Below are 72,089 nucleotides of genomic sequence, written 5' to 3'. Positions count from 1 at the left end.
TCCACTACGGCTCCCCTTTCTCTCTTTCCACTTTCACTCCCACCTTACTCCCTTTCCTTACGGCGCGGTTGCGGTGTCCACAGAAAACAAGTGAGACAGTTACTGCGCCTTTCCCTTCCTATAAATAAATAAATAAATAAATAAATAAATAAATAAATCAAGACCAGCTCATTAAAGAAGTGGTGTCTAAAGTACCATCCGTCCAATATGGGCAAGTGTAGGTTAGCTTCGTCAAAGATTCGAATGAGGAGCGATGCCCGTTGGGTGAGTGACGCAGGCGAGTTTCATGATTGGCTCGGTGCGTAGCAATAAGTGCATCCACTGGTGGGAGCTGAGCGAATCTGTGAAGCTCCGTGATGCGCGTGTGTACGGGTAGACCAGTTATAACCCTCAAGGCAGAGTTATAAAGTAAGCCAAGTGTCTTGTAATTGGCTGCGGTCAAGTCAAAGTAAGGGGCACCGTAGCGGAGCTTAGCGAGCAGAATAACGACGGTCAGGCGACGCGCTACCTCCGTCCCTGCGCCCCCACTCTTGCTGCCGAGCCATTTGATTAAGTGGAGCGTTGGCCTCCATTGAGATTTTAGCTGTTGGATCCAATCCTTAACAGTACCATGCTGATTGATGGGAACGCCAAGTATCCGGAGATAAACTTCCGGGGGTTGTTCGATGCTTTGACCGCCGAAGTGAAGGTTGACGTCCACGCCGCCAGGCGGTGGATGTATGACCAGAAATTTAGTTTTTTCTGGGGATGGACGCATGCCTGTAGAATGAAGTTCAATCTCGATTGTATCTAGTGCTAGTTGCAGCGTCTCCGGTTGTTCTCGAGCCGTATTACGGTACGTGGTCCAGAGCGTGATGTCGTCCGCATATATTGTGAACCATAGGCCATCGATTTTGTCTAGTTGCCATGCGATTTTCGCCATGACGATGTTAAATAAGGTGGGGGAAATGACTGAGCCCTGGGGCACACCCGTGCGGTTTGTAAAATGTTGTGCCGTGTGGTTGGTATCGATTTGAATTTCATAGGTTCTATTACTCAGGAAGGATTTCACAAAGTTGATGACGCGGGCTCCAACTCCAGTGTGGATGAGCGCGTCGACAATGGCTTGATGGCTGATGGTATCGAACGCCTTGTGTAAATCGACAGCTACGAGTATGTCAGGACGGCCTTTGCACCATCGGCGTGCTCTGTTCAGGTTGGTGTGTAGAAGATAAAGGCTGTCCTGTGTTCCTAGCTGACGGCGGAAGCCAGTCTGGAACGGGTGAAAGTAATTTGAGGTCTCAAGGTAATGTGTAAGTCGATTGGTGACCATGCGTTCCATTAGCTTACAGACGGTTGAGGTTAGAGAGATCGGTCGCAAGTTGGCAAGTTGCGTGGGGTGTTTTCCAGGCTTGGGAATGGGGACGACTACCGAGTGTTTTCAATGTGGTGGTAGGCAGCCCGTATCCCAGGGCTGGTTGATGAGGTCAAGCAATTTTTCCTTAGTAGGTGTGCTGGAGTTCCGGAGCATGCTCCAAGTGATGCCATCTTTGCCGGGAGCGCTGTTCTTTTTAACTTGTGAAAGAGCATATTCGAATTCAAATGTGTTAAAGGGGGCGTTAATGCCAGTAGAGTCTGTGAATGGAACAGGTGCATAGGTGTCAGGGGGGGGGGGGGGGGTGAGGCGGGTTGCGGAAAGAAAGTGCGGGCTGCCTCCTGTTCAAGCTCGGTAGCAGTCTGACTAGTGCGGAGGAGAAGGGTTTCTCCGGTATTTGCGGATTTGCTCTTGCCGTTCATGGCCCGGAATACTCTCTACAGCTTGCTGGTGTTGGCCCTATAGGATAAAGTGCTACAAAAGTAAAACCATCGACTTCTGCTAAGGCGTTTGCTATAGCGGCGTGCCTCAGCAGTGAGGCGACGAAGTTTTAGAAGCTTTTTGTATTCTCTTTCAGATTGGAGATAATCGAGTTCGGCTTGTTTTCTGCTTTCCCATAGGTTAAGCAGGTGAGGGTCAGGTACAGGAACGTCTTCTGTTACTTGTGTGATTGCAGTGGCTGAATCACGGGCGCGTTGAAGGAGTGTTTCGACTGGCAGTTCGGCGAGATGATCGTCTAAAGCCTGTCGGAAGTTTTTCCAATTGATGGTACGAGTATTTCGTTTGCGGCGGCGTAGATTGGACTGGAGCTGTATCCATATAGGGTAATGATCACTGCCCATTGTTTCAGGGCCACATGGCCAATCTTAGATAATGTTGTTGGAGTGCCAGGTCAGATTCGGAGACGTATCATGTTGACCAGGATGCATGCCTCGTCGTGTCGGATAATCGGTGTAATTGCCAAGGTATAGTCCCGCTACCTCTGTGGATGTGATGTGCAGAATGTGTTCCGAGAAGACTGGAGCGTCTGTAACCCCATGTTTGATGCTGCGCGTTGAAGTCCCCGCCAATGAGCATCTCGTCTTTAGGATGAGCGTCGCGAAGTTTCCGTATCCAGTCAAAACTGACTTCGTGAGGCTTTGCGTGGGGTCTGACATATGCGCTGACAACCACAAGATGTTTGCGGTTGTATCGCACTCGCGCTGCCACGATTTCTTGGTGCGGTGAGCAGAACGCGGATGTGTCAAGTTGGGCATGGGGAGTATTTTTATGAATAAATATAGCAGCCTGAGCGCGGATTACAGGGGCGTTTTGGTAACGAGGCGTATGCATAATACTTGGAGAATAAAGTGCCTTGTAGTGACGGATTCCAGGGGACGTTCCGTTTGTTTCTTGAAGAAGGAGAATTGGGGGGCAGCCTATGCGCTCAAACAAGTGATTGAGTTCGTGTGCACAGGTTGATAGGCTTCGGCAGTTCCACTGAAGGACATCAGGTACGGTTTCGACTGAGGCGATAGCCATGTTAATCGGTGGGGCGAGGCGGATGTTTATCGACCGCAGCTATGTTGGGACGCTTTGGAGCGGGAGGGCCGTTTTCTAGAGCGTCTAGGCGTTGTGCGAGGTGAGCCTGGTCATTCCGTATAAGCTGTTGTTCGGCCGTGAGTTGCATTTGAGCATTATTGAGTTGCTTAAGTTGGTTGCTAATAGTGTAGAGGACGGTAAGCTGCGTCATGACAGTTGCAAGTTGTGTTAAAATTTTTTCTTGTGCGGCTTGTTGTGCTTCGTAAGCGTCAACTCGTTTCGTGAGAGCGGCCAGTGCTGCAGATACTGTGTCGACTGATGTGGTGGTGGGCGAATCACAATTGATCTGCGTTGCGGAAGGAGGTGCTGCCTGGTTTTGCGGTGCGCTAGGAGGCGCTGTCTGGTTTTGTGGGGCATCTGGCACTGGAGAGGCTGTTGAAGAAAACTGAGAAGGTGGGGATGTGCCAGTCAAAGGGACAGATTTTTTAAACCATACTGAGGCTTGACGAAGTTTCGCCTCATTGTCTTTGACCTGTTGGGCCTCGAGGAGCTGTTGGAACGCTAACTGCTTGTCCAGCATGAGGGAACGTGCGCGTTCGAGATCAGCTTGTGCTTTGGCGAGTGCCTTGTCTAGATCAGACGCGACCTGTAAATCCGATGGTTGTAATTTCTGTTGCGAGTTGCTTGAGGCGGATTCTTCGCTGTTTTTTTGACTGTTATGTGACTCTTTGAGAGTTTTTTGGGCGAGTTGTAGTTGCGATGTAGAACAGGTAATCTCGAATGAGCCGGTGTCATTGCCGAGGTTATTGCTGTGTGACCGGGCCTGCGTCGGCGGCGGGACTGACGGTTTCTTAGAGGGGCATGTTGTGCTGGTAGCAAGATGACCCTGTACTTTACACCTAACACAGTATGGCAAGGTGCAGGCCGCGTCTCCAGTATGTGCAGTTCCACAACGGCCGCATACAGCGGCGTTCGGACAGAACGCTTGCATGTGTCCTGCTTCGTGACAATGAAGGCACACAACAGGTCGATGTTCGAACGGGTATGCCTATACAGGACAGTTGTAATAATAAACACGTTTCGGTATGCTCGGGGCTTCCATTGTAATTAGGGCAGTGTTCGATTTCCCAAGCATGCGTGCGGCAAGTATGGTTCCATGCGGCGAAAAAATATTGGCAATCAAATCTTTGCTGGAGCTGCCTGGCTCGATGGAATGCAACACAAAGCGTACAGTGTTTTTAGGCGGTGCCATGTAGCTGGTAACTCCAACTGAGCCCCATGTGGGGTCGCAAAGCGTCCGAAGATGGCGGGTTATGTTTACAGCATGCTCCGATTTTTTCACGATTGCCGCTATTGTATTGCTGCGACTGTCAGGTCGGTACACTGCAAGTTTGGCAAGGCTGGGGTCTATGGCGTGCTGGTTGAGTAATGTTGCTAGTCTGGCACGTGGGAACGATGAGATGTCTCGGCGTTCCGTGGGTTTAATAACTACCACATGGTAAGGCATGTCTCTTAACATTTGAAAATTGGCTTGCTTACATTGCTGCAGAAGACGTCTCTTGCCGGGCACAGTCTGCCACTGGTGCGGGTTGTTGGCCTGTGTGTCGTCATCCACGTAGGAGCTCCATTTCGCCTGTAGATCGGTGCGGTAGTTGATAACTCACTGATTGCCTCTCAGCGGGTTAAATGGCGATAATTACCAAAAGGTGTCTCTGAACGCAACCTAAAGGTAACATACACTCACTGAAGGCAGGAAATAATTACGGTGAAGGTTAAGTGATTAGTGTCACCATTTTCATGCCATCACCTCGTGGCTGTGTTCAAGGCTGGTTTTGCGGCTGTTAAGAAATAAAAACAGTACTTATTGTAACCTAAAGGGGAATACTCCCCAGGAATGAGCTTATAGTTTTTTTTTGTAATGCTTCCTTAAAAACAAAACTGAAAAAAAAAAAAAAGTTCCGACAATGCACAATCATCAGAACATCAAAAGTCTGGGAGACAAACACATGCGCCTAGATACGGCATCCAGTTTGGAGGTTCTTCACGTGCAGCATATACACTTCTCACCAAAGCACACTGCTCCCGAAATACGGATTTGGACGATCTTGGTGGCTCTGCATGCCTGTCGATCATGCGGCTTTTCCAAAGGCTGAACAGTCCCATCAACACAAACAGATCGTAAGGCACGACAGAGTTTTTGTCAGGAGGCAAAAATCTAATTGTATAAGGCGTAATGTCAATGTCGTTTTTAAGAGTTCTTTGGAGTATGTCCCAAAAGAACACAGCATCACGGCACAGAATAAAGCAATGCTCAATTGTCTCAGGCACGTTACAGAGACGACAATTTACCGAACAGGGCACACATATCTCCTTATTGTGAAGAAATGTCTTGACAGGCAACGTCGCTGTGTGTAATTTGAAAAAGAACGTTTTTGCAGCTGCCTGATTGCACAGTTGCCTAGCACGCTTTAGAACAGTGGTGTCCAAAAACCCCAGATAAGGCTGGCGATACAACGGTGTAGGGAACAAAGAATCAGTGAGAGCCTGGGTCATCTGCTTTCTCGAGAGGCTATACAGGTAATCTACGGAGAAACGCACAGTGAGAAAATTGAAAGTGTCAGCAACCTCCTTAAGGAATCCCCAAAACGCTCCTCACGAACCTGCCCAGTTGGTGCGAATAAGTAAGGCAAATGTGGACTAAGACGCCTAATGAGCACAGTTACAAGAAACGGATGGTTTGCCGATTTGAAAAAGAAAAAAACGGGAAACAAGTTGATGCACAAACAAGTGAACAAGGCCCACTCCACCACACTCTAAGGGAAGAAACAAGTTGTCACGCCGCATGGGCTCCCATTGAGAGCGCCACACAAATGTTGCAACTATTCTGTGTATAACTTGTACTTTCCTCCTCGCACAATGCAAGACTTGAAGGACATACGCAAGCTTTGCAAACAAAAATATGTTACAGACCTGTGCCCTAGCAAACACTGAGAGTTCCCTACCCATCCAAGCCTGCGTTTGTCGCCGCATAGGTACGATTTGTGAATCCCAGTAGGCTGCGCTGTTACGAACTTGGTGCAGCGGAACCCCTAGGTACTGAAGAGGACTACAGTCCCAGCATATGCCTCCAAACTGGCTTGGTCTAGTGCCCCAGTGTCCCAACCAAAACCCTTTGGATTTATCTAAATTAAGGGCCGCGCCTGATACATCGCAGAACTGTTCAGTCAAGTGTAAAGCCTCAAGTACACTCTTTTTGTCAGAAAAAAAGAGGGCGATATCGTCCGCGTAAGCTAAAATCTTAACTTCACATTGAGCCAGAGAGAAACCACGGATGGCTGCACTGTTAATTATACTGAGACAGAGGGGTTCCAGATATAAGCCAAACAACAGTGGAGACAGTGGACATCCTTGAAGAACAGATGATTCCAGTGGTATTGGTTTCGTTAGCTCCTGATTAACAATTAGTCTTGTATACGAGTTCATATAGCACAGCCTTATGCCTTTGAGCAAAACGTCACCAATGTTTGCATTCTCCAAGACTGCGAACAAGAAATTGTGCCGAACTTTATCAAACGCCTTCGCCAGGTCAATTTGAATCAGAGCTACTTGGCCTGTCTCATCTGATACTGTCTCGATTACTGAATGTGCAACATGGATGTGTGTTTGAATACTGCGCCCTCTGATACCACATACCTGATGCGAACCTATCAAGTCCATGATAACCAGCTGCAAACGAGAACAAAGGACCTTGGCAAAAATTTTGTAATCAACATTATAGAGGGAAATGTACGATATCCTTCAACAGTTTTCAACCGATTAGTTTCTTTGCTTTTGGGAATTAATATTGTGTGGCCTGAATAGAAAGTGGGAGGCAGGAAACCCACATCATATGATGCTTGGAATACTTCCATCAAAACAGGCGTTAGGCAAGGCGAAAATGTTTTATAAAATTCGCTAGTAATACCATCTGGACCAGAAGATTTCTGGTTCTGAAGGTCTGAAATGGCTGATTTAATTTCGTCCAAAGTGATGGGTCCCTCTACTACAGCACACTTCTCATCGTCTAGTCGAGGAAAGTTCTCAAGTAAGGAATTATAATCGAAACCCTGATTTGGATCTTTACAACTGCCAAGCAGCTTTCGATAATAATCATAGAAAGCAGCAGGAATACTAGGAGCATCACTATATGTGCAATCACCATACTGAATTTCCAATATTTCCTTCGTAAGAGCATTCTCTCTTTCATCACTGAGGGCCCGATGTGAAGGTTGCTCGTCAAGAAACCTTCGGGTCCTTGATCTTATTAGGGTCCCCTTGTATCTTTCCGTCGCAAATTGTTGAAGCTCTGCCTTTACGTTATTAATTTCTTCAACATAGGCACCCGGGCTAACCCTCTCTAGCTCATGTAGCTCAGTTAGAGTGCGCCCAAGCTCACGAAGGTGGTGTCTCTTTAGGAACCTGATTCTTGCAGAGGCTTCAATTGCCAAGTTTTTGGTTTCCTGTTTAAACAAGTCCCATTTTTGAAAAACTGACAGATCATGGCGTGACCATATGTCTTTCAAACAAGTAGGTACAGCACGCTTAAAGATTTCATCTGAAAGCAGACAGTTATTCATCTTCCACAGCTCCCACCGAGGGTGAAGTATCTGCCGACTGTACCTCCCTACCTGAAGAGACACCATACAATGGTCACTGAAGAAGATGGGCCGCACCCAGTAACCAAACACATTTGCTAACGTGTCTGCAGAAACATAAATTCCGTCAAGGCGGGCATTAGAGGAGAACTGAAAATGAGTGAAATGAATACTGTCGCCTTTTTCCTGCCCCACATCCACAAGGTTATATTCACAAGCCAAATCGTTAAGTAATGCAGCACTTGGGTCATATCTCTTACATAATGCTGATCGGTCCTCATCCCTACAAACACAATTAAAATCTCCCAACAATATAATTTTGCGATCTGTGCACAAACGGTTAAATAATGAAAGAAAAAAATGCCTTCTGTCTCGCTGTTTTACAGGGGCGTAAACACAAATAATTCGCCACTGCACACCTGAGATTGTGAGGTCACAGCATATAGGTCGCCCCTCGTCATCTATGCAATAAGACAATATTTCCGCTATCTGTCGCCAGGTGACGCTGCTCAGAGGACCCTACGGGAAGCTAATGCTAGATTTCTGTGAGCGACACGATCTGGTTATAGTAAATAGAGAAACAAAATGTGAAGGCCAAACCACGTGGGAATTCCGCAACAGGCAGACGACCATTGACTATTGTCTAATGTCGCAGGAAATTTATAGCAAGGTCACAAAAATGGAAATAGACGAAGAAGAGGAGTGTAGTCTGGGAAGTGATCATAAACGTATTAGTCTGCAGATGGGGCCCTTGATGAAAAGAGAAATGGAACTTAGACAAAACGTAAACGCAAAATTAAACCACGATCAAATAGCGCAGATAGCAGCAGACATAGAGGAAGCAATAGAGAAAAGCCCAATGGAAGACTGGGATAATGAACAGGTAGAACTACTCATAAGGAGGAAAATTCAGGAGGTTAAAGTAGCAAACCGCTGGAATGAAAAGAGGAAGCCACGGAGCTTGTGGAATAAGGAAATCAGGGAAGCTATTGAACAACGACGGGGTGCTTCAAGGGAACACCGAATGGCAAAGAAAGCACAGGTATCTCAGGAGGAAATCGACCAAAAATGGGAATCATATCGACAAAAGAAACTTGAGGTACAGGCCCTCGTCCAAAGTAAAATAAAGCAGTCGACCGATCGCTGGATGGCTGACATACACGATGCCTCTAGAGGCGGAGCAAGAAAATTCTGGAACCATATAAGCTGGCTAGGGAAGAAGAATCAAAGAAAGCAGGACCGGATTCAAGATAACGAGGGAAATTGTTTAAAGGGAGACAACGCAGTTAACTACATTACACCAGTTATAGCCGAGTCATTTAATAACGACGATAGGGCAATCTCCGCAAATCAGGAAGCAACACAAGGTAGCAGAATACAAAGCAGCTTAGAACTGACCAATGTAAACTGGAAAAAGGCAGAAAAAAATATTCCTAAAAACACATCTACAGGAATAGATGGAATTCCGATCAAGCTGATTAATGAACTCGGTCCAAAAAGTAAGGAAACGTTGTTAAAAGCTCTGGAAGCAGTCATAACGAATAAGCAAATTCCGGACAGCTGGCGGCAGAGTAAAATGAATTTGATTTATAAAGGGAAAGGAGACAGAATGCACATAAAATCCTACAGGCCGATTACCATAACATCTGTTATGTACAGGTTAGCCATGCAGGCGGTGAAATTAAAGGTGCAAGCATGGGTTGAAAGTAACAAGATACTCGGAGAACTTCAGAACGGCTTTAGAAATGGTAGGCGCTTAGATGATAGCCTGTTCGTGCTTACCCAATGCATCGAAATATCTAGAGTGGAAAATAGACCTCTGTATTTAGCCTTCCTGGACATAAACGGGGCGTACGACAACGTAAGCAGGGAACTCCTGTGGAACATATTAAAAGAAGAAGGTATCGGTTATGAGATAATAGAGTTCCTACAGGAAATATACCGGGATAACAAAGTAGAAATTACGTGGGAAGGGATAAAAAGTACGGAGGATGTCAAAGTATGCAAAGGATTAAGACAAGGCTGTCCTCTATCACCGGTGCTGTTCATGCTTTATATGATAAACCTGGAACAGAGGATACAAGACAGTAACCTAGGTTTTAACCTGTCATATAGATTAGGTGGAAAGGCGGTAGAGCAGCGCCTCCCCGGTTTGATGTATGCAGACGATATTGTGCTGCTAGCTGAGAGTCTGGAAGAATTGCAAACTCTAGTTAAGTATTGCGGAGACGAAGGGGACGCACTAGGCTTCAGTTTCAGCGCAATTAAGTCGGGGCTGATGATTTTCAACGGCTCAACAGATCAGGGTCTTAAAATACAAGGCCTTGAAATACCTAGAGTAGCAGAATATAAATATCTGGGGCTATGGGTAAACGAAGGATTGGCATACATTGGAAAGCATGAGCAATCACTTAAGGCCAAAGGGAGAAGGAATACCGGGATAATCAAGCATAAGGTATTGTGGGGATACAATAGGTATGAGGTTTTGAGGGGTATTTGGAAAGGAATTATGGTGCCCGGTCTTACTTTCGGAAATGCGGTTTTGTGCCTAAAGTCATAGGTACAGTCGACATTAGAAATAAATCAGAGATCCGTTGGACGATTAGCACTAGGTGCCCACTGCAAAACTACAAATGAGGCGGTACAGGGAGATATGGGCTGGGCATCTTTCGAAGTACGGGAAGCTCAGAGTAAAATATTATATGAGGAACGCCTGAGGAAATTGGACAGTAACAGATGGGCAGCTAAAGTATTTAAATACCTGTACTTAAAAAGCGTGGACTCACAATGGAGAAAAAGAACTAGGAAAATTAACTAGTAAGTATGCTAGTCACGAGGACGGAGAAATAAAGAGCATTAAGCAACAGGTGAAAAACACAGAAGGTGAAAATTGGATAAATTCGATGGAAAAGAAACAGTGTGGAATTATACCGTAAGTGGAAAATGCAGATCAGGAAGGAAGATTTCTTTGATAACTCAAGAGGCAGTGCCCTACTTTTTGAAGCTAAATCAGGGTGCCTTAGAACACGCAGCTACAAAAAGAAATTTAACAATGGAGATGATGCATGTGCTATATGTGGAAACTCCAGTGGAACAATTGGCCATATTATACTGGAATGTAATGGTATCCATCCGGAAGTTGATGCAGACGCAATCACTGTTCCTGAAGCTCTGGGGTTTAGAGATACCAGTCGCCGGGTGAATAAACCGGCAGTGGAAACTAGCAAAAAACGACTGGAAGATTGGTGCCTTAAAAGCAGAGAAGTGACATAATGTTAGTAATGTAGGAACAAAAATTTAATAAATAGAATGATGGTTTAGGTAACCATTTTTAATCAATAATTAAGATATATGGAGAAAAATGAGCATGATAGCTACTGCTACCACCTCGTTTCAAAGGGGACGCTCCTATAGTCCATCCATTCATCCGTCCATCCGTCCATCCGTCCCTCCATCCGTCCATCCGTCCCTCCATCCGTCCATCCGTCCCTCCATCCGTCCATCCGTCCCTCCGTCCCTCCGTCCGTCCGTCCGTCCGTCCATCCATCCATCCATCCATCCATCCATCCATCCATCCATCCATCCATCCATCCATCCATCCATCCATCCATCCATCCATCCATCCATCCATCCATCCATCCATCCATCCATCCATCCATACCGTTGAGGAAACGGAATCACGCGCCAGCGTGCAGACGATGAGCCGCGCGCCGCACCAGCGGCAATGTGTTGCGCGTAGCTTATTTGTATAGCAATTATCAATAATCTGGTATGGCTCAGAAAACCGTAAGAAAGACTATTTTTTTGCTGCCAGCTTATTGTTTAGGTGAAGAACAGGTTTTAGCACGCTGTTCTTGCGCAGGCGGAAGTGATCCACCGTATATCGTTGGCGCGGAGGGCTTGCGGGAAGCACGGCTCGCCCGGTGCGCGTGGTTACTACGGCGGAGGAAATGAAATGGGCACCATATTCGCGAGTCCGTCATTGCTAGTAAGTCTATCTGGTTTGCTTAAAACGTTCATGGGCGAATTAAATCAGGATAGACTGGAAAGCGGTGAAGCAGAAACATATCACAGCCGAACTCGTACTGGCGATGCATGCTTCCCGCATACGCTCTCGGCAATCATCTTGCGATTTCTTCGATTGTTTGTGCAGTCCACGACCACGCATTGCTGTACCGATGAGATTACCACTAAAAGGGGCGCTAATAAAGGTATTTAAGTCTCTTAAACGACAATATACTGAGGTGCAAGGCCGCTCTGCTATGCATGAAGCGTGCGAATGCACAGCCCACTCGGTACTGGCAACAATGGGCCGGCGCAAGAAATCCGGTTAGAGATTATTTTCCCCCTCTCCTGCTTGCTCTCAGTAAAACGGTCTATAGAATCACTGGAAAATGTTCAGAGTACCGCAAAGGTGCCCGCGGGCGCCATTTCCCTTCCAGACCGCCGGGCCCGGCCGGTGTCTGAACGGCGAGTGACCACATTCATAGGCTTGGAACGTGTTTTTAAACTCAGCAAAACGGGAAGGCACGTTTATTCAGACAGTGCCAATTGTGCGGGCGCTAACTTTAATATCGTATACTCAGCAATCGAGGGAAAAAAAATAAGTGCGTGGGTGGATCGGCGAAAACTGCAGGTCGCCTGCTATTGCAAATCCCCGGCCCTTTGAATCGACTTGTTTTCTACGCGCAGTGCTGGGGTGTTACAACATTATAAAATAGTGTGAAATAGCATGTCAGCGAAGGTCGCAGGAACCTGTGTGTATATTGTGAAGTCGTGGAAAATGTCGTCCGTCGGCACCGCGGGGCCGGACATGGTAAAACACGGAGCGAGGTGCGGATCGTTATCACGCTCTGAAACGATGAATCGCTTTGTATGAGCAACACAAAGGGAAGCAGCAGGCACGCCGAGATAGCGTAAACAAAATAACATACAACGTAGTATCACCGTCGCTGCGCCAAGAACGCCAAGCAGGCTTTGTTGAAGCATATTGCTTTGCGCGAACTTAATTTTTTTTCGGCGCCGTCATTAAGCGAAGGAAAACTAAAGCACTGGTCTCGCCCATTTTCAGCGTGAATAAAACAAAAACATGGCTTACTATATCATCGCTAACACCGCGCGGTTGTGAACATTGTGCTTTTCATTGTTTCATGGTATCGCCTGATGTTTCATCGCCGTACACCTTGTGCCGACAATTTGCCATAACCTCGCTCATTAACTGCCGTCAAAAATTGAAATGGCATCAACATCGTACATTGATGGTTGACACATATTGTCCAGAAGTCGCCGGCTGCGAACACACAACAAATATGGTTGGTTGGTTTAGTTTATGGGGTTTAACATCCCGAAGTGACTCAGACTATGAAACACTGTTGTGTAGAGCTCCGAAACTTTCCACCCCCTGGGCTTCTTTAAGGGACCACTATAAATAAATAACTAATAAATCTGCGCATAAATGTTTATGTACGTTTACATTAACAATAACAATAAAAAAACGAAGAGGTGCGCGCGGTCATCGATCCGCCCACGAACACGCGCCCATACGCTTTCATGCACGAGTAGCGTGTGTGATATCGCACAACTGAATATAGATGCATCTGCTGCCAGCTGGCTAGATATTTACCTTACTGTGAGGGTAGCTTTTGCAAATTTTCTGAAGTAAAATGGATGACGCATATTCCTGTGCTGGAAGGTAAACACATATACTGTGTTAGACGGTAAACACATGCTGCGATCAAGCGCACCATGTTCACGTTGAGTATTTCCTACGCTTCTTTCGCGGCTAAATGAAAATAATTTGAAACCAATGAACCAGCGTATCTAGCACAAGGTGTTCCTTGGGGCACGAATTTTTGCCGGTCGGTTCTGTGAAGCCACACTGATCACCAATGCAGATCACTTTTTCCGTTCAGGCACAGAGAACACACCTTTCCTAACGCAGGGCTGGTGCCGCACCCAAAAGCCCAACATAATGTCTCACGTGTACACTTCGAGAAACAATCGAAAAAAGAGGAACTCCAGCAGAAGACACGTATTCCACGCGCGCGCTTGGAAGGGACATGGCGACGCGAGGTCACGTGACGCGCATCAGCCAGTAGGCGAGCCGGCGGCGCGCGGAAAACGAATGCGGTACTCTGAAATTTTCCAGTGACTTTAAAGGGACACTGCAGCACCTTTTGCAAAAGTTGGGCTTTCAGCAGAAAGCCATAGTTTGTCATGCTGCGAACTCGAATATCAGATTAAAATTAGGCAGAAGAAAGCAGAAATAGCCTTTTTTCAGCAGCCCGCGCGACGGGGTTCACCACGGGGCGCGCCGCCGCCCATGATTGGCCAAGACGTCGCGTGTGACGACATTATGAGGACCGGGGAAGCTGCCGATGCGGCTCCTTCGCTGCGCTGGGTTGATCGCAGCTCTCTGCGGCTTTGTAAATGTCATTATGGCATGCCATTTCCACACGAATGACCATTAGGGTATCCGTACCGTACCAGATACGCCCACAAACGATGCAGCACTTCCGTTGTGGGGAACGTAAATTTGGCATGAAAACTTGCTTTGGTTACAGTGAGGCATTTTGAAAAGTAGTATGTGTCATTATTAGCAGAAACCACATGGCCCTCAGCCTGCATTTTCCTAGGAAGGAAGGGCAGCGAACAATGCCCTAGCCGACTACGTCCGTCTCAGGCCTCTCGCCCCGCCCGAAAGGTCATTGTGAAAAATGAACCCAAAGCTTGGTGTACCAAATCCTGCCTTGAATGCCAGTCGTAGTACCTTGGGGAAACGAAGAATGCTGTAGAAAGGGTGAAACAGTACGCAGCTACCACCAGACAAATAACAATACGCGAAGCGCGGTTGCGGAGCTCTTCAATGCATACGAGGCATTGACGGGGCCATTGTGCTGGAGACCAGGTCAAATGCGCGCAGAATGCTGCTTGAGTCATACGACATTTAACAGACGTTGAAAGCCTTTCCTTTTTATCGTACTGTCACAATACACGTTTAGTGAATTGACGGCTGACGTATGTTGAAAGCCAAGCTGCAGCTCCTCCGCACCCATACCTTCACGAGAAAACCGTGTTCCGAAATGTGTTTTTTTACAACAGCTTCGTCGTTTTCATTTCCAACTTAATGTGCATCCCCAAACAAGACATGGCTATGTAAAATAATGAGGCAGCAACGGGCGCAAATTCGCAAGGCCATGCATATGAACAACTTCGATGATTGATTGCTTGGACGCACCAAAGGAATCCCCGCTCTTTGCGCTCCTTACATGAATGCGCCTATATCTAGATAAGTGGTACACTTCCTTATCTTCTAATAATGCTCCCATAAAGGTTCCACGAACATATCAGGCACGTGCCGTGCTGGAAAAGATCTCGCAGTCTTCACAACCTAGCTTCGACACAGCAGTGCTAGTTCGCAAAAATCATCAGCGCGTGGTACTGATGAGTTACCCATGTCTAGCACAGAAACCGTTGCGCGAAGCTCTAGCGCAAAAAAAAAAAAAGAAGAAAAAACGAGACACGCGAATACAACCATGCGCCGATGCTGTCTGACCGTCCCATCATGAGATTGCAGTCAGTAAACGGATCGCAGATGACTGTCCCGACTGTTTTGTACAAGGAAACCGAAGGAACCGCGTCATGGTTCAGCCATGCCTTTTTGTCAAAGCCCTATAGAAATCGCATTCGAAACAAACTGCATGTAGTCACAGTTACGAAAATGCTTCGAGTAGAAAGTTTCCTTTGGTCGGCTTGAATTTATCTCTCTTCTCAGCAACGCCGCATTGCGCCGCGAGCTTTTAATGCAATGGAAGATTACATCGTCGTGTCCACAGCTGTTCGTGCATCCAAACACATGCAGAGCTGTGTTGTATCAGGTGCACAACACTAAGTTGACGTGCTTTGTACGTCCGCAACGCACGCAGAGCGAGGAACAGCGCATGCCGAAAACCCCCTCCGTTGGCTCTGAATGCCTCCGGCTCCTCGCGGTGACGTCACGACGGATGGAGAAGCGAGGTTTCCCCCTCCGCTTTCCTCCTCTGTAGCTGTGGCACGGGCCGCGGGAAATTTGAATTGCGCGCTTTCAGTCGACGATTGCGCAGGTGTTTTATGCATAATTGAAAAAATAACTTCACAGGCATGATCAACAAATAATCTACTTCAAAGCCTATAGTATTGGTACATTTGAAAACCGCTGCAGCGTTCCTTTAAGCGAGGCGAGATAGCAGCGCCGCGGGGCGACCCCGCAACTGCTCCCGCCGCCGAAGTGGCGGTCTCTCCATCTCCACTTTTGCTCACGACTGTACATGTTCGAGAAATTTCATTGCAAGCACAAAAATAATATTAGTTGAATGTAACAATATATTGCAATTGCATGACCTTCCAAAATGTTTCAGAACATGCTCAAATACATGTATTACTATAAACATATTGCATATTCTAAAAAAATAATTATCCCGCTTAATTGTGCACACTCGGACTACTACTCTAAAAGAATGTATGGATGCTCGCGATATTTTGGCGGCATACGTACCTTATTTTCATGCCCCATCCATCCTATCAGTCTCTCAACATTATTCATTGTGTGTCCTGTTCTCGTACCATGCCATCGCCTGGCTGCGTATACGCTCACCTGCCTTGAAGGATCACTGGCTTCGCCGTCGGGTCGAATCGGTTTGCCACGCAAGTCTGCCGCATATTTACGAATGCAAAATACAAAAACGCTCCTGTGCTGTATGACGTCACCTGCACGTGAATTAACTCGAGTTTGGTACGCTTTTCATTGTAGAATCTGCAACAGCACATGCGTCTCAAGCTTCCAGTTCCTCAACAAAGTGCTCCAGGTTCGTGCTTCGGTAGGGCGAAAAAAAAAACCCAAACAATTCAAGCATGTTCATTTCATTTTCAAACATTCTAAAGCGTGCCCGGACGTGCTGGTTCGTGAGCAATTGAACGAAACTATAGTGCACAAGCGGGGCGAAAATGCACCAATTTTATGCCTTCCTACCAGACGAAAACTGGCACTACAGAGAACGAAGCACGTATATGATGCCTACGACGCTGCTCGTGCGCGTTGCGATGACTGTACGGTGATCGGTTTCCATGGCCCGGCGCGCGAAACTGCGGCATGATTTTATGAACAGCACTACCGCTAACAGATTCGGAAAGAGTTCAGGATGATCAGTCAAGCAAGCAAAATGCACTTACCGGCTGGGCAATGGCAGTGTTCCTCGTAACTTCCCCAGTCGTTTAGTGCACTACAGCGTGAAGCATTACGTTTCTTACGTAGTCCTCATCTTTGAAGCGGCGGTCTTAGCTGGCGATTGCATCGCATGCCGGACGACCGGAGGTATCCTGGAATTTGATCCTCAGTGGGCTTAGCTGCTTGCCTCGGGCTTTGCACCGAGCCATCAGTCAGCCCCAGATATCCCCCAGGTATCAGATGCTGTCCAGGACACGCCATCGTCGGCGGAGCAAACACACACACACACACACACACACACACACACACACACACACACACACACACACACACACACACGCACGCACACGCACACGCACACGCACACGCACGCACACGCACACGCACACGCACACGCACACACACACACTAAGAAAACGTGCTCCGCAGCGAGGGGGCTCCACTCAGTAACACGGAAGGTGGTGGATCCGTCCGGCAATCTGGTTCCGGCGTAGTGCGCTAGGAGGCAGCACAGGAAAACGAAAAAGGCCGCGGCTGCCTGGTCTCATGCGACAGCCGGTCTCACGCCCTTTGCGACTCGCCAGTGTGGACAGACCATAACAGATGCAAAGAATTCTCACATATCTACCCTACCAGCTCCGTCGTCCTACAGCACTGTTCCCGCGATGTGATTCTGGGCATGAATTTTCTGAACGAACATCAAGCGATCATCGACCTCCGATCCAAACTCATCAAGCTTTCGACAGACAAATCCATACCGGCTACGAAAACTTCGACGCATCACGTCGCTCTCAACATCCTCGACGGAGAATTGACCGTACCGCACCGATCAAGCGACATCGTCCCTGTGGTTACAACAGAAGTCGAAATCACGGAAGGGGTTGTCGAAGGAAACACTCCATCAGTTGTTACTGGATAGAAGACTTGGCATCGCAAGAGGCATCGTCTGTTTCCGTCATGGACAAGCTGATGTCCACGTCACGAACTTCACCGACGAATACCGGCACCTGAATAAGGGCCTCACGATGGCTTTCCTTGACGAGCTAGCGGACACCCGAGAAGTCTTCGCCCTCCCCAGCCAACTTGAAGACGATGCACCCAACCGAGCCAAGCAGTCCAATTTAGATATTAACCTAGCGCTCCCCCCAAGACAGACAAGACCGGATTCGCACTCTTCTCGAAAACTACAATGAGTGCTTTTCTTCAGCGTCGAAGGTGCGGCAAACTCCGTTGGCAAAGCATCGCATCATCACGGACGAAAACACTCGACCGCTACGTCATAGCCCCTACCGTGTATCCCCACGAGAACGCCAGGCCATACGCGATCAAGTTGAGGAAATGCTGCGTGATGACGTGATCCAGCCATCCAACAGCCCATGGGCGGCACCAGTCGTCTTGGTGAAGAAGAAAGACGGCACACTTCGCTTCTGCGTCGATTACCGCCGCTTGAATAGCATAACTAAGAAGGATGTCTACCCACTTCCCCGCATCGACGACACACTGAACCGGCTTGCAATGCAAGGTACTTCTCATCGATGGACCTGAAGAGCGGATATTGGCAAATTGAGGTCGACGAAAGTGATCGCAAGAAGACCGCATTCATCACACCGGACGGCCTTTCGAGTTCAAGGTAATGCCATTTGGCCTCTGCTCCGCCCCAGCGACGTTTCAACGAGTAATGGACACTATGCTGGCGGGCTTGAAGTGGCAGATTTGTCGGATATACTTGGATGATGTCGTCTTCTCGTCAAACTTTGAAGATCACCTGAAACGGCTGCAGACAGTGTTCGAAGTCATCAAATCATCGGGACTAACGTTAAAACCAGAGAAGTGCCACTTTGCCTACGAGGAACTGCGGTTCCTAGGTCAGATCATTAGCAAGGATGGTGTTCGGCCTGACCCGGAGAAAACCGCTGCAATCCCACAATTTCCACCGCCTGCTGACAAGAAAGCCGTGCGCAGGCTCCTTGGGCTGTGCGATTATTATCGACAATTTCTCAGGAACTTTTCGCGCATTGCCGAACCGTTGACACAGCTCACAAAGGCTGACGTACCTCTTAAATGGGAAGCGCCGCAAGAAGAAGCCTTCGACGAACTTAAGCGCCGTCTACAGTGCTCTCCGGTACTTGGCCACTTTGATGAAAACGCCGAGACGGAAATTCATACTGACGCGAGCAGTGTGGGCCTAGGAGCCGTTCTCGTCCAGAAGAGTGCCGGACAGGAAAAAGTAATCGTCTATGCTAGCAGGTTCCTCACAAAAGCTCACGTCAATTACTCAACGACCGAGATGGAGTGCCTCGCGATCATCTGGGCCACTTCTAAGTTTCGTCCATACCTATACGGTCGACCATTTAAGGTGGTAAGCGACCACCACGCGCTCTGCTGGCTGGCTAATTTGAAAGACCCCTCTTGCCGCCTTGCCCGATGGAGCCTACGTCTTCAAGAACTCGACATCATAGTTGTCTACAAGTCAGGCCGCAAGCACTCGGATGCAGACTGCTTGCCATGAGCCCCCGTTGATGCGCCGGCGAAAGAAGACGACGAAGACGGTTTTTTGGGACTGGTAAGCGCCAGCAGTTTCGCAGAACAACAGCGATCAGACCTTGAGCTGAAAGCGCTAGCCGATTACTTAGAAGAAAAGACCGCTTCCCCTCCTGCTGTGTTCAGGCGACATTTATCATCGTTCGCGTTAAGCAATGGCCTCATCGTTAAGACCTTCGCACCCAACAGGACCACGCAGCTTGTTGTGCCTAAAAACCTCCGGCAGGAAATTCTGCAGGCGCTGAAGGATGAGCCCACAGCAGGCCATCTCGGGTTTGCACGCACGTTGCGTCGAATCCAGGCGAAGTACTACTGGCCGCGACTGCCTGTCGAAGTTGTCCACTACGTGAAGACATATCGTGAGTGCCAACGACGCAAGACGCCGCCGATCAGACCAGCAGGACTACTAAACCCGATTCCGCCCCCAGACCTGCCCTTTCAACAAATTGGGATGGATCTCCTCGGCCCCTTTTCATCTTCGTCTATGGGTAACAAGTGGATCATCGTGGCCACTGACTACCTTGTCCGTTACGCCGAAGCAAAAGCACATGCCCAATGGTACCACGGCAGAAGTTGCCAAATTTTTTGTTGAGCAAATTCACTTGCGACACGGCGCCCCAGAAGTGCTCATCACGGACAGGGGAACGGCGTTTACGGCAGAGTTGACGCAAGCCATCCTGGAATACAGTCATACAAGCCATCGACGAGCAACTGCATACCATCCCCAGACCAATGACCTTACGGAGCGCCTGAACAAAACGATCACGGACATGATCGCTATGTACGTCGACGCTGAACACAAGACCTGGGACGCCATCTTGCCGTACGTGACCTTCGCGTATAACACGGCAGTCCAGGAGACGACCAGAGCGACCCCATTCAAGCTTGTGTACGGCAGGCAGCCAACGACGACGCTCGACGCAATGCTGCCGCACGTAACCAACGAGGACAACTTTGACGTCGCCGCCTATCTGCAGCGTGCAGGGGAAGCCCGACGACTCGCACGGCTGCGTATTAAAGACCAACAGCGCACCGACACCCGACGATACAACTTACGACGACGTCACGCATAGTACAACCCAGGAGACCAAGGGGGGGGGGGGGGGGGGGGGGGGGTTGGACTCCAATTCGCCGCCGTGGACTAAGTGAAAAGCTGCTGCGTCGATGCTTTGGGCCATACAAAATCATTCGTCGCGTCGGATAACTGGACTATGAAGTCATTCCCGACGGTACGACAGCATCACAACGGCGACGCGCGCGCCCAGAAATCGTACATGTTGTTCGTCTGAAGCCTTATTACGCGCGTTAAAGAATCCGTTGTGATTAAACTTTGTAATGTTTTCATTTAAGTTGCTTTGTTTATTTTAGAACATCGAGGCGATGTTTTTTAAGGGGGGAGTAATGCCGCGAAACCTTTAAAACTGTATTTGTTGTTTTTTAACAGCAGCTGGCATGCGGGCATATCACTGTGATCATGGCACGCGTATCAATTCTGTATCCCGTGTTTGCTCATGCTCGTTGTCGCGATACGACGCGCTATCATTTTCTTTGTCGCGAAAGATGCGCCGAGATCTGTCTCGAAGATTCCGATCAATTGCGTTGTTTCTACAATGTTCCAGGTTGTGCTAGTAGCAGTTTGCGACGTTATCTAGATTGTTCTGAGCAGCCTTTAAATTGAGCGTTGACGAGTGCGACGGGCATTCGTTGTTCAACGACCGACGAGCACGTTTGTTGCTATCGCCGCCGCCGAGTTGCTTAGTTCTTTTGCTGGCTCAAGTCAGCCCAATAAAGAGTTACTTTCAGTACCATCAAGCCTGTGTCTTTTTTTTTGGTGTCAACGGCCTTGTCACCACTACGTGACAATATGTAATAAGCAAATTTGTGATGGCAGTCAGCAGTCTGTTTCAGGCTACCGGTCCAGTTAACAATCACAATTGACACATATGATGGATACAAAACGTGTTGCCGTGAAAGAAATGCAGGATACGTTAGGCACTGTTTATTACATATTAGACATGTGAAGGCATGACAAGCTGAAATGGTCCATTCATTGCATTATAGCAAACAGTAAGTCATTAAAAGATGCATGCATCACATGGATCTCAATTTGACACCACACATGTGCTAGCACTTACAAAACATACAATGCCATTACTCTTCATGCGATTTACACAACAATATTTTCATGTTTTCTAAAGGCTACGCACAGTTCTTTACTACATAGAAAGTACATATTTATAATGCCCCTAGTTACCCAAATATAACATGACAGCCTTAGTAACAATGTACGACAATTCTTCTTGCTGCGCTGGACTGAAATTCTGAGGCTGAATGTCCCGAAATCTGGTTGTATTGAGACTTTATGATATGCTCCATCAACTTTATTTCAGGTATGAAGGCATTATGCTCTAATTTATTAAGCTTAATCTAAAACAAGCCCTGATCACTGTGAAATGACTCACATAGTATTATAATAATCATAGCCCAAACGAGAATAGGATATCCATCAGGCGCTTAATTGTTTTTGGAAACAGGGTAACCAAAACAGTGAGAGCGAGGTCATCCTTTAATACTACACCTCATTTAGTTTTTTTTTTCCTAATCAACATCACTCCAGCATCACAATTCTGACCTGAAAAATTGCACAGTTGAATGACCTATAGTATCGTATCTCCATTCCCTGTCCTCACGGCCTTTTTTTTTTTTTTAGCCCCCTACTGTCATCGACTATTGCAGCTAGGATGCTCATATATAATGAGAAACAAGCGCCGGCGCCGTGTTGCCGGCCGGCATTGTATGCATACGCCGGCGCGTTACTTTGGAGTTAGGAAATTAGGTCATTTTAGTCAATTAGAGCGGTCACCGCGCGCATTTTTGGTTAAAAAATTTATAATGAACTATTTCGCTTAGAAAAAGGCCGAATTATATTGGGACGCGTGGCAACGGGACGGGCAACCGTTACCGAGAGCCCGCGCGCCTGAAACACGTCGCACCGAGAAAGCTATTTTACAAGAAAACGTTTTGTAACTAATATAATTTCAAGTACGAAATGTACAGAAAAGCGAAATCACCGCAAACATGGTGTACAGTTGTCAGTGGAAAATTCGCCCGGCCGGCCTACGAACAGGTCAAACCGCGTTGGTGAACTTCGATTGTTTTTGTCGCTGAAAGGTCTCGCACAGACCTAGACAAGGAAGAGCAATAAACTGTGCTTTCCCCGGCAATGCGTGCGGTGTGACAAGCTGGCTCGGAAACTTCTTCGCGGCTCGAAGCGCATATATGTGTTATTTGACGTTGCTGCCGTTTCCATGGTGTCCGCACCGCGCGCAAGCTAGGCCTCCAATAAAGCGGAGAGTTGAGCTAGTTGGTGCGACATTTTTTCAAAACATACAGCGCAAGAAACAAAGGACAAGCGAGTAGACGGGGACAGCGCTGTCCCGTCTACTCACTTATCCTTCGTATCTTGCGCTGTGTGCGTCAGCTTGCGGCCCGCCGGACCGGGCGCTCTCAAAAGCATGGGGATCCAGGGATGGCCTAGGGAAAACACGTGCACCCTTCATTCGGACATGATGTCATAAAATATTACGTGACCCATGACGTTGTTTGGTACGTCAATTATGACGTCCCATATTTTGTGCTAATCAGCGTTTCCAGCCGAACTACCTTGTGTCTCACGCCCTTCGCGACTCGCCAGTGTGCACAGAGCATAACAATTGCAAAGAATTCTCACATATCTGCCTGTAAGTTTTCTCAAGCAAATTTTATAACCACTTTTATTATTGTAAACATAGAAAGGAGGCCTCCTAAAGATGCAAGCATAGATATTCTAAAAGAAAATGAATTTCGTTGTGCAACCAGCCTTTTCTTGGATAGTTCTTTTTTCACTGATGCCACTGTAGCTATTACTCAGTTAAAAACCAGGCTTAGCTAGAACGGTTTATCCTAGATACATTTCACAGCTCATATACCTTCTCTCGCTATAGTGCATACAAGAGGTCCCACGCTAAAAAGAGCTCTTGATTGTCTGTAGTTAAAGGTCATGTGAAGTAACCTTGCTACCGAATTGGTTTGTCCAATGAAAAGATCAAGGTTACGTCCAATATGATGCCGTTGAATAATGGCAACGTTAAGCTTTAAAATAAATATTTATGGAGCAGAGACTGCCTCTGGATGAATACGCTGCTGATGCGATTCCAGTGCCGCCTTTCTGGTATACGCCTTTGAGCATAAAGCACATTTGAATGGTTTTTCATCGGTATGGAATTGCAGGTGACGCTTCAGGTGGGGCTGCTGAACAAAGGCCTTGGAACACAGGTGGCACCTATGTGGTCTCTCGCCTGTGTGGATGCGTATGTGAATGTCTAAGTTTGCCTGCGCAGAGAAGCCCCGGCCGCAATCAGGACACCGGAAGGGGTGCTGTCCGGTGTGTTTCCTCTGATGTCGTGTCATGGAGGCGCGTTCAGTTGTGGTATAGCCACACTCGGGACACTGCAGTGACCGTCTTGCCCCTTGTGGTGCTTGCCGAGGCAATTCATTTGACGGGCCAGGAGTGGTCGCCAAGCCTGAATCAATAAAGAAGGCACATGCTCTTAAATACAGGAGAGAGATTTCTCCATACACAGATAAGAGCTCGTCAATCTCTTGAGAGAAATCAAGGAAGCAAGAAACGTCCTTATTTTTACCAGTGAGCGCAAATGGAAATTGCAAGCAGGAAGCCAAATGGCATGCTAATGATTGCTCTTTACGTGAAGAATCATGTGTGGAAATTTCCTTTTCTGAGCTATGCAAAATTATAACAGAAAACAATGATGAAAGTGCTCACATGGAATCTAGAAACACTGAAATAACAAGTTCCAGATTTCACCACAAAGGAGAACTGCTCCTAAAATCTCAAGTTCACTTTACTCTTTGTTTTGCCCTGGGGGGGTTACTAACGGACCTCGGGCTCTGCTCTCAAAGCCAAACGTTTCACCGCTAGCTCGCGCCACACCGTGACAAGGAAAAGCAACACACCGAGGCCCAGCCAGCGGACCAAGCTGTTTATCTCTAAATTCTTCCTCGGTCTCGTAGCAGCATCCGCACGCTCCGCATCGCGGCGTCGTCTCTCCCAGGATGCAGATGCTGTAAGAGGGGAGGGGGAAGGAGGGGCCGCCCGGCGCGCTACATCAGTTCTCACTCGCGCCCTCTCCGCAACAGCTCCGGGGGAAGGAGGCCAGGAGGGGAAAGATGAGAGCTCCAAGTGAAAGAGCAAGATAGGGCGTTCGCCGCATCGTGCGCGCGATGGAAATATTGAATCCCCACAGCACATAACTTGCAATTACAAAAGAAATGAAGCGCAAACAGCTATATCATGAAAAATATGACAGCTTCCCACAAAAAAAAAAAAAGAAAAGAAAACGAAGCTTCTGTGGGACAGCGCACAAGCCGATAAACTTGAGGGTAAAAAGATATACCTGGTTCATGACAAAGTCAAGTTTGATAAAGTTCTTTTTTTCTGGCGTGAGGCCAAGAACATGCGTGTAAGGGTAATCAGCAAACCCTCCCCGCAGCCAGAAACTCCCAAAAGTGCGACAAGCAATTGCGTGTTACTAACCTAAACGCTCGCAGCGTGCTAAACAAAACAGAAAACCTTGAAGTTACTTTATTAGAACGCATGCCATATCGCAGTGATAACGGAGACATGGCAACGGTCTGAAATAAGTGACGTTCCCTCAGTGCTATTAAGTTTTCCGCAAGGATCGGAATTCTAGCGGAGGCGACGTTGCAGTCCTTATTAAGAACCATGTAGAGGCTGTTCTCCTGGAAGACGATGCAAGTCTCGAATGCTCAGGCATAAAAATCACGAGTTGGGGCCACAAGTTTATTTTGTTCGCCATTTACAGACCCCCATATGCGCTGCCTGAATATTTACTCGAGCTACAAAGAAACATGTCCCAATTCTAATCGAATAAATTGTTACTAGTAGGTAACCTTAATATACCTGACATCAATTGGGAGAATTTGCAAGCACTTTCGCGGAACAGTAAACATTTAAACACTATGCTTGACATAATGCTAACGCACCATCTAATTCAAATAGTTCAGGAGCCAACACGTGTGCAAGGACCTTGGAAATCTGTTCTTGATCTGGTATTTTTTGTCCAGATTGTTTACTGAGTATTGTTTACTGTTGCAGTTGTAGAAGGTATATCAGATCACCGACTTGTCAATATCGGTGCACCAAAAGTCACTTCCGGCTCATCTGAAAACCTTGTAAAGCGATCCTTCAAGGACTACTCACGTGCAAATGATGCAGCCATAATTGAACATATGGAAACCTGCCTTACAGACTTTAACGACAGTGACGTGACAACATTTTCGCGCCGTTTTAAAGACATTTGTAAGTTCTGTATTGATAAGTTTGTGCTTGATAAATGCAAACTGATTCGCAAATAAAATTCCTCGATGACACGTGACATTCATATGACCCACAAGATAAAAAGGTTAAAGAAAAACCCCTACAACTCGATCATGTTATTGAAATTAAAGAAAAACTTGCGCGTGCAGTAGGACCTCGAAGGAACGCTACTTCAATACAGTATTCCGAAACTTTATTTTGAACAGCCCGAAAAATGCTGGAATCATATGAGCGAAAAAAAGAAACCAGTATCCCAGATTTGCATTGATGGTGCAATATTAGCGATCGCCGGGATATTTAAGGTGTTATTTTTATAGTGTATTTTCTAATTCTGGCATTTGTTCACCCAATGAAAAAATGTTTCACCCATCTGAAGCAAATTTTATTTCACACCCTGGCATAGTTTCGGTGCTATTAAACTTGAAAATAAATCTTCATGTTGTCCTGACTACCTTGAAAACATATTTTTGAAACAATACGCTGGATCCATTGCGAAGTTCCTTGTTATTATATTTCGTGCATCATAATTCGCTGGAAAATTACCGGATACTGGAAGATAGCCAGAGTTGTGCCCGTGTTCAAGAAGGGCGACCATTCAATGTTAGAAAATTATCGTCCAATATCACTGACATCCTCATGTTTTAAGCTAACTGAACATATTATTGCCAATCAGATTAATGAATTTCTGGATAAACACTCAATACTATTTCATCTTCAACACGGATTCAGAAAAGGCTATTTGACAGTTACAGAACTAGTCGCCATAATACATTAACTCGCCTCGATAAAATGGTCAAACTGATGCTCCTTTTCTTGATTTCAGCAAAGCCTTCGATAGTGTTCCACATGACAAACTAATCCTAAAAGTGCGGCATCTTAAGCTTCCAGAAATTTTGATTGCATGTATAACGAGCTCTTTTACAAATCGCCGCCAGTTCGCAACAATTAATGAGCAACTATCTGGCTCTCTACCGGTCACATCAGGAGCCCCTCAAGGAAGTGTCGTAGGGCCATTGCTTTTTTTTTAATTTACATAAATGGCATTAGCATGAAATTAATTCCACTGTAAAAATCGGTTTGTCTGCGGACGATTGTGTGTTTTTCAAGAAATCACGTTATCAAATGATCAAATCGATTTAAATGGTTCTCTTGCTGGCATTTTTGATTGGTGCGAAATCTGGGGAATGCTGCTCAAAACAGAAAAAAAAAAAAAAACGATCTTTATTCGCTTTTCTCGTCAAAAAGCTCCATTATCCTTTATTTACACGTTAGGTTCATCGCCTTTGCAGGAACAAATCAATTATAAGTACTTGCGTTTCACAATTGCTAACAATTTATCATGGAATATACACATTGATAATATATGTTCTTTGGCCTCGCGTAAATTATATATATATATATATATATATATTATATAACATTCTATATATATAATATATATATATATATAATATATATATATATATATATATATATATATATATATATATATATATATATATATATATATATATATATTATATATATAGGATGCGAGAACATTTAACATACTAGGCCGCTTTAAAAAACTATAGAGCGAAGTGTACGCTTCATTATATATATATATATATATATATATATATATATATATATATATATATATACACATTGAGGGGAAATGAGGGTACTCGTTATAATAAATGAAGGAAAGAAGCCAACAGTCGGCGAGACCAAGGAAAGCATTGGGGATTGTACTTTATGTCTTTTACATAAATTAGTAATGTAATCTGTCTAGGGGAAAGACAAACACAAAGTAGAAGGAAAAACAACGTGCCGTTGGTGGGGACCGAACCCAAAACCTCCGAATATCGCATCCGGTGCTCTTCCAACTGAGCTACATCGGCCGCTGTCCCCATTGGTTCGGTCCCCACCATCGGCACGTTGTTTTTCCATCTACTTTGTGTTTACCTTTCCCCTAGACAGATTACATTACTAATTTATGTGATTACCGAAGTAAAAATAAAAAAAAAAGACTTAAAGTACAATCCCCAATGCTTTCCTTGGTCTCGCCGACTGTTGGCTTCTTTCCTTCTTTTACTATAACGAGTACCCTAATTTCCCCTCCATTTATCTGCTTGTAGCCTACGGGGGTCTCGGTTCTGGCAGTCTTGAAGCCATAGGTAGCGTAAGAGGGTTCTAGCACAGCTTTCGCCCTCACTCTTAATCACGTTCTACGTGACGCTGGCGGTAACACAGGACGTTCCACGTCCACCGCTAAGTTGAGGGCGGCGCTGGTGAACACTCTCAAGGTTCGTATACAGAAAACATTAATACCCAAGAAAGTAGCAGGTGGGACAGCGGCCGATATAGCGCAGTTGGAAGAGCACCGGACGCGATATTCGGAGGTCGTGGGTTTGGTCCCCACCATCGGCACGTTGTTTTTTCTTCTACTTTGTGTTTATTGTTCCCCTAGACAGATTACCTTACTAATTTATGTGATTACCAAAGTAAAAATAAAAAAAGACAAAGTACAATCCCCAATGCTTTCCTTGGCCTCGCCGACTGTTGGCTTCTTTCCTTCATATATATATATATATATATATATATCACATATATGTATATATATATCACATATATACACATATATACATATATAAATATATACATATACTTATATATATATACTTATATATAAGTAAATAGACGTACTTGGTTGCTAGAGGTTACATACAAGTGAAAAATTGCTTCAAACTGTTTCCAAGTTTATTTGGAGTCGACGTTTCGGCAGGAACCCTGCCTTTCTCAAGACTTGAGAAAGGCAGGGCTCCTGCCGAAACGTCGACTCCAAATAAACTTGGAAACAGTATGAACGTAAATTTGCATGCCTATAATTCCTTACTTAGACCTAAACTAGAATATGCATGCGTTATTTGGGACCCGTTTACTACAAAAAAATATTAAATGTCCCGAAAAGGTAGAGGGAAAAGCTGTACGATTTATTTATTCGAAATTCTCTGGATAGGACTCTCCCTCACAAATAATTCGTGATAATGGCAATGAACTTCTTAAACATAAAAGGAAACACGACTGCGATTACTTTCCGCACTTTGTAATGAAAATTTAGCATTTGACCCTTCGATCTACAGAAACAGCGCTACTTACACAAAAAGAACAATAGATAAATTTCAAAATAAGGAACTAGTTGCAAGTCACAAAATTTTCTTACCTAAAATGGAAACCTACGGTATCCGTGGGAAAGCACTAGATTTAATGGAATCATACCTCTCCCATAGAACATAGACTTTAAAAGTTCCTTGTCTTCAGTACAGAATATCTGTACAGGAGTCTCCCAGGGAAGCATATTGGGTCCGTTTTTATATTTAATTTATCTAAATAATATTGTGCATTGTCAACCTGATAGTACATTTGTATCTTACGCCGATGATACTTCAGTGTTCATATCCGGGAAATCAGAAGATAATATTGAAGCAAAAGCAAGTAGAACAATTGATGCATTAAATACATGGGCAAAAGCAGATTTTCTGAAGACTAATTCTAAAAAGACTAAAATAGGTTGTACTTGCCGAGAGGTAAGGTGTTGTTTAAGCCACTCAATGTACGTTTAAACCGCGATCCTGTGGAGATAGTGGATTCTGTCAAAAGTTTTGTGGTCATGTTTTCAAAGCACTTTTCTTTCAAAGCGCTTTACACGAATACAGACTTTTAAGAGCATCAAAAGTGCTTCGCGGAGCGATGAAAATCATGTTAGTAATTTGACAGAACTTGTAAAAAACACCCATATTTCACAAGCTAGAAATAAAGAAATGTGATTAGTTCCTACACCTAGAGCATATTGCTCCGAAACATCTATATCTTATACGCTACCAGTGCTATTAAATAAATTAAACAAAGAAATGTTTGACCCTTTCCAACATCCAAATACTTTTAAGAGATTTTTTTGAACAAGTTTGTGTGATGACGCTGAATGTATTTTTGTGTTGGTACTTTTTGCTTCTTTTCCAAGGTGCGTTATCTTTTTTTGTGCTATAATATATAGCGCAGAATTTATTGCCGCTTGTCTGATGCTATGCCAATGTGAAAAAAGGCGGCAGGACCTCTGTCAAACGGCTGATTGATTGATTGATTGATTGATTGATTGATTGATTGATTGATTGATTGATTGATTGATTGATTGATTGATTGCTTACTCGACAGCATCATCCGAATTCTCTAACTCGTCTTAGTTTACACGGACGGATGTATTGAAGTTTTAGTCTTTTTCCCCCAACTATAGCAGGTTGGAATTAATTTGACCGATGCATTCTTTATTTATAATATTGTTGTATTTCACCACCCTGCTTGGACCTGAGCAATGTCTGCATTATGGAATAAATAATAAATAAATACCGCGCTTTACACAGACAGTGAGGCTAACTAGCCGAGTGTTCATCCTATTCATAGATTTGTTTCAGCAGCATGCAGCAATGCGTTGTACTAACTGTTCCCAGCATCTTTTCAAAACACTACCAGTTATTAACAAGTTACCTCTTCAAGCATTATCTATCAATGTTTGCTTGCCATATGGGGGCTTTGGGTGCGAACCTATCCTGATGGAAGCAAAAGGCGCCTGTGTCAGTGCAAGCTTAAGACCTCCAGGTAATCAATCCTTCACTATGGCAGCCCTCATAACCCATATGTTGCTTCGAGGTGTTAAGCATCATAATTTACAATTCTGTTTCCTTTTCGCGCCAAATATATCTAGTGTATGGAGCTCCCCAGCATATGCAAATCGACCGTTCTGAACACAAGCCTAACATCTCTGGGAGGTGTGAAATAATATATATGTACGATATTAAAGAGGTAAGTTAGAACGTTTCATCTGTGACTGCCAGAAGACAGTTTGCTTTCTTTGCTGTGCTCACAAGAGTCACTAATGAGAAAGCTATCAAGGCATAAGTAAATAACCAAAGCATGACAACAGAATAGAGCACAAATATGATGGAAAAGCAAAACAAAGCAGCCTATAGCAGCTGTGGAGAATTAGGTTATGATTTGCGATAACAACGGCTTCATGCCACATTATATGCACAATTATATTGCATTATATGCAATAATAGGCAGATTTTATATCATTAATGAGCAACAGCAACTATACAAATTTTAAAGTTTAAATCAAGTTACCAGAAAAAGAAGTAGCACAGCAGGGCAACCCAAAGTGACATTTTATTTTCAGGGCTACGTTATCCCAACAAATTAGCAAGGCAGCAATTTATTGGAGTCACAGTGTCAGTACACAGGAGAGGAATGAAGTTAAGAAACTTTCAGCAGCGCACTTAAGTCGCCTTCCTTGCAGCGAGGTGAAAACATTTTGTTTGCCCTGCTGCGATCCTTGGAAAGCTGCTGATTCCTCGAGAGAGAGAGAGAGAGAAAGAGCAGAGAAAAAAGAAAGAGCGTTGCTCCATTTGTGGAGAGGAAGCAGGAGAGGGAGAGGAGAGGAGGAGGAAAGCGAGGGGAGGATTGCTAGAGAGAGGGGAGGAAAGAAAGAGGAGAAGAGAGAGAGAGAGAGATTCACTCTTTCTCCTTACTATCATTATCCCTAACTACAACTTGGTCACTATATACAAGAACCTCGCCACCGATATCCCGTGGAATCTCGCACACACATCTTGAGCACCCTTTCTGGGGACGCCACTCATGGCTTCCACCTTAAAAGGCTCACCAAAGACGTACTAAAGCCAACCTGATACAGTGAAGTATTCTACAACTATGAAAGATACATGCAATGATACAGATACAGATGCAATGATAAGATACAGAGCTGCAATAAGTTCTTAACCCTCGTAAGCCCCGAAGTGCTCAAAATAATGCACTTGGCTATTGCAGCATACAACAGAGGCTGTTTAGTGAATTCTAATTGTCGGATGCAACATGTGAAAGTAAAATTATTTATAAAATGAGAATTTTAGCTGGTTCCCTTTGGACACTTTGTAACTCGCACTGGGCGCGACAGCATATTATGGGGCTTAATGATTAGATTAGTACTCAAAATAAATAATCTAAATTTTATTTTTTTTTATTTTAATAAGCAAAAGTGTAGTACAAAATTCAAGACTGTCAGTATCAAAAGTGAGCCCCCTTGTTAAAGTTGTCTTATTCAGCAACGTGCCTCTAGATATAGATGGGGAAAAAAACAAGCATCTAAAAGATGCTGAGTTGCCTTTTATGCCTTGCAAATTTATAAAATGGTTCCGAATTTCTAATGCATAAAATACATTTGCATACGTTATGTATTTGAGGATGTAGGAGAAGTTAATATAGTTTTGGTGGCAATAGTCTGAACAGCGACAGTATTCTATAAATGTGCAATGCATGAAATCCAACTCAAAAAAGATTTCAGATGCATATTCTGACATTTGATATTTCAGGCCAGATAGCCAAATAAAAAAAATTAAATAAACGTCTGACTTTTGATGTTGGGAACATTTAATTCTGCAAAATTATATAAATTCAGAAATTTGACTAGTTAATTTTATTTTTTTTTTTTTGTCCAGTCACTAAGCTCTATAACGTATAGTAGACAACACCTGCTTGCTGCACAACCTTACCTGCACAGACCTTACCGAGGTACCTGCTATAGTCTTTAAAATAGAAATCTGCAATCAGAATAAAAGAATACAAAAACGCTGCCACGTTTAGGCATCGATTTAGGCTACCAGGGGGAAATCGTTGCTGAACAGGGTGCTCACCAACGTTCGTCCTTTCGTGAAGCTTCAAGTCAGCCTCAGAATTTGCAGTGTAATCACACTCTGGACACCTGAACTGCTGTTTTTCTTCTTGAGAAGTTCTTTGAGGCCGTGGCGAGGCATGACCGGTGGCCATATCTGCATTAAGAAAGCCTAAGTTAAAAACAATGGGAGGGATGTGCTTCCATTATAAAAGTAAGAGCTAATCCATCGCTCTCTATATTTTTTTATTGGGGGGGGGGGGGGAGGATGGGGGATTTTGGCAGGTCCTAACTGTTATTTTTTATATAATGTGATTTTTATCTTTAAAGATACATTAGCCCAAAAATTACACTTTGTAAATTTATTTTACGCAATTTGAAAGCATATTTTACCAATAAAGAAAAAGATGATGATGATGATGGATTTTAATGGAGCAAGGGCGACTCAGGCCAAAGAGCGCCAGACTCAAGGTTAACGGTGTACTCAAGTTTATATAATGGAATAGTTGTAATTTTTCATGAAGGAATAAAAAACAGTGGTGTATAGGGCCTAAAAATGTATTCGCTCTGTAAAATTGCTAAAAACAATGGTGTATAGGGTCTAAAATTCATTTGCGATATATAATGGATGTGCAATGTATAAGTAGATGTTTTAAAGGATCTCATCCGTCCTCTCAAAGAGGAGCGGGCTGAGACCTACGTCGATAAGAAATTTCATGTAAAAAGCCAACTTGCGATAAAAATTTAAGCACCTGTTTTAAAGGAAACATTGGGTTGTCGCCAATAAAAGTGGATGGGTGTGCAGGTATTTGATGAGTGAACAAGGAGGGAAAATGACGTCTTCTTTCTTGTTCCAGTTGTACACATATGATTAAAACATGAATGACAGTGAGCCGATCACCACATCTCGAGCAGTGCGGTGCAGGAGAGTTGGTTAAAAGATATGTATGAGTCATGTATGTGTGACCAATTCTCAGCCTGCACAGGGCTACTTCTTTAAATCTGTCTTGTTTTGCTGTGGTGTATCTGCCTATCCTTGGCTTTATTGTGTGTAGTTTATTTTCTGATGCTGCGTCCCATTCCTCTTGCCATTGTTGTCGAATCATGTTTTTTATGTGTGATTTGAGGTCATGATAAGTTATCTTATCAATGTCTGTGCCATTTCGAAGGGCAGCTGACGCAGCTAGCCTATCAGCTGCCTCATTACCCGGTATACAGCGGTGGCCTGGCACCCAACACAGTGTAATTTTAATTTCTAGTTCATGCGCAAACATAAGGGTGTTATAAAGAGAGTTCAGTCCTGGGATCTTATTATGCAATTTCCAAAAGGATAGGGACGTTAAAACACTGAGGGAGTCTATGTAGATGACTGATGTCTGTATTTTATTTTCTGTAATGTGTCTCACAGCTAAAAGGATACCATGGCATTCAGCGGTAAATATACTAGTATGTCTGTTCAGGGTTTTTGACTGTGAAAACTGTGGTCCATGTGCTGCACAGGAGACTTGAGCAGACTTCGAAGCATCAGTGTAATATTCATCACAAGTGTACTTCTCCTGAAGTGACATGAAGTGCTGCTGTATGGCAATAGGGGATGCATGTTTGCCCACTTCAAGAAACGACAGGTCACAATTAACACCGTGCATTTTCCAAGGAGCAATTAGGTCTTTTATGGAAGTTGTATGAAGACTGGTAACCGAAACATTCAGATATTCAATATGCGTGGCAACTCTGATTGGATATGGTGGTGTTAGAGATGTTTTTTTTTTTTTTTGAGAAAAGTGCTGTGCCAGTTTTGTCAAGCAGGAGCCGACGACATGGATGGTCCAGTTGGCATAGTACCTTCATAGCATAAGTTAGAGAAGTAAATTGTCTCCTTCGTTGCAGTGACCATCGGTTCGCCTCGACATAGAGGCTAGCAATTGGGCTAGTTCGGAAAGCGCCCGTAGCGAGGCGAAGGCCGAGGTGGTGCACGGGATCGAGCAATTTTAGCGCAGAAGATGATGCTGACCCATAAACCATCGAGCAATAGTCAATGCGTGATAGAACTACACTATTCAGAAGGTTCAGAAGGCAGTCGCGGTCTGTGCCCCATGACCGGTGAGAGAGAATTTTTAGCAAATTCATTGCTTTGAGACACTTAAGTCGCAACTGTTTTATGTGGGGAATGAAGGAAAGTTTTTCGCAACAACTACGCCAAGAAATTTATGTTCTTTTTTAAAGGCAAGGCTCTGACCATTCAGTGTAATGTTGAGGTCAGGCCTGATGCCACGCTGCTTAGAGAAAAGTACACAAACACTCTTTCCAGAGTTAAATTTAAACCCATTGTCATCAGCCCACCTGGACAATTTGTTTACACCTAGCTGAATATGTCGTTCACAGATGGCCAAGTTGCAAGATTTGAAGCTTATCTGGACGTCATCAACATATACAGAACAAGAAATAGTTTTTGGCAGCACGCTTTTTAAAGAGTTCATTTTGACTACGAAAAGTGTGCAACTGAGAACACCACCTTGAGGGACACCATTTTCCTGAATGTACTGCTTTGAGTATGCATTGCCAACACGAAATTTGAAGGTCCGTTCAGACAAGTAACTTCGAATTGTGTTCAACATGTTTCCTGTGATGCCAAAGAGAAGAGGTCGCGGATGATACCATAGCGCCAAGTGGTATCATATGCTTTTTCAAGATCGAAAAAGACAGATAAACAATGTTGTTTATGTACAAAAGCATCCCTTGCATAAGACTCAAAGGCAATGAGCTGATCAGCTGTTGATCGCCCAGCTCTAAAACCAGCTTGGTTTTGATGAAGAAGACCATTGTATTCAAGGAAATGAAGAAGGCGACGATTTACCATTTTCTCAAAAAGCTTGCATAGACAGCTGGTTAGTGCGATAGGCCGATAACTAGCAGCAAGTGTGGGTTCTTTTCCGGGTTTTAATATTGGGATGATGATCGCTTCCTTCCATGCTTTAGGAAAGCGTTCTGTGGCCCATACTTTATTATACAGGGAGAGTAGGGTTTCAAGAGTGTTCACATGCAGATGCCTGAGCATTCCATATGTGATCCTGTCAGGACCTGGTGCTGTGTTCCCACATGTGCCAAGTGCAATCTTCAGCTCCTGCATGGTGAAAGGGCTATTATACCCTCCTGTGCACGGTCTTTTATCACATATAGGCTTCCTCTCCTCAGTTACCTTGTGCCGCAAAAAAGAATCTGTATAGTGCGCTGAGCTGTATACGTATTCGAAGTGTTGCCCTAGTGTGTCTGCTTGATGTTCAAGAGAGTCACCACTGGTGCTGACAAGGGGCGTTGGGATTGTGTTATATCCTTTAAGTGCTCTTATCCTGTTGTGAACTTTGTTAGCATCAGAATAAGAGTTCACAGAAGAAAGGAATGATGACCAGCTTTCTCGCTTGGAGATGCGTCGAACACGCCTGCCATTTGCCTTTGCTCGCCTAAAGGCAATTAAGTTTTCAGCTGTGGGGTGTCTTCGCAAGTTCGACCATGCCTTGTTCTGAGCTTCGCGAGCAGTCTTACATTCTGCATTCCACCAGGGTCTTCGTTTGTTTCGTGGCTTACTTGACGTTTGTGGGATGCATTTTTCTGCAGCTTCTATAATGTGCAGTGTGATCAAGCGCTGAGTTTCATCTACATCTAGACCACTAATGGATGAACAAGGCAGTGATGAGTGTTCCCTGAACATCTTCTAGTTGGCTGCATTTTCTTTGAATTTTCTGGGATTCGACACATTTTCATTTCCGTTCCCAGTATATTTTATTAAGATCGGAAAATGGTCACTTCCGTATGGATTGTTAATGACAGTCCACTCTGTAGCTGCCAGGAACATCGAGGAGCCAATGGCTAGATCTATGGATGTGTAAGAGTTATGTGCTATATTGTAGTAAGTTGGCTGTTTCGTGTTTAGTAAGCATGATCCCGAGGACAATAAGAATTTTTCGATTAGAACGCCTCGGGAGTCCGTTCTTGTACATCCCCATAATGGGTGGTGAGCATTAAAGTCTCCGACCAGCAACCAAGGTTCCGGAAGTTGATCAATCAATTTTTCAAAACTTTCGCTACTTAGCTTATAAGTTGGAGCAATATACAGGGAACATACCGTTGTTATTTTAGCATAAACTAAGCTTCTGATTGCCACTGCCTCTAAGTCTGTGTTGAGTGAGATGTTTCGAGAGGGGATTGATTTTTGTGTTACAATGGCAACGCCACCAGAGGAGTGAGAGCTGCCTTGCCTATCGTTCCTGAATACATTATATTGCTTAAGGAAATTTGAGTCTGCTGGTTTTAAATGGGTTTCTTGCAGACAAAGTATGTTTGGTTGATAGTCCGCAAGAATTTCATATATATCATCTAAATTTTTAAAGAGTCCTCGGCAGTTCCAATAAATGAGGAGCGCCATAATTAAAAGTTATTTAGGGGACAAGTTTAAACTTAGGTTTGTAGGTCCTTGGGACCTGTTATTGGGACTTTTCCCCTTCTTTTCCGCTCCAGTGAGCTTTGCCGCCTAGGCAGCTGGGGTGAAGAAGTTGTGTCCATCGCATCTTCAGATGCGGTGGACGACTGTGCAGAAAGCACAGGATTGTCAGTTTTAGGCCTCGACTCATGGGTCGAGGCCTTTGGGCCGGCTGACCTGGGGGTCCGCGCAGCCAGCTTTGCGGGTGGTGGTGGAGTAGCGCTAGCTGACTCCACCGAGGGCGCAGGTGGCACTGCCCTGGAAGAACTGTGTGCTTCCTGGGCAGGTGCCCACGACCGCTGTGATGCCGCGCCCTGCTGCGTCACAACGGAGTAGTGTGGCTTTTGAGGAAGAGAAAGCCGCTTTTGTGCCTCTCCGTAAGATATGTTTTCGGTGACTTTCAGTGTAATTATTTCTTTTTCTTTTTTCCAGTATGGGCATGAGCGTGAATAAGCTGGGTGGTTACCTTCACAGTTTGAACAGAGAAGCAGCTGTTCTTCGCAGTTATCTGTAGGGTGTTCGTGCGAGGCACACTTTGCACATGTGAGTTTGCCACGGCAACTCTGAGAGCCATGGCCATATTTCTGACATTTGAAGCAACGGCGTGGGTTAGGGATGTAGGGCCTCAGTTTTATCTTTGTGTAGCCTACTTCGACAGATTCTGGGAAAGTGCTTGCAGCAAAGGTGAGTACAATGTGCTTTGTTTCTATCTCTTTGTTATCTCGCCTGATCTTTATCCGGTAAACATCTGTGACATTTTGTTCCTTCAGGCCTTCAAGAAGTTCTTGTTCACTCACGTACCTAAGGTCATCATCAGAGATGACTCCTCGGGTGGTGTTTAGTGATCGGTGCGGGCTAATCTGTACCGGTATTTCTCCAAATGATTCGACTGCACTTAGCTTCTGATACTGATGATTGTATATTAATTCTAGTAGCAGGTCACCGTTTCCAAGTATCTTTATCTTACAGCCCTGGCCAATGGCCTCAGTCAACGTTCGAGAAACAACAAATGGGGACACAAGTCGTGCAGTGATTTCCTCGTGGTCACTGTGGACCACGTGGAAACGAGGAAAGTTGTTTATGTTCTTTGAGAAGAACATGGTGGTCTCGGTGCGCCCCCTTTTAGAAGGAGGACGATCGGGCTTGCTGCTGTCTTGCTACTGTGTGCCGCTTGGTTACTGCGTGCCGCTATCTGATGTACGCAGTCATGGTTCGCGTGTGCGACCGTAGCGCTAGCCAATAGCATGCCTCGGTTGCACCCAGGCTTCCTTTATAAACCGAAGCCACTGAATCCTTGTTGCTTGTATGTTCGTGTTGCTGTCCGAATAAAGTCTTGCCTTCTCGGCGTCTCGGAATAACATGGCGACGAGGATGGGATCGTTCAGAAAGAGGCAGTGACCAAGCCTCCTGAAGAAACGACGACGACGCCACGGCAAGCGGAAACATCAGTGATCAGGGCAAGCGGGAACATCAGGAATTTTTCCTGCACGAATGAAATATGCAAACGTAACTGTTATTTTCAAAGGAGGCGATAGAAATAAGATGACCAACTATAGACCAATTTCTATTCTCCCTGTTTTTTCAAAGGCTCTTGAAAAAGTAATGCTCAAGAGAATCGATGGGTTCTTCTCTAAACATGCCTTAATAAATGCCAGTCAGTTTGGATTTCGAAAGGGCAAGTCCACGGAATCTGCTTTACTCTTGCAAAAGGAAATTATTTTAAATAATATCGAAGCTAAAAGTTTGACCCTTGGTATTTTATCGAATTTACCTAAGCTTTCGACCTTCTTAATCATGAAATACTACTCTGTAAACTTGAAAGCTGTGGTGTCCGTGGTCTTTCCCTCCAACTCTTTCGTTCTTATTTAAACATGCGCCAGCAGGTCGTTTCGGTCGATAATCATAAGTCTAGCTCCCTTCTCATTGAATGTGGTGTCCCGCAAGGTAGCCTCCTTGGACCGTTCCTCTTTAATGTATATGCTAACGACATTCCGAGCATAGCTTATCATACAAGTTGTATTCAGTACGCTGACGACACAAGTTTTTTTCTTAGAGGATCTTCTGCCGATGAACTAATCAATAGTGCAAATCTGGTTCTTTGTGCTCTCCACAAATGGTCCACAGCTAATGGTTTGGTAGTTAACTCTAACAAGACCAAAGCAGTCTTTTTTCGTCCCCTTAGCAAGGATATTACAGTAAACAGTACTCTGCATCTAGAAAATAACATTATTGAAATTGTAGACAAGTTCAAATCACTCGGTATTGTATTCAACTCTCGCATGAGGTGGTCTGACCATATAATGTATATTGATAGCAAGCTCACTAGATCTGTTGGTTTTCTTTCGAGACTGCCCAACGAATTTTCCTCAAAGCATAAGCTCCTTATTTATCACGCTTTAATTCAATCTCACATAAACTACTGTCACCTCGTTTGGGGTACAACATCCAAAACAAATCTAAACATCATACCCGGTCTCCAAAAGAAGGCAATTAGACTGATCGCTGGTGCATGCTACACTGCCCATAGAGAAACATTATTTCCGAAATATAGGATTCATCGTGTGCATGCCATGTTTGAGTATCGTCTACTTCACTGCCTTAAATTGTCACCTCAATGCTTAACTGACTTCTTGAAGAATATATCTGGACTTAAGCCTTACGAGAAACCCTTTCACACCAGAAGTAAACAAATATGGGACGTTCCTCGAACGAGGACGTTATACGGTAACCAGAGCCTTCGTTTTACTTTACCATGCATATTAAATCATTATAGCATACACAACCCAAACATTTTTACCGCATCAATTAAGGACTTTAAGCTATATTTTATCAATTCCGCACTGTCTCTCTGTACTTTCCGTTCCTTGCCTTAAACATTATTACAAGAATAGTCACTTCATTTTCATTACGTTCTGCCATATTTCGTGCATGCTGTTACACTATTGAGGGTCGTTAATTTACTGTGCTGTTTTTTAACTTGCTGTTTCATTTGTATATATGTGCTCTTTCTGTGCTTCAAAATTTTCATGTTATATATGTATATCTTCGCCTTAACGTCACACGTCCTGTTGCTCTGCCATTACTGGGCCTCGGGCATCTCTCAAGCTATCGCTGTAGCTTTTCGCCCGAGGCCCATTTCCTGTATGTTACTGGAAATAAATTTTTTTTTCAATTCAATTTTCAATTTTCAATGAACACCACTCTGGGATCGTTGGGCGAGTTTTGCCCGGACTCTGGCAATTTCGACATCTACGTGGAAAGGTTTGACCTGTACGCAACAGCCAACGGAATAGACACAAGTAAGAAGCTGCAAGTCTTCTAAACTGTCCTTGGTGAAAAAGCTTATGTGACTCTGCGTAGCCTTCTGCTGCCGAAGAAGCCCACGGATTTCAAGTACGAAGAAGCTACAGATGTTCTCCGACAGCACTATGCACCAAAGCGGTCAGTGGTTACCGAACGGTATCACTTCTACCAGCGAAAGCAAGAGTCGCACGAAAGCCTGGCACAGTTCATTGTCGAGCTGAAGAGACTGGCTGCCACGTGCTCGTTTGGAAGTTTTTTGGAAGAAGAGCTCCGGGAACGACTGATTTCTGGAATGCGAGCGGATTCTATCCGATGCCGTCTTCTTGCCCTGTCTGATGATGAAGTCATCTGGGAGCGAGTTTGCAAAATTGCTACCGCCTTGGAGACTGCTCAGAAAGACACCAGAGAAATGCTACCTGAGGGGTCAACCACCAGTCCGGCGGACATCTGCTGGCATCGGGATTCCACCCCGCAAGGCCAGCGACACGCGACAAAGGAGGAGGCCCCTAGCAACGAGCAGCGTGCCCCGCAAAACGGCCCAAGGAAGCAACGTGGGAAAGGCACTGTTCGCGTCTGTCATAGATGCGGCGGACTGCATACGCCTGTGAGTTGTCCTTTCCTCAAAAGTATGTGTTTCAAATGCTCGAAGCCGGGTCATGTAGCAAAAATGTGCAAAACAAAGGTGGTGCACAAAGTTGAGGAGCCCTTGGCGGAAACTGACTTGCTTACAGTGTGTACGACGAACGAAGTTCACGGCTCACCGCCTATTGTGCTTAAAGTAAAAGTAAATGGCAAGAAGATACCGATGGAATTAGACACGGGAGCCGCTGTGACAATAATGTCTGAAAGAGACTTTGATGAAAATTTTCCAAACTGTCCATGTTCGAAAGACGACATACGTCTAGGCGTGTATAACGGTACTTCACTCAAAGTGAAAGGCGTAGCAAACGTCAAGGTGTCTTATCAGAACCGAAGCTACGATCTGACTCTGATAATAGCAAAGCAAGAAAATGGAGCTCGCATGCCGACGCTTTTAGGTCGCGATTGGATAACGGCACTAAAAGTTGACTTGCACAATGCTGTTCAGCAGTTGCAACGTGACGTTGATAACGTGCAGGATGGCAGGAAGATGGTAGCAGCGGAAGCCGAGAACAAGTTAAAACGGCTGTACAGTGATGTGTTTGAGCCAGGTTATGGTTCTATTCAGGGATTCACTGGTAGCATCAAAATGAAAAACGATGCGCAGCCAGTTTTTTGTAAGGCGAGACCAGTACCATATGCATTGCGCGAACAGGTGGAGAATGAATTGCTTGAACTTGAGAAGGCTGGTGTGGTGTACAGAGTGAGGCACAGTGCGTGGGCTACACCGCTAGTGATCGTCCCAAAGAAAGCAGAAAAGCAGATTAGGATATGTGGGGATTACAGAGTGACTGTAAATCAGGGTATTGAACTCGACCACTATCAACTGTCTCTGCCAGAGGACATATTCGCGTCATTGGTTGGAGGGACCGTGTTCACTTTACTGGATTTGTCTAAGGCTTACCTGCAGCTTGAGCTAGATGAGCAGGCACAAGAATTGCTGACGGTGAACACGCACATGGGACTGTTCAGGATCCGGCGACTGCCATACGGAGTGGCAAGCGCCCCTGCAATGTTTCAGGCCGTGATGGACCAGGTGTTACGAAACATACCTGGAACTGCCTGTTACCTGGACGATGTGTTAATAGCAGGTAAAGACATGACGGAGTGCTATCACCGTTCCGAGCAAGTGCTACAAACGCTCAGTAAACACGGCATCCGGGTAAACCCAGGGAAATGCAAATTTTTCTAAGAAAATGTTTGTTACTTGGGACATGAGCTAGACAAGCATGGCGTACACCCAACACCAGAAAAAGTAAAGGCGATTCGAGAAGCGCCTCAACCAACTAACGTGACTCAACTAAAGGCATTTTTGGGTCTAGTAAACTACTACGCCAAATTTTTGCCTGACCTAGCAAACTTGCTAGAACCTTCGTATTCAGATATGTGGCGCAAACAAACACAAACACAGGAAAAGATACACACCACACGCGCACACTACCAACTGTAAGAACCGGAAAAGACTTCCTCTTCTACACTCAGGCACGTCTCAACTTCCTCTTCTTCTCATTTTCCTCTTCTTTGCCTAGGGGGAAAAGGCACTCACTTCCTCGCAGACCTTAACCTTGTCCAAACATGGCGGTGACCAATTTCTTCTTCCTCTTCTTCTATTCTTCCTCTTCTTTCCCAAGGGAATATTGACACTTTCTTCCTCTCAGCCCGAAAACATCAACCAAACATGACAGTCACAAAATCTATACTGTCTTGTAAATCCATACGATGATAAATAATACGATGATGCACCAACTAGCCCCTAAAGCCGTTATTTTGCTAGAACCTCTTCATCAACTGTTGCGCAAAGGCAGCACATGGAAGTGGTCGAGCCAGTGTGACGCATGTTTCAGACGGTGTAAAAATTTGATCAGTGAAGACATGGTTTTGGAACTGTATGATGTAAAGAAAGAAATACAGCTGACATGTGGCGCTTCTGCTTACGGCTTAGGCGCGGTGCTGTCGCACGTGATTGAGGGCGTAGAGCGACCGATTGCGTTCGCATCTCGATCAATGACTTCTGCCGAGCGTAATTACGCGCAGGTGGAAAAAGAAGCTCTTGCTGTTGTTTTTGCAGTAAAGAAATTTCATAAATATCTGTATGGGCGTAAGTTCAACGTGATCACCGATCACCAGTCGCTCACCGCTATTTTCGAGGCAAAGCACCACACAAATGCAGTCGCGGCAGCTCGCGTGCATCGCTGGGGAATTTTCCTTGCAAACTACAACTTTCGCATTTTGCACAGAACAGGAACAAAGATAGCCAATGCAGATGGCTTATCACGCCTTCCACTGCCTGAAGCCGGTGACGAGGCAGAAGAAATATTTTATTTTTCGCCCGTTAGTAAACTTCCCTTAACTGCGAAAGATATCGAGCGGGAAACTGTGAAAGATCCAGTTCTTAGTACTGTTCGTGAAATGGTACGGCACGGATGGCCGCGTGCTGTGGACACACTTTATCAGCCTTTCTTCGTTAGGCGGTTTGAGCTTTCAGTCGATTGCGGCTGTTTGGTGTGGAACAACAGAGTCGTCGTACCACAGTCGCTTCAAAGTGAAGTTATGTGCTTGTTACATGAACAACACATCGGTGTCACAAAGATGAAAGCACTTGCGAGGTCAATGGTTTGGTGGCCACAGATAGACAACTGCCTCGCACGAGCAGTGAAGCAGTGTGAAATTTGTCAAAGCACCAAATCCATGGGGCCACTAGCGCCGCTTTCATCTTGGAAGTGGTGCACAAGCAGTTGGGAGAGGGTACATCTAGACTTTGCTGAAAAGGAAAAAAAGATGTTTCTTCTAGCTGTAGATTCCTATTCCAAATGGTTGGAAATAAAAATCATGACGTCAACGACGGCGCAAAGCACGATTGAAACGGTGCGCTCGTTGTTCGCAAGTCATGGCCTGCCGATAGAGGTAGTCACAGATAACGGGCCGCAGTTTCGTGCAAAAGAATTCGAGGAGTTTCTTTTGACAAACGGGGTCAAGCACACGCTTACTCCGCCATATCATCCTCAGTCGAACGGCTCGGCAGAACGTGCTGTCCAAACAGTAAAACAGTCGCTGTTGAAGCAATTGCTGGAAGACCAGAAGAACAAAAGTTCTGGATCACTGCAGCACAGGATAGATAACTTTCTGTTCGCTTACAGAACAACGCCGCACACATTCACCGGCCAATCGCCAGATGAACTGTTCTTGAGGAGGAAGTTGCGCACAAGGTTATCTTTGTTGAAACCGAATCTGCAAGATGCAATAAATGCCAGATCTGAGAGGAATGTTCGCAGTGCAAACAAGCGAAGGAGTTCACCTCGATCATTTGTTGTTGGTGATAGTGTGTTTGTGCGTTCAGTGCGTGGGGAACAGGTGAAGTGGCGTCCAGGCAGGGTCGTGGATGTGAAATCGGCAATGACATACCTTGTGGTTGTAGACGGACAGACGCGATTTGTGCATGCTGATCACTTGCGACGTTCTTTTGTGAAGCCAGCTGTTGTGAACGAAAGTGATACAGATTTGCCCCTTGCAAGTGACTTGCTCGAAAGTGAACGGTCTCCTACAGCTGCCTCGAGCCAGCCAGTGTTGGATCAGAGTGATTGTGTTCCACTCGCAAGTCACGCCCAAAGTGCCTCAACGTCGGAACAAACTGATGCTGGGTTACGTGTGCTACCAAGGCGCAGCGCTCGTGACAAGCGGAAGCCGGATCGTCTGACGTATGATAGATTCTGATTTTGTTGGAGGGGAATTGTTATATCGGCGCAACGCTTATCAAGCTTGCTGCTGTCTTGCTACTGTGTGCCGCTTGGTTACTGTGTGCCGCTATCTGATGTACGCAGTCATGGTTCACGTGTGCGACCGTAGCGCTAGCCAATAGCATGCCTCGGTTGCACCCAGGCTTCCTTTATAAACCGAAGCCACTGAATCCTTGTTGCTTGTATGTTCGTGTTGCTGTCCGAATAAAGTCTTGTCTTCTCGGCGTCTCGGAATAACAATCCAAAAACGAACGGTGTGGTAGAACGAACTAATAGGGCGCTTACCACCATGTTGGCTATGTACGTCGCTGCAGACCATAAGGACTGGGATGGCGTTCTACCGTTCATTACGCATGCATATAACACAGCGCAACAGGCTACAGTCCCTTCTACCTTCTCTATGCTCGCACGCCTCGCTGTGCCCTCGACACCATACTGCCATTTTTCATTCATGACGAACCTTCTCTTGCTACCACACTCTGCAGAGCCGAAGAAGCCCGCCAGCTGGCCAGAGTTCGAATTTTATCTTCACAAGAACGTTCTAAGAACCGCTACGACGCCCGACACCAACAAGTTTCCTATGCTCCTGGTGACTATGTGTGGTTGTGGACACCTCTCTCTGTAAGCGTGGTCTTTGTCAAAAACTGCTGTCACACTACACCGGACCGTTTGTTGTGTTAGAACGCATCAATGACCTGAATTACGTCATAGCACGCATAACGGCGAATGGTCGACGGTCACGGCAGTCGCAGGTGGTGCATGTAGCCCGCCTCAAGCGATTTCATTCCAGAGGGTCTCTAACTCACCCGACGGGCTTCGTCTGCGAGGAGGGAAATGTCACGCGCCTTCGTAGAACGTCGACGGAAGAAGAAGAAGAGCGGTCGGATAGATCGGTGAAGAAGAAGAACGAGCGAGGGCAGAGGAACGTTTGTACGCTTCGCCGCATTCCTCTTTGTACCGATCCCTGTAACTAAACCCCCCGTGCGTACAAAGCGCGTAACAATATTATTTTTGTCTCCCTTTTTGTAGACAACAATAACTTGACTGTTGCATTAACTTCGGAAATAGGCCTGTGGTTAGGGCGAGGTTGTATATATGGGTGATAACTGAAGCTATGCTTGCAATTACGTAACTTGTCGGCAGGCACACACAGGGCGGTGTGTTGTCTCCACCCTCCGTCCTGTGTCTGCTGCGGTTTTATTTTCCTTATGTCTCACCAACTGGCCTACACATCTACCCTGCTAAGACATGAGTGGTGTAAGAACTAAGGCCTCGAGTTCTCTCCAGACGATCCGAATCATATTCGTGGGATGAGAAGACTGTTGCAAAAGGGTCAGATCATCGCAGGATGATGCGACTGCCGTGTTTGAAAGGCGCTCAAAGCGATGTACGGGACGTTGTTGTTTAGCCTGCTCGAATCTTCGGCAGACTTCAAGCACCGACGGTGGGGCAACCCGTGCAGACCATGATGTTAAACGCATCATCCGCGATACCCTTGAGGATATGGCCTACCTTGTCATTTTCCGTCATTGAGCTGTTGACCTTGCGACACAACGCAAGCACGTCTTGAATGTAGGCGAGGTAGGACTCCGTGGGGGATTGGGTGCGAGAAGAAAGTTCTGTTTTGGCTGTGAGAGCCCGACACATGGGCTTCCCGAACAAGTCCTGAAGCTTTTGCTTACAGATTTCCCACGTCACAAGCTCTTGTTCGGGATTTTGGAACCACGTGCGAGCTGTTCCTGCCAAATAGAAAATGATGTTGGCCAGCATAATGGTCGCATAATGGTAATTTGTATTAATCAAGAATTGTAGCTGCATTAAAACAGGAAAGTCTTTTTTTTTTTCGAGCAGAGTGCTGCTCGTGCAAATGTCGCCCCGCTTTTAGACGGTTATAAAAAATAAATGATGCCTGTGTTGATTCTAGAATATTGCGGTCATGTGTGTTGCAACCCTCCACTATTGCGTGTCAGAAGAAATGGTCAGATTTGTTCTGTGTGCACATCTACTGCAGGCATAGGCCACATAGATTACAAAAGCTGTGTTCATTCGTTTCAACATACAGCTTTAAGTGTCTAGTTCGATGAGCGGCGCCGAAAATGAGAGGAGCAGCAATTCGTAGTAGTGCGGGTAGACAAATCGCTGTGTTTGTTTCCGTGCATACCTTTCCTAAGCGCTTTCTTCTTTTTTTTTCGTCTCATATATATATATCACTTGTGATTTGTTTTTTCTGGCAAAATCGTATGCGGATTTCAATCTATATCTAAGTTTTTCTCTTCAATCAGTCATGTGGCAGTAAGGTCTGGCCACGTTTCCGTGCTTTCTCCTTCCTAGTCTAGTCATTCTAGATTCACATTCGAGTGTGCTTTTTAAATTCCTGTCAGTTATTTTGTACTGTTTGAGGTTTATCTCATTTTTCTTTATATCGAACACGGCACTATATCTACATGCAACATTTTTGTATGATCATCGTGTGTTTTTATATATGCTTACTCTTGCTCGTGCTTTTATTTTTCTCGTGCAAATGTTAACATGCAGTTCAAACTTTGCCACATGTATCTCTGAGGAGGAGGGAGCTGAGGAGGAAAGGCAGGGAGGTAACCGGTAGGGGAACCGGTTTGCTACCCTGCCCTGGGGAGAGGGGTAGGTGGGTATAAAAGTTGTGCGTGAGAGAGGGATGGGTGAAGACAGTACAGTCACATTACAGACATGTCACATGACATCAGGTCACAGTCATATCACGTAATATAAAAAATCATAGCCTTTCGATCAGTCCTGTGCTTTTCATAAAGCGGAGCAGTGCCTGGGAGGCCTTCACCGCAGACGATCGCCGTGGCCAGGGACCTAGGATCTTAATTTCAGTCAGTGGGCGTCCATCTAGACGCTCCAGCACACGGCAGAGACACTGCCTTTCCTCGCTGTATATGGGGCACTCCCAAAGAATGTGGCCTATAGTCTCGTCGCACCCGCAGTTTGTACATACAGGGCTATTTACCATACCTATTACAAAAGAGTAAGAGTTTGTAAATGCTACACCAATCCACAGGCGGCACAGAAAAATTTCTTCACATCGGGGTAGGCCAGGTGGAAGCCGGAGCTTCAGGTCAGGGTTCAGGGATTTTAGACGGCAGTTCGCAAACTGGTCAGAATTCCACAAGGAGAGCGTGTGTCTCTAAAATGCGTAAATAAGTATAGGAGATTTCTGCATTTTAAGCTACACTCTAGTCTTTTAATATGAATGGCTCCTTTTTTTTCCTTTATCAAATCTTGATAATTTAACGTTTACAGCATTTCTCGTTAGTGCAGTAAGCCATCTGCGTGTGTTCTCAGTTTGTTCTAGTGAATGCAATACACGCACGTGAATTTCCAGTTCTGCTCATTTTCTTATAATGTTTGGTTGACAGAATAAAGTTCATCGCATTTTAATTAGATCATTGACATACCAAGGCGCTCTAGCACTCAAGGAGAGTAGTCGGGCCAGTTGGTACATGATCACTAAAAAAGAGCGCACTTTCTACAGGACACAAGGAGTAAGACAACACACAGCGCCTCAACAACTGAAGAAAATTTATTGTATGTTTGCAATAAATAGACAAAAAGGCGTTGAAAACGAAGCCATGAAACCGTCCTCTTGTCACTCCTTATCGTCGTTGCTGGTCCAGATAGCTTTTTCTTTTTTTGTTGGCGTCAATGATGGGGTGCTTACACATTTATCACTGTTATCCTGAATCATGTAAGCCTCATAAATCTCACGCATGAGTTGTAGATCATAATGCTTCAATCTCTTGCATCTTTTGAAATTAGGATTGCATTCGCAATTTGTCACGTGTGCGGTTAGCTTGCTGCCGTAGCCATTGTCAATGTTCCCGACATGCTCCGTTAAACGAATGTTGATGCACCTTCCGGTTTGTCCAATATACGTCTCCCCGCAAGAAAGTGGCACCTCATAGACTGCATCAGTGTCCCAAGGAAAAAATTTGTCTTTGTGTTTTGTCTTGCAGCGGATGGTATCTGTAGGGCCTTTGTTCATCATTACGCACAACCTGGATAATTTGTTTGGCGCATTACAGATCAAGCTCACGCCGGCCCGCCCCACTACTTTCTTTAACGCATGGCTAAAACCGTGCACATATAGCATGATAGCAGTCCTTTTTTCCCCTTTCTCGTTGCGCTTGTGTTTTGGCTGGCGAATCCGTTTCAACATCATGAATCCAAGGCTCCACAGCAAGTCATTAGGGTGACCGATGAGGTGGTGAAGGGTGGCTGTTCCTGGCCCTACGAGGCTGGGATTGGTAGGGCAACGCCGCTTGGGACAGGAGCTAGTCTGCCACCGAAATTTTATCTGTTGTAGGCCGTAATTGCACCGGCCACCGCTTAGGCGGTGGACGACGGCTGTTGCGACGCGCGTCTTTATGCACTATACTCGGACCAGTCTTCGTAGCATCAGTCAGCATCGCATGCAGGTGGTCACACCGACCCACGTTTTACGCAAAAAACCCACCTCTCCCGAAGTGAAGAAGTCCTTTTGAATAAGCTCATCGTTCATGCGGCTTACACGCTGCGTATTATGGCCCGCTGGCGTCAGTATACAGAGGAAATGATTACGTGCCCCCATTGTACGACTCTAATGCGCGGCGGCATATCTCATTGTCACGAAATCGGCGCACATTTTCATCAAGTCGGCACGGCGCGTGGCCCGCGCGGCGTCGCGTGGAAAGCATGTAGAAAAAAGCCCCCTTCCCCGCGCGGGAGAGCGCGTAGCTTTGTACGCGTTGCCGTCACCCTCTTTCCCATTGCCCGGGGAGGACGGTGGTTCATCGGACTGGAATCAGCCAGAAAATTCCAGCATCTTCTATGGGACCTGGCCAATGGCGACGCGCGGCTCGACGGGAGGAAGAGAGAGCGCTATAACCAGCGAAGCTAAGTGTGAGGGCGCGCTAGCTTTGGCGCGTGTTAACAAACAGACGCGGTGCGCCCTACTTAAAGCGACCGCGCCACCTGTTGAGTCAGCCAGTCAGTCAGTTCGTCAGTGTTTTGCGACGTGCTCGCCTGTGCTTCAGCTGGACTCCCGGTGATCACCCGCTGCTGGCAAGCCCACGGACTTTCAAGGGAGTGGCGCTCGTCTCGTATGGCGGCCACATCGTGACTCTTGAGGCGTCGGACTGCAACAGTGCCCGGTGAACAATTTGGTGTTTGTTTATGTAACTTTCTCGTGTTTGATCTGTTGTAAAGCCTGTGTTATTCAATCATTCTGTAGTTGCATGCTTAGCGTTTGTATTCTGTGAACCTCTCGTCTGTTGTATTTCAAGTGATCTTGTGTATTCCTTTGTATCGTCTCTTGCTGTGCATAAATTGTGTTTTGTTTGTTACTTCTGACTCCGATCCTTACTCTGGTTTGAACCGGCGACCGCTGGGCAGCAAACGACCACCCCCTTCTGTCACTACAAGGTAGTTGAATTCCGGCTGAGCTTGCCACGCAAGTCGAGGGCATCTCCTTTGCGACCGGAACAGCTACCCCCACTCACTCTAAGGGTGTCTGGGAGTGTGCACACCGTTAAGGGCGCATCGTTAATGATAACCCCTCATAATTATTAACGGGTGACACTCATCTACTCTGGGATTGCCCTGCTTTTTCTAGTGGACGCTCCGAGATCAAACCCTACCGCCTGAACTACCGTTCCCTTCTAGAAACTGATGCTAACACACAGATGATATTTGTCAAGTATGGCTCCCTTAGTGGCCTGGTTAGAGCAATATGATTTGTGTGATGACCTAAAGAATGCAGATTCTGTCTAATCCCCTTTACCCCCATCCATGGCCATGAGCCTTCTCATTCAATAAAGGACATTCAATCAATCAATCTTTCTCTCCCTCTAATTTTTCTTTCTTCTCTACTTTCTCTCTTCTGTCCGCACGAGGCAGCAGAGGTGGCTTAGCTACAGAGCCAGTAGCAGACCCGTGCATTTTCTTTTCCTTCTTCCTAGAGCCACAACAACAACAGCAACAACAACAACAACAACATATCACGGGGAGGGAGGTGGTGAAGGGTGGCTGTTCCTGGCTCTACGGGGCTAGCCTGGTACCATATTTTTATCTTTTGTAGGCCGTATCCGCTTCGTCGATACGGCCTACAACACATAAAAATATGGTAGCAGCGGATGCGACCTACAACAGATAAAAATAGGGTTAGCAGGCTAGCCCCCGCAGCAAGCAGCGTTGACCTACCAGTCCCAATAGGGCCAGGAACAGCCACCCTTCCCCACTACACTTAGGAGCCTACAAACAAACACATATCCAAACAGAGCCCTGCACCACAAGATATGGCCAACACAATACAAAAGCGAATGTGTCTGGTGCGGAGACACTGCTACACTATACCACACAACATGGGCATGTAGGGCAAGCCCCATAATGCCTAAAATAGATAGCCTTAGTCATGAGCAGTGGGAGAACCTTCTAGCCGACTCGGACGCAAAGCATTAGCACATGCTGGTGCGGCGGGCCAGAGCCGCTGCTGAGGCCAACGGACTCAAGGACAGAGGACTGCCGACTACTGTTCTTTCCTAACCCACTACCCCTAACCCCAATTTCCCCCAATAAAGTTTATCAATCAAAATTGTAGGCCGTCATTGCACCCGCCACCGCTTAGGTGGTGGACGATGGCTGTTGCGGCGCTTGTCTTTCTCTCCCTCTTCGTTTTCTTTGTTCTCTACTTTCTCTCTTCTGGCAGAGGCACATTATTTTATGTTTTTTTTTTTTGGTAGCCTCACCATAATATATGTCCGCAAGAGGCAGCGGAGGTGTCTCAGCTACAGAGCCAGTAGCAGGCCCGTGCATTTTCTTTGCTTTCTTCCTAGAGACACAACATTTGTATCACGGTTGGTGGTTGCTCCTGGCCCTATGGGCTGGGACTGGTAGGTCACTGCCACTTGCGGCGGGGGCTAGCCTGCCACAATATTGTTACTTGGTGGCATGGCAAGCAATGGAATACGGCGACACAACAAAAACAGAACGACGTGGTGACATGATGATGAAATATGCTTTAATGGCCAGTGGGCCTGGCACGAGCGCTCCGCCCCGCGCCACTGCCCGCTTCGTCATCTTCGTAGCACAGCAGCAGGGAGCGGTCCGGATCCAAGTCCAGGTCGGGGTCCAAATCCAGAGTCACGGCTAACTCCAGGGACCCAAGGAACCCGTCGGCCACCCAAAAGCGAAGCCCGAGCGGGGACAGTAAGACCGTGAGTTTCAGCAGTGGGGTTCCCCAAGCTAAAGATGAGGAAAACAAAGAAAAAGATAAAGAAATAGAAAAGTTAAGAAAGGGAGTTGAGGAACTGAGGGAGATAATTAAGAAACTCACCCAGGACCTCCACCAATCCAAATCACAGCCAAATTCCGGGGCTCCCCCGCCTCCACAGGCTCCCCCCGCAAAACAAGTAGCCAAACCGACACCTCCACCTGCGACGCCAAAGGTGCTAACACCACCCGCGGCGTCAGACACGGAGGAGGATGCAATGATCACTGAACAGTGCAGGACACCTCCCCCGCAGAAACGAAGAGGCGGGGAAACGGATCCGCTGGCGGCAATAGAGCGTAGACTAGACGCCAAATACGGGGCGAGACTCGAGCGGCTCGAGACAGGCACGACCAACATCATAGGCGCCCTAAACCGAATTCAGCAACAATCTAAACAAACAAACGCGGCTCTTGCTGCTATGGCAGAAAGGCAAACAGTGAGAGAAGAGATACTTGACTAATTCCAACATGGGCAAAACGCAACCAAAGATTAATTCGACGGTATGGCAGTGGAACTGCCGAGGATTCCCGCGCAAGCGAGCGTTAGTGCAACATCTCGAGCAAATAGTTGAAAAGCCTCTAGCCGTAGCTCTACAGGAAACTGGCAAAGGAGTAATTAAATTATCAGGATATCAAGCGTTTGCTAGTGGACGGGGAGAAAAATCCCAGGTCACTACATTCGTCAAAAGGAACGTAGCGGTGATCGAACATGAAATTAGTTCTCGCGACATTGAGGCGGTTTTCGTTGAAATCAACACGGGCAGGAAGAAGGAACCCAGTATTTTCGTCCTAAACATATATAGCTCTGCTCAGCAGCGCAAAGTTAGGTTCAAGCCATTATTTCGCAAAGTAATGAAGGCAGCCGGAGCTAACCCCCTGCTAATTGTAGGAGACTTCAACGCCTGCCACCAAGAGTGGGGATATAATAGGCAAGATCCGAAGGGCAAGCAGTTATGGGAAGATTTTCACGAATTAAACCTCACCCTGCAGACAGACTCTGGCTGTTCGACCAGGGTGGGAAACAGTGTGAGCAAAGACACAACCCCAGACTTAACATTCACCAAAAACATAGAGGAGCTTAGGTGGAAGAACACAGAGCTCAACTTTGGAAGCGATCATTACGTCCTCGAAATAACGCTTAAACCGGGAGTCAAAGTAAGACGAGAAAAGATCATCAGCGCAATCGAATGGGAGAAATTCAGACAAATTAGGGAATCTGCAAACATGGACGAAAATATTGAAAATATCGACGATCGGGCAGAAACCCTCATGCACCACGTTAAATGCGCTACCATTACCCTAGAGGGGGACGACGCACCGAAAACAGTCGACAGGAAACTCCTACACATGTGGGAAGCAAAAACGGTATGGAACGACGCCTCCGGTGTCAGAGATGGAACCGAAACCTAAGGCGAAAAATAGCCAGGCACAATAGGGAAATTGAGGATTATGCAATTAAACTCTGCGAGCAAAACTGGTGTAACAGGTGCGATGAAATGGAGGGTAACATGAGCCTTTCAAAGACGTGGAGCCTGCTACGATATCTTCTTGATCCCGACAGTTCGAAAACACAAACACAACAATAACAAAGGCAAGACACGCGTTCGATGGGACTGACGCGGAACTAATAACTAAACTCGTAGACACATATGTCGGCGATACAACATCCCTCCCTCTTAGTCAATACGCGGGCCCACCGAACGAGGCCCTCGACGCGCCCATCTCAGAAGCGGAAGTTAGAGCCGAAATCCTGAGCTTAAAGACGCGATCAGCTCCCGGCCCGATGGAATAACAAATAAAATGCTACGAAACCTAGACGACGCTTCCATAACGGCACTCACCAACTACATGCAAGAAGTATGGAGTAGCGGTCGTCTTCCCCAGCAGTGGAAAACTGCAAACGTTGTGCTAATTCCAAAACCTGGCAAGCCCCCGAAATTGGAAAACCTCAGACCTATTTCTCTAACCTCATGCATTGGAAAGCTTATGGAACGCGTAATCCAAACAAGGCTAACTAATTTCATGGAGAAAAACGACCTGTGGCCGCACGAGATGGTCGGGTTCCGACCGGGCCTGTGCACACAGGATGTAATGCTCCGATTACAACATGACAAAATTGACTCGAAATCCAGAGACGCGAAGGTAATTCTAGCGCTAGATCTAACAAAAGCATTTGACAAAGTAAAACACCAGGCGATTCTCGCGGGACTACAGGAATTAGGAGTCGGCGAGAAGACATAATTACGTAATGGATTTCCTGACAAACAGGACGTTGAAACTAAAGTTTCAGGACCTAGAATCCCCCACTGTCCACCTGGGAAGTAGAGGAACTCCGCAAGGCTCGGTGCTCTCCCCCTTCATTTTTAACGTGGTGATGAGAGGCCTTCCTGTTGCTCTTAAAGTCATAAAAGACTTGAAGTTCAGCATTTACGCAGACGACGTTAATCTCTGGATGAACAATGGCAGCGATGGCAGCATAGAGGAACGCCTACAGGCGGCGGCGGACACCATTGTGTCCTACGCGGCCGAAACGGGTCTTACGTGCTCTCCGCAAAAATCCGAACTTTTCATACATAATCCAAATTAAATGAGGTGCAAGGGCGACTTTAACAAGGTCGACGGCAAAACCGTACCAAGAGTCCAACAAATCAGAATCCTCGGACTTTTTATTCAAGAGGACGGGTATAACGACGGAACGATAAAAAAACTCACTACCTACGCGACGCAAGTAACAGGGATATTTAGGAGGATTGCATTCAAAAGCAGAGGCCTCAAAGAGAGAAGCCTCTTGAGACTGATGCAGGCGTACATAATAAGTCGAATATGCTATGCCACACCGTTCCTCAACATCAGGACCAATGAAAAAGATAAGATATACGCACTCATCAGGCGTTGCGTCAAGAGGGCGCTGGGTCTACCCATCTCCTCTTCTACGGAACGCCTGACAGAAATGGGAGTGCATAATAGCTGGACGGAACTTGCTGAAGCGGTGAGAATCGCCCAACATGAAAGATTAGGTAGGTCGAGCACGAGTCGAACCATATTAGAATGGGTGGGTCGAAAAATAGATAGGGGCAGAGCCGACAAGGTTGCCCTACCACCACAATGTCGCGAGAACATCATTGTCCGTCCTCGTCCTCTCCCCCGCAACATGCACTCAGAATACCACAAGGAGAGACGGGAGAAGAGAGCAGAAGCACTGGTTAAAAGTGCAAAAGAATTCAGAGTAAAAGAAGTTGCCTACGTAGACGCTGCAAGCGGCCGATCAGGGGCGGCAGTCGCCGCGGTAGTCGATGGCAGCGGCGCACCAGTCGTCTCCGCCACCATCCGAAGCAGAAACATAGACACGGCTGAAAAGGTCGCAATAGCGCTCGCTTGCGTCGGAACGAAGGCTAGATTGATCGTTAGCGACAGTAAAACTGCTCTCTGGAATATCGGAAAAGGCAGGGTCTCGCAAGAAGCCGCCCGAATTCTAAAAGCTGCAACTAAAATCGATCGCAAAATCACCCTAATTTGGGTCCCAGCGCACACGTCCGTCCCCGGCAACGAGGCGGCCCATGATTTAGCCCGAGATCTCTACATTCCAAAGCCCGGCAAAGCCCTCACGATAGACAACATGCGGCCCATCTCCCTCACGTCCTGCGCGGGGAAGGTGATGGAGCGTATGGTCCTTCGCCGGCTGCAGAAGCACCTCGAAGAAACAGATCAGATGCCGGAGACGATGTACGGCTTCAGGCAACATCTCAGCACCCAAGACGTGATGATCCAACTTCACGAACTGGTCGTCAAGCCGGCAACGAGGCACACGCCGCGCGGGATACTCGCCCTCGACCTGAAGGGAGCGTTTGATAACGTGTCCCACGCGAGCGTGTTGCGGAATCTGAATATGACCAGGTGTGGCCGAAAGACATTCGACTACATCAAAGAATTTCTGTCAAACCGAACAGCGACCATCAGAATAGGGGAGGAGAAGTCAGACCCTGTCGAGCTGGGTGATAGGGGCACCCCACAGGGATCGGTCTTGTCGCCCCTGCTCTTCAATCTGGCCCTCCTGCCCCTGCCCGGTCTACTCAAGCAAATCGAAGGCGTGGACCATGCGTTCTACGCCGACGATATTACGGTGTGGACAGCTCGAGCCGGTTCTGATGCCTGGATGGAGGAAGCCTTGCAGAAGGCGGCAACAACCGTGCACGAGTACGCAAAGTCATGCGGACTGAGCTGCGCTCCCCAGAAATCAGAGTTGCTTATTATCCAACCGGGAAAATCCAAGAAAGAGCTGCCGCCGAACGTGATCGTCACCATCGACGGAACGGCTATCAAGCCAACACAGCAGATTAGGATCCTCGGCCTACTACTTCAGGCCGACGGGAAGGCACACGCCGCCGTCACAAAGATCAAAACTACAACCGAACAGATACTCAGTATGATCAGAAGGGTATCTAATAGAAACCGAGGCCTCAAAGAGGACGATGTTATGCGCCTGATACGCGCATTCGTCGTGTCACGGGTTACCTACTCCGCCCCCTATCTCCAGCTCACGAAGGCGAATAGGGACACCCTAAACACGATGCTTCGTAAGGCAACGAAGCAAGCACTGGGCATTCCCATATACTCGTCCACACAAAGACTGCTGGACATGGGCGCCCACAACACGGTGGAGGAGCTCATTGAAGCCCACCTCTCTAATCAGAGAATCCGGCTCAGTCATACGAAACACGGACGAGCCGTCTTACGCAAGATAGGATGGCAGATTGAGCCAGTACCCCTCAAGGAAGCCCTTCCGGAAGACTGGAAGACGGCCATTCAGACCAAACCCCTTCCCCGGAACATGACGCCGGGCAAGGACGACGAAAGGCGCACCGCGCGGGCCAAAGCCATAGCCCGAAAGCTGGAAGAGAACCCCAGGGTCCTCTACGCGGACGCCTCGCTCCGAAAACACAGTGACCGTGCAGCAGTGGTGGTTACGTCAAAAGACAGGCTGATCGTCAGCGCGTCCATAAAGACAACAGACGCCGCAGTTGCAGAAGAAGCGGCCATGGCCCTCGCACTCGCACAGCCGAGCGTGGACACCGTGGTTACTGACTCAAAGACAGCCTACAGAAGCTTCCGCAGAGGGGTAATATCCTCCGCGGCCCGAGCCATTCTATCCAAGTGCAAGCCTCCGGGAAGAGCTATAGAGCTCGTGTGGGTCCCGGCTCACTCGCAGGTAGCAGGCAACATCATCGCAGACTACCATGCCCGAGAAATGTCAATCCGGGGCGAGAACGAGCCGGAAGAGCTACCGCATCCGGTTACCAGCTTTCGGGAAATTACAAGCATGTACCGAGAGGAAAGGTGCCGACTGCCAGAACCGCACCCCAAGCTCACCAGGCAACAACAGACGATCCTGCGCCGAGCGCAGGCGGGATCGCTTGCGCATCCCGTATTGATGAGCCGCATGTACCCTGCGGAACACGACATGCTCTGTCCTTTTTGTAAAAAAGAAAAGGGCACCCTGCCGCACGTTTTGGCAGAATGCAAACAACTCAAAACCCCCCCTCCTCCCCTTCCCGCCAACACCCCCAATCCCCAACCCCTTGAGCGATGGGAGACCTTGTTGTCCAGCCCCGCCCTATCGATCCAGCTCGCACTGACAGACAGGGGCCAGGAGCTGCTGGAAACATATGGGTCCCGCAACTAGGGAACCACCCCGTCTGGTGCAAGCATGCACCACCGAATTATTTCGGGCTTAATAAATGTTGATTCCTCCTCCTTCCGGGCAAACGCGGAGCCGCCCGACTACCAGGCGATGGACGAACGTTTGCAAACCTATAAAGAAATAATCGAAAATTATAGATTAGGAAGACGTCTTATGCCGCCATGGGATCCTAGCTTAAATAATAAAGAGGCCTTAGCCTGGCGGCGATTACAAGCCGGAAATTTCCCGAACCCTGTCTGGTTGTTTCACACCCAGATAGATAATAATAATAATAATAATAATAATAATAATAATAATAATAATAATAATAATAATAATAATAATAAACCTTTATTTCCATCAGGTGCTATACAGATGGAGGGCTACGGAAAAAAAGCTGCCACTTTGATGAGAGAAAAAACGATAAATGTAAAGCCTGCGAAGCGAGGGGGACCCTCGACCATATACTTTGGGAATGCCCTAAGTCTCCGGGCGCTAGGGACAACATTAAAAGTAGAGAAGCCTGGGTAACCCTGCTGCGAAGCGACGTCCCCGCTGACCAGCAGAAAGCCGTCCGCCTGGCGGCTGAGGCCGCGAATAACCAATGTATATTCGCCAGTCCTTAGTCGCGGAGGTTCCAGCCCCCGTTCTGCAGGCCTGCGCGCCAGGAGCGGGGAGTAGGGGGCCTCCTAAATCGGTGGAAATTAAAGTTTTAATCAATCATCAATCACTATTCGGGGCCACCGAGCGATCGTCCCGATCGATTGCTAGAAATCCATTGCATGAAGTGACGATGAACACAGACACAGGATTAGGACATGAAACTCTGGACATCACAATGAATGCGAAGATGGGCAGAATGTTTGCACCGGAGCATCAAATCCAATCGTCACCGTTTGCCGAAGGCCAAGGCTCATGGACACGCCGAACGGCTTGGGCGGGGGTGCTGTCTTCGCTCGAGTGGTCGTGAGGTCGCTTCGTCGTGGGGTCGGTAGGGTCGGTAGGGTCGGTAGGGTCGGCTTTGGGCTCTTTCTGGTCGTCGTGTGTTGTGGTCAGGGTTGGGGACGAGGCTGGGGGCAGCGGCCAGTCGGGTCTGAGCAAAAAGGGCTGGGGCAGAGCTGGGCGGCAATTTCCACGGGCTTTCCGCAGATGGACCCGGCGTACGGTTGGCTTCGACAGTGCAAGGCGAGGATGGGAATGAACCGCACCTCCAACCAAATGTTACGTGGTGGCATGACAAGCGATGGAACACGGCGACACAACAGAAACAGAACGACGTGATGACATGACGATGAAATATGTTTTAATGGCCAGCGGGCCTGGCGCGAGCGCTCCGCCCCGCGCCACTGCCCACTTCGTCATCTTAGTAGCAATATTTTTATCGGTTGTAGGCTGTCATTGCACCCGCTTCCGTTTCGGTGGTGGATGACGGCTGTTGCCCCGACACGCGTCTTTCTCCCCCTTTTCTTTTTCTTCTCTATTTCTTCTGTCCGCACGAAGCAGCGGAGGTCGCTCAGCTACAGAGCTAGTAGCAGGCCCGTGCATTTTCTTTTGATTCTTCCTTCAGTCACAACTTCGCAACTTTGTTATCACGAGGATTTTATGAAGATTACGACAGACGAATGAGCGATGGTAGCTTTCCTACAGTTCCAAGATTTGCATTGTCGTGACGTGTCTATGTAAGTAATCGTGAATTAAAAAGCATGGCTTTTGATGCAGCACAGCTGCACTCATTTATGCCCTTAGTGAAATCCGTCAAGCCATGTGATTCTTATCTACGTGCTTGTCGAATTCACTTGAAGGCCCTTTATGTCTAGAAACATGTCCGAAGAAATAAGCCCCAGAATGTGTTTACATGGCGCGCGACGAAATACTAGGCTAACGACGACGGAGTCAGAACGATTCTATGATAAGATTGTTGAGGATGCAATAAAATTTCAGTTAATTTCAAACTTCACAGTAGAAATTATCGTGAACTAGAATACTAAGTAGAAATCTATGTCAAGTAAAATTGGCTGAACAGTTACGGTGTTCATTTTTCCGCCTTATCGAGCATCGTTCTGCGCAAAATAGCGAAAAAAGCCCTCGACCTCCCTATAACCACGTCGAACTTTAGACTCCAAGGTCTGGGTATGACGAACTCGTTCGAGAAGCTGAGAGAAGCCCACCTCGCTAGCCAATACACGCGATTATCGCAGACACCGTCGGGGTATCGCCTATTAACCCGTCTACGCATACAACACACGACTGTAACCGAGGAAAGAGTAAAGCTTCTCCAGGTACGCTCTGCACGTAAAACCGCTCCCCACTAACATGTCCAAGGACGACCACGAGGGTAGGCGCATGGGAAGATGCCTTAGCTCACCACTACGAAGGGAAACCCGGAGTGTACTGTGTGGACGCGTCCGGCCCTCACCAAGGCGGGTGGTACACGGCGGTAGTGATCCCCGAGTCCAAAATATTAAACAAGCTCACATTTAAAGCCCGAAACATAACACCGGCAGAGGAGGTCGCCATCGCGTTAGCATTAACACACTCCGATTCCAAAACAATCACAACGCACTCGCGAGGGGCGTGTAGGAACCTTCAACAGGGCTGAGTCCCGTACTTGGCCTACCGGCAACTGCAAAACAGCTTGTACTTGGAAAGTCCATCCCGCCGCTTCATAGTCTGGGCTCCAGCCCACTTGAGGTTAGGAGGAAACGAGGCAGCAGATGCCGCAGCCCGCGCGCTTTCTAACCGGACAACCTCGTCCCCCTCCTCCTCAGAAGAAGAATTCGCATCAGCTTACACTTTCAGAGAAATTACGCAGCTGTACCAAAACAGACAATATTTACCCCCACCCGTGTAAAGGGTTAACGAGAGCGGAGGAACGCGTATTTCTTCGCCTCCTTACGAAGACCATGATGTGCCCGGCGTCACTTTAACTTTGACAGTGCCTTCTCCGGGGAGTGCCCGCACTGTGGGGAAATGTCCTCATACCTTTTCCACATGGTGTGGGCGTGCCCCTCCAACCTTGCCTTTGCACCTAACCCAAACCCTACCCGGTAGAACTGGCAGGGGACCCTTCTCACCTGCACCGACCTGAAAGCCCAAAAGACGTTGGTCAAACGAGCAATGGCGGCAGCGGAAGCCACTGGGGTCCCGTACTAGGGACTCCACCTAGTGTGTGAGGGGAAGGGCACTAAGCCTGGCCCAAGAGCAACCTCCATGTAATTCTAGTTTTAATAAACGTTTTCACCCCCACCAGCACCACCTCCGTCGTTGGCTTTGTTTTTCGTCCGAAAGTAAAACGAAATCAAATTCCCCGCCAATTGTACGTCACTGGGACGTCCCGAGCTTTTGTGACGTCACAACGTCACCTGTTTGCTTTGCCGCACAGTTTACAGGGGGAGCCAAGAAACTAACGCCTCGCTTAGCATTCGCTTAGAGTCGACACTCAGGCTTCTATGGGAGTTACGCTACCATTTACTCTTCCTACCATGGTTCCACTTGGCCTACAAAGCAAGAAAAAGGCCTCTAAAACTAAGGCGCCCTATAATTACTGCACAGTAACTGTGCCGCGTTCTTTTAGAAAAATCAAGAAGCTAAATTTCATCAACATAAGAACGTAAATTTTTTTTTTTTTTTACTCAGTAGTTCTAATATTTACAACCTTATTTGTAAATGTTCTTCCACGTGATTGGTGTCACCGGCAATGGGTTTCTGTCCCCATGTTTTGTTTTCTCCTGGGCAACTGACCTTGTCCATCCGTCTGCCATTGATGTGTGACCTGGGGTAAGGCCTCGCTAGGAAGTATGCCACCAGCTTCTTCCTTTTGCCTCTTCCCATGGGCATGTTCTGTGTACTTGATTCATGTCCGAATAAACTTATTATTATTATTATTATTATTATTATTATTATTATTATTATTATTATTATTATTATTATTATTATTATTATTATTATTATTATTATTATTATTATTATTATTATTATTATTATTATTTGGTTCAAAGTAACGCGACCATGGGATGGACCTTGCGTCCACTGCCTGTGCCGGGTGCCCACAAGGGCCGCCGACTGCAGCTGCCGGCTGCACTCGCCAGACAGGGTAACATCGACGCTTCCCGCTCAATGTGTACGCGTTTTGTGCTGTAAGCAGTCATCGATGATTTGGGGTCACTAGTGCCAAAACTACGCTTGATGGCCCTATGCAACCGCTAAAGCTTGTGAACGCGCTCCGTGATCGCCGAAACTCTAGACCCGAGCTCCGCGTACTCGTCCTAGGCCCTCGTCAGGGAACGGGCCGGCAGTTCGCCGCCGATTATTATTTCTGGCCAAGGTCATTGCTGATGAGAAAGGGGAACATATTGCCACACCGCTGTCCATCTTATGGCGCCACCAAGTGACCGAGCCATGTCCTGGCGCGTGGCTGAGCGTTGTCCTCGTCTCTCTCTCGATCTTAGCTTCATTAAAAAGGCCAGCTCGGTTGTTCTGCTGCTTGCCACGTTTGTTGGTGACATTTGGTGGACCGTGCAGGGTAAAATCCTATGTATGTTGCGCCGAAGACATCAGTGACATTGCTAATCGACGCGCGAACGCCACTCCCGTCCATAAAGCGAGCCGCAGCCTCCGATGCTTTAAACCCGAGTTTGAGCCGCTGAGCAACGCCCCACCGTTCGTCCTTCACGCATCTCGACCACCACCATTTCACGGTGACCGATTCTAGTATGTGGCAGACTGGTTGGCCAGTTTTGAGCATGTGGCCGGATTCAACCAATGGGACGACAAGCGGAAGCTGATGAATGTGTACTTCGCGCTCCGAGACTCGGTCAAGACGGGGTTTGAGAACCATGAGGCGTCCTTTGTCAATTGGGTAGCCTTTTACCGTGAGTTGCTTGAAACATTCAGCTCGACCCTATTGAAAAAACCGTATGAGAAATCTATGAGAAATGTGTGATTGCTGATTGATGTGTATGATCTGAACGATATATGTACGATAAAGGTGATATTTTATTGGGCACTCCGTTCCTGCACTGAGCGTTACGTGCTGGCAGCTCGAAATCTTCGATAGTTTTTGGAGGGTCGCGAATGAGGCCGGCGAACAGCTGTTCTTTCACCCCACACGTGTGAAGCCGTATCTTCGTTGCCTCAGGGATGGTAGGGTCGGCCCGATTGAAAAGTCGCGTTATGTCCTCGATAAAATGCATGGGTGACGAACGACCTCGAACAAATGGCAATCTCTGCGTCACGGCGAATGATTTTGAATGATGGGATATCACGCAATTCTTATGACCTCATACACCAACTGATCGATTTCGAATGAGATGGACGTTCAGTTTCATACAGGGAATATGATATCAACGCCAGTTGTAAGAGAGCTGAATGAGACGGGTGACATGCGATGTTTTATGACTGACAATATCAGACAAATTATATGATCTCAAACAGAAATTATTTGACCTTTGTATGAGATTGTACAAAAATATCACCTTTATCGTACATATATCGTTCAGATCATACACATCAATCAGCAATCACACATTTCTCATAGATTTCTCATACGGTTTTTTCAATAGGGTCGAGCTGAATGTTTCAAGCAACTCACGGTAAAAGGCTACCCAATTGACAAAGGACGCCTCATGGTTCTCAAACCCCGTCTTGACCGAGTCTCGGAGCGCGAAGTACACATTCATCAGCTTCCGCTTGTCGTCCCATTGGTTGAATCCGGCCACATGCTCAAAACTGGCCAACCAGTCTGCCACATACTAGAATCGGTCACCGTGAAATGGTGGTGGTCGAGATGCGAGAAGGACGAACGGTGGGGCGTTGCTCAGCGGCTCAAACTCGGGTTTAAAGCATCGGAGGCTGCGGCTCGCTTTATGGACGGGAGTGGCGTTCGCGCGTCGATTAGCAATGTCACTGATGTCTTCGGCGCAACATACATAGGATTTTACCCTGCACGGTCCACCAAATGTCACCAACAAACGTGGCAAGCAGCAGAACAACCGAGCTGGCCTTTTTAATGAAGCTAAGATCGAGAGAGAGACGAGGACAACGCTCAGCCACGCGCCAGGACATGGTTCGGTCACTTGGTGGCGCCATAAGATGGACAGCGGTGTGGCAATATGTTCCCCTTTCTCATCAGCAATGACCTTGGCCAGAAATAATAATCGGCGGCGAACTGCCGGCCCGTTCCCTGACGAGGGCCTAGGACGAGTACGCGGAGCTCGGGTCTAGAGTTTCGGCGATCACGGAGCGCGTTCACAAGCTTTAGCGGTTGCATAGGGCCATCGAGCGTAGTTTTGGCACTAGTGACCCCAAATCATCGATGACTGCTTACAGCACAAAACGCGTACACATTGAGCGGGAAGCGTCGATGTTACCCTGTCTGGCGAGTGCAGCCGGCAGCTGCAGTCGGCGGCCCTTGTGGGCACCCGGCACAGGCAGTGGACGCAAGGTCCATCCCATGGTCGCGTTACTTTGAACCAAATAATAATAATAATAATAATAATAATAATAATAATAATAATAATAGTAATATTAATAATAATAATAATAAGTTTATTCGGACATGAATCAAGTACACAGAACATGCCCATGGGAAGAGGCAAAAGGAAGAAGCTGGTGGCATACTTCCTAGCGAGGCCTTACCCCAGGTCCCACATCAATGGCAGACGGATGGACAAGGTCAGTTGCCCAGAAGAAAACAAAACATGGGGACAGAAACCCATTGCCGGTGACACCAATCACGTGGAAGAACATTTACAAATAAGGTTGTAAATATTAGAACTACTGAGTAAAAAAAAAAAATTACGTTCTTATGTTGATGAAATTTAGCTTCTTGATTTTTCTAAAAGAACGCGGCACAGTTACTGTGCAGTAATTATAGGGCGCCTTAGTTTTAGAGGCCTTTTTCTTGCTTTGTAGGCCAAGTGGAACCATGGTAGGAAGAGTAAATGGTAGCGTAACTCCCATAGAAGCCTGAGTGTCGACTCTAAGCGAATGCTAAGCGAGGCGTTAGTTTCTTGGCTCCCCCTGTAAAATGTGCGGCAAAGCAAACAGGTGACGTTGTGACGTCACAAAAGCTCGGGACGTCCCAGTGACGTACAATTGGCGGGGAATTTGATTTCGTTTTACTTTCGGACGAAAAACAAAGCCAACGACGGAGGTGGTGCTGGTGGGGGTGAAAACGTTTATTAAAACTAGAATTACATGGAGGTTGCTCTTGGGCCAGGCTTAGTGCCCTTCCCCTCACACACTAGGTGGAGTCCCTAGTACGGGACCCCAGTGGCTTCCGCTGCCGCCATTGCTCGTTTGACCAACGTCTTTTGGGCTTTCAGGTCGGTGCAGGTGAGAAGGGTCCCCTGCCAGTTCTACCGGGTAGGGTTTGGGTTAGGTGCAAAGGCGAGGTTGGAGGGGCACGCCCACACCATGTGGAAAAGGTATGAGGACATTTCCCCACAGTGCGGGCACTCCCCGGAGAAGGCACTGTCAAAGTTAAAGTGACGCCGGGCACATCATGGTCTTCGTAAGGAGGCGAAGAAATACGCGTTCCTCCGCTCTCGTTAACCCTTTACACGGGTGGGGGTAAATATTGTCTGTTTTGGTACAGCTGCGTAATTTCTCTGAAAGTGTAAGCTGATGCGAATTCTTCTTCTGAGGAGGAGGGGGACGAGGTTGTCCGGTTAGAAAGCGCGCGGGCTGCGGCATCTGCTGCCTCGTTTCCTCCTAACCTCAAGTGGGCTGGAGCCCAGACTATGAAGCGGCGGGATGGACTTTCCAAGTACAAGCTGTTTTGCAGTTGCCGGTAGGCCAAGTACGGGACTCAGCCCTGTTGAAGGTTCCTACACGCCCCTCGCGAGTGCGTTGTGATTGTTTTGGAATCGGAGTGTGTTAATGCTAACGCGATGGCGACCTCCTCTGCCGGTGTTATGTTTCGGGCTTTAAATGTGAGCTTGTTTAATATTTTGGACTCGGGGATCACTACCGCCGTGTACCACCCGCCTTGGTGAGGGCCGGACGCGTCCACACAGTACACTCCGGGTTTCCCTTCGTAGTGGTGAGCTAAGGCATCTTCCCATGCGCCTACCCTCGTGGTCGTCCTTGGACATGTTAGTGGGGAGCGGTTTTACGTGCAGAGCGTACCTGGAGAAGCTTTACTCTTTCCTCGGTTACAGTCGTGTGTTGTATGCGTAGACGGGTTAATAGGCGATACCCCGACGGTGTCTGCGATAATCGCGTGTATTGGCTAGCGAGGTGGGCTTCTCTCAGCTTCTCGAACGAGTTCGTCATACCCAGACCTTGGAGTCTAAAGTTCGACGTGGTTATAGGGAGGTCGAGGGCTTTTTTCGCTATTTTGCGCAGAACGATGCTCGATAAGGCGGAAAAATGAACACCGTAACTGTTCAGCCAATTTTACTTGACATAGATTTCTACTTAGTATTCTAGTTCACGATAATTTCTACTGTGAAGTTTGAAATTAACTGAAATTTTATTGCATCCTCAACAATCTTATCATAGAATCGTTCTGACTCCGTCGTCGTTAGCCTAGTATTTCGTCGCGCGCCATGTAAACACATTCTGGGGCTTATTTCTTCGGACATGTTTCTAGACATAAAGGGCCTTCAAGTGAATTCGACAAGCACGTAGATAAGAATCACATGGCTTGACGGATTTCACTAAGGGCATAAATGAGTGCAGCTGTGCTGCATCAAAAGCCATGCTTTTTAATTCACGATTACTTACATAGACACGTCACGACAATGCAAATCTTGGAACTGTAGGAAAGCTACCATCGCTCATTCGTCTGTCGTAATCTTCATAAAATCCTCGTGATAACAAAGTTGCGAAGTTGTGACTGAAGGAAGAATCAAAAGAAAATGCACGGGCCTGCTACTAGCTCTGTAGCTGAGCGACCTCCGCTGCTTCGTGCGGACAGAAGAAATAGAGAAGAAAAAGAAAAGGGGGAGAAAGACGCGTGTCGGGGCAACAGCCGTCATCCACCACCGAAACGGAAGCGGGTGCAATGACAGCCTACAACCGATAAAAATATTGCTACTAAGATGACGAAGTGGGCAGTGGCGCGGGGCGGAGCGCTCGCGCCAGGCCCGCTGGCCATTAAAACATATTTCATCGTCATGTCATCACGTCGTTCTGTTTCTGTTGTGTCGCCGTGTTCCATCGCTTGTCATGCCACCACGTAACATTTGGTTGGAGGTGCGGTTCATTCCCATCCTCGCCTTGCACTGTCGAAGCCAACCGTACGCCGGGTCCATCTGCGGAAAGCCCGTGGAAATTGCCGCCCAGCTCTGCCCCAGCCCTTTTTGCTCAGACCCGACTGGCCGCTGCCCCCAGCCTCGTCCCCAACCCTGACCACAACACACGACGACCAGAAAGAGCCCAAAGCCGACCCTACCGACCCTACCGACCCTACCGACCCCACGACGAAGCGACCTCACGACCACTCGAGCGAAGACAGCACCCCCGCCCAAGCCGTTCGGCGTGTCCATGAGCCTTGGCCTTCGGCAAACGGTGACGATTGGATTTGATGCTCCGGTGCAAACATTCTGCCCATCTTCGCATTCATTGTGATGTCCAGAGTTTCATGTCCTAATCCTGTGTCTGTGTTCATCGTCACTTCATGCAATGGATTTCTAGCAATCGATCGGGACGATCGCTCGGTGGCCCCGAATAGTGATTGATGATTGATTAAAACTTTAATTTCCACCGATTTAGGAGGCCCCCTACTCCCCGCTCCTGGCGCGCAGGCCTGCAGAACGGGGGCTGGAACCTCCGCGACTAAGGACTGGCGAATATACATTGGTTATTCGCGGCCTCAGCCGCCAGGCGGACGGCTTTCTGCTGGTCAGCGGGGACGTCGCTTCGCAGCAGGGTTACCCAGGCTTCTCTACTTTTAATGTTGTCCCTAGCGCCCGGAGACTTAGGGCATTCCCAAAGTATATGGTCGAGGGTCCCCCTCGCTTCGCAGGCTTTACATTTATCGTTTTTTCTCTCATCAAAGTGGCAGCTTTTTTTCCGTAGCCCTCCATCTGTATAGCACCTGATGGAAATAAAGGTTTATTATTATTATTATTATTATTATTATTATTATTATTATTATTATTATTATTATTATTATTATTATTATTATTATTATTATTATTATTAATATTAATATTATTATTATTATTATTGAACTGTTGAAGAATGTGTGTGGCTCGAGCTCACTTTAAATCGACATGAAAAACTTTTACTTGCAGCTTTCTACATTCCTCCGAATCTACCTCCTTCAGCCTATGATGATGTTCTGCTCTCAATCGAACATGTTATAACCTGTCATAGCAAACACAAGCTTCTTATTTTAGGTGATTTTAATACTCCTGGTATCAACTGGAACTCACTTATTTCTTCTCACAACAATCATTACATATTAAGTAAGTGTAACGCTCTACTTGATTTCATAGCCTTTAACTCTTTGCAGCAACACAATTTCATTGAAAACTGTTGCGGTAATATTCTTGACATCTGTCTATCGAATTTTGAAAGTGTTCGAGTCTCGAGTTCGGACATACCGCTGACTCGCTGTGACAAATTTCACCCTCCGCTTCTAGTTACTACTGCTGTCTCTGCCTCACCTTCTACTAACTCAGATCGGGTGGGGAATTCGCCCCGTTTTGCGTATGCACGTGGTGATTATGTCGGTCTTTTCAATTTCTTCTCTTCCGTCGACTGGTCCCTTTTAAATGACATTAATGATTCAGATGGACAAGTCAGTCGCTTTACAGAAATAGTTCTTGATGGTATGCGTCGGTACATACCTTTGCATACTCCTACGCGTAGGAAGTTCCCTTCCTGGTTTTCAAGGGAACTAATAACGGCGTTAAAGCTCAAGGAACGGGCCCATCGTAAAGCGAAACGCCCTGGGTTTCACAATTGGGCAGATGAGTTTCGCCGTGTGCGTTCTCTTTGCAAACGCTTATACAAGCGGGACTACGACTCCTATCTTGAGTCTTTAGAGAGGTATGCCTCAAATCGTCCTAGTCAGTTCTGGCGTTACGTTCGCAAGCGTTCCATTAAATCAGATTTAAGTATCAGCTTAGTTGACTCTCAGGGTTCGGAAATTCGGGATGTTGCCGACAGTTTTGCACAACATTTTTCCTCCGTTTACAAACATCCACATTGTGATTCCGTTTGCCTCCCATCTGGTGCACTATCTAATTCCATTCTCTTTGACGAGGAGTTGATAACTGAGAGTCTTAAGCGTCTGAGACCATCTTTGTCTCCTGGACCTGATGGCATTCCAGCTGCCATAATAAAAGCCTTCAGTTATATCTTCGTACCAGTACTGACTGCCATATTTAATAACTGTTTAAAAAATGCTGCCTTTCCTCGCGTGTGGAAAATGGCACGCGTGTTTCCTGTCTTCAAGTCTGGAAACAAAACTGATGTTTCCAATTATCGTCCGATTTCTCTTCTATGTGCAACCTCTAAGCTTTTCGAATTAGCTTTGCACAGCGTACTTTCCTTCCATCTCAAACATATCATAGTACCGAATCAACATGGCTTCATGTCGGGTCGCTCTACTTCCACCAACCTAGTCACGTTTATGACGTATGCCTCTGCAGCAGTCCTTCAGAGGGGTCAGGTTGACACTGTGTACTGTGATATGAGCAAAGCTTTCGACGTTGTTACTCACTCACTACTTCTTGAAAAACTTCTACTCTCTGGCGTTGAAGTCTCTCTCGTAGCCCTCCTACGCAACTATCTCCTTGATCGCTTCTGCTTTGTCAGTGTCAATGGACAGACTTCTTTCGTTTACCCTGCAACGAGTGGAGTTCCTCAAGGTTCAGTACTAGGCCCGCTTCTCTTCTCCGTTTTTATTAATGATGTTTCCTCGGCGATAAAGAACTCCTCGTTTCTTCTTTATGCTGATGATATAAAAATATTCAAGGTAATACATTCTTTTCAAGATTGCGTGTTGTTGCAATCGGACATATCTGCTTTTTCTGATTGGTGTGCGATGAATCGACTTACCCTCAATTCTTCCAAAACTAGGGTTGTGTCCTTTACTCGTAAAACACATAGCTTTCTCTACCATTATTCTGTCAATTCTGTGCTGTTGGATAGGGTTGGTGAAATTAATGACCTTGGTGTACTTTTTGACCGCACCCTCAGCTTCTCCTCTCACACTAAACGCATTGCTCAGCGGGCTATGCGCACACTCGGATTCGTTTGCAGACTTTCGAGAGAGTTCCATACTCCACTTCCGTTCCTAAAACTGTACCTGTCCATATGCCTCCCGGTCTTGGAGTATGCGTCGGTTGTTTGGAATGGCACTTGCAAATCGAACTTGGACAAGGTTGACAGAGTACAAAAAAAATTTTTACGGATATTTCATTATCGCTTTCCTTTCGCATCTTCCCCCTCTCGCTCCACCAGGAGCGCCCAACTGAATCTTCCTTCCCTTCACTGCCGTCGTATCAGACTTGATATCATATTTCTGTACAAACTCCTTCATGGCCACATTATGTGCCCTCAGCTCTTAGAGTACATCCTACTGCGCGTTCCGCGAAAGAGCATGAGGGAATTCAGACCATTTCAGGTTTCTCCTCTTCATTCCCACTCCCCTCTGGACAGGATGCAGTGGTTATTTAACTCTTTTTGTCCTCACCTTGACATCTTCCAAAACTCGCTCTGTTCATTTACATTGGATGTTCGTAGCGTTGTATTCTAAATAGTACTTTATCACATATAACTCCCACTTTCTAGCCTTAAATTGTATTTACTTCACTTTTTGCTTTTTCTCCTGTTCAATGCTGTCTGTATCTTGAACTACTTTTTATCCGTTTCTTGCTTATATTTCAACTTTAAACTTTATATTCGAATCTTACTGTCCCTTGTTCAATTTTACTTCTTTATTGTATTATTCTGTATTTCTAGCCTGTGTTTTAAGTACCATGCACTTGTTGCGCCTGGAATGGTTGTTTATTTTATGTATATTTCTATATTACTATAATCAATGTCAGTCATCTGTTTTTTTTTTTTCTCTTCTACCTACCGTTCTTTTTTTTTTTTCTTTATTTCCTGGTGTGCTAAAAAATTCTCTCACTGTGTATATAAGTGATGATACTCATTGTTTGCTTAATTTCCGTGATACTTTTCGTCTCAGTTTCATTTCATGTATTATTTATTTCTTTTTTTTGTGTTCTCTCTGTGTGTGTAAACATGTTTGTGCTTTTTCATTTTTTTTTTTTTGTGCTGCAGCACAAAGACCACATGGTTGTTCCTGCGCACATTAAATAAAGATTGATTGATTGATTGATTGATTGATTATTATTATTATTATTATTATTATTATTATTATTATTATTATTATTATTATTATTATTATTATTATTATTATTATTATTATTATTATTATTATTATTATTATTATTATTATTATTATTATTATCTATCTGGGTGTGAAACAACCAGACAGGGTTCGGGAAATTTCCGGCTTGTAATCGCCGCCAGGCTAAGGCCTCTTTATTATTTAAGCTAGGATCCCATGGCGGCATAAGACGTCTTCCTAATCTATAATTTTCGATTATTTCTTTATAGGTTTGCAAACGTTCGTCCATCGCCTGGTAGTCGGGCGGCTCCGCGTTTGCCCGGAAGTAGAGATCTCGGGCTAAATCATGGGCCGCCTCGTTGCCGGGGACGGACGTGTGCGCTGGGACCCAAATGAGGGTGATTTTGCGATCGATTTTAGTTGCAGCTTTTAGAATTCGGGCGACTTCTTGCGAGACCCTGCCTTTTCTGATATTCCAGAGAGCAGTTTTACTGTCGCTAACGATCAATCTAGCCTTCGTTCCGACGCAAGCGAGCGCTATTGCGACCTTTTCAGCTGTGTCTATGTTTCTGCTTCGGATGGTGGCGGAGACGACTGGTGCGCCGCTACCATCGACTACCGCGGCGACTGCCGCCCCTGATCGGCCGCTTGCAGCGTCTACGTAGGCAACTTCTTTTACTCTGAATTCTTTTGCACTTTTAACCAGTGCTTCTGCTCTCTTCTCCCGTCTCGCCTTGTGGTATTCTGAGTGCATGTTGCGGGGGAGAGGACGAGGACGGACAATGATGTTCTCGGGACATTGTGGTGGTAGGGCAACCTTGTCGGCTCTGCCCCTATCTATTTTTCGACCCACCCATTCTAAGATGGTTCGACCCGTGCTCGACCTACCTAATCTTTCATGTTGGGCGATTCTCACCGCTTCAGCAAGTTCCGTCCAGCTATTATGCACTCCCATTTCTATCAGGCGTTCCGTAGAAGAGGAGATGGGTAGACCCAGCGCCCCCTTGACGCAACGCCTGATGAGTGCGTATATCTTATCTTTTTCATTGGTCCTGATGTTGAGGAACGGTGTGGCATAGCATATTCGACTTATTATGTACGCCTGCATCAGTCTCAAGAGGCTTCTCTCTTTGAGGCCTCTGCTTTTGAATGCAATCCTCCTAAATATCCCTGTTACTTGCGTCGCGTAGGTAGTGAGTTTTTTTATCGTTCCGTCGTTATACCCGTCCTCTTGAATAAAAAGTCCGAGGATTCTGATTTGTTGGTCTCTTGGTACGGTTTTGCCGTCGACCTTGTTAAAGT

General features: G+C 46.4%; 1 pseudogene; it reads left to right on the top strand.

Annotated features, from left to right (window-relative positions):
• Positions 1 to 40,016: 40,016 nt before the first annotated feature.
• Positions 40,017 to 44,489, top strand: LOC146180197 (uncharacterized; annotated as a pseudogene).
• The last annotated feature ends 27,600 nt before the right edge of the window (positions 44,490 to 72,089 follow it).

Source organism: Amblyomma maculatum, chromosome 9 (genome assembly GCF_055883805.1).
Source record: "Amblyomma maculatum isolate TAMU_Amacu chromosome 9, ASM5588380v1, whole genome shotgun sequence".
NCBI lineage: Eukaryota > Metazoa > Arthropoda > Arachnida > Ixodida > Ixodidae > Amblyomma > Amblyomma maculatum.
This window is presented reverse-complemented; position numbering and strand designations above follow the sequence as displayed.